General features: G+C 39.1%; 3 protein-coding genes across 6 annotated transcripts in view; 1 reads left to right on the plus strand and 2 right to left on the minus strand.

Moving 5' to 3' along the window:
* LOC146455963 (uncharacterized) overlaps positions 1-2,871 on the minus strand; it is a 42,297-nt gene extending 39,426 nt beyond the window's left edge. The window contains exons 1-2 of the mRNA XM_085093590.1: positions 2,832-2,871; positions 2,297-2,340 (exon numbers count right to left, since the gene is read on the minus strand). The gene's annotated coding sequence lies outside the window, so the exon portion shown is untranslated. The remainder of the gene's footprint in view (positions 1-2,296; positions 2,341-2,831) is intronic.
* Positions 2,872-12,165: 9,294 nt separating this feature from the next.
* Positions 12,166-20,494, plus strand: LOC146455964 (putative skeletal organic matrix protein 5). Of its 2 annotated transcripts, none has more exons than XM_085093596.1 (3): positions 12,166-13,706; positions 18,484-18,610; positions 19,379-20,494. In XM_085093596.1, exons 2-3 carry the CDS (start codon positions 18,548-18,550, stop codon positions 19,898-19,900), a joined length of 585 nt encoding a protein of 194 aa, XP_084949722.1. In that variant the 5' UTR covers positions 12,166-13,706; positions 18,484-18,547; the 3' UTR covers positions 19,901-20,494. The 2 variants fall into 2 exon arrangements, with proteins under 2 accessions (XP_084949722.1, XP_084949721.1); XM_085093595.1 differs by lacking the exon at positions 12,166-13,706 and adding an exon at positions 14,505-15,845.
* A 1,677-nt stretch (positions 20,495-22,171) lies between these two features.
* Positions 22,172-55,800, minus strand: LOC146455965 (uncharacterized). Of its 3 annotated transcripts, XM_085093586.1 has the most exons (22): positions 55,728-55,800; positions 55,182-55,225; positions 51,105-51,164; positions 47,198-47,548; positions 46,125-46,453; positions 45,227-45,365; positions 41,552-41,791; positions 41,071-41,454; positions 40,163-40,513; positions 38,040-38,368; positions 37,142-37,280; positions 32,859-32,969; positions 32,062-32,092; positions 31,476-31,675; positions 31,002-31,118; positions 30,454-30,638; positions 29,167-29,286; positions 28,631-28,707; positions 26,947-26,987; positions 26,264-26,360; positions 25,494-25,590; positions 22,172-23,707 (listed from the first exon to the last, which is right to left on the minus strand). In XM_085093586.1, the coding sequence occupies exons 3-22, from the start codon at positions 51,160-51,162 to the stop codon at positions 23,552-23,554; spliced, it is 3,552 nt and encodes a 1,183-aa protein (XP_084949712.1). In that variant the 5' UTR covers positions 51,163-51,164; positions 55,182-55,225; positions 55,728-55,800; the 3' UTR covers positions 22,172-23,551. The 3 variants fall into 3 exon arrangements, 2 of the variants coding, with proteins under 2 accessions (XP_084949712.1, XP_084949713.1); XR_014858890.1 differs by lacking the exon at positions 26,264-26,360 and having other exon boundaries at positions 23,657-23,707; XM_085093587.1 differs by lacking the exons at positions 46,125-46,453; positions 47,198-47,548 and having other exon boundaries at positions 55,728-55,792.
* Positions 55,801-60,948: the final 5,148 nt, after the last annotated feature.

Raw genomic sequence — 60,948 nt, forward strand, 5'->3', positions numbered from 1 at the left:
TCTGGGAATCCAGCTCAAAAAAATTGCAGGTTTGATTGTCAATTTTTAATGAAATACTAGTTTGATTGACCAAGTATGCGTATTTCTACAACTTTTCGCGAAATTTTGAAATACGTGCTCTGTAAGGCCCGGTTCATACGTCGAACTTTACATGAGCCAAACCTAATGCCTATTAAGGTCGACCCAAATAATTAAGTTCGGCAGTTGATTCAGACGTCGAACCTTACTGAAGTCGAACTTAATTAAAGCTAAAGTGAGAACATAGATTTTCGTGGTCGCGGCTGTTGTTTTTACTCAACAAGATTCAAAATGGCGGGAAAGATGAATTCTGACATGGAAGAGCTTGTTTGGTAAAATAATGAACACAGGCCAAACATGGCTCCTATTGGTCGAGATAGGAAGAATATGACCTTCAAAGCTAATTTGCTCTTACGAGTACGTCTTTCAAAGTGCGTCTTTTCTGTACGAAAGTAGGGAAGGGTCTTTGTAGATCTCTCTTACCAAAGGCTGATTTTCTATCAAGTGCCATTTACTCATCTGAATTGTTTTAGGTTAGGCACAGAAGGGCAATATTCCGTAACAAACGGCAAAATGTTTTTGGTCGTTTTTTGTTTGTTTTGTGCCGACATTCTTTCGCGGAAATTGACTTCTGAAAGAGTTTTATCTATAAGGTTATCGAGGTAACCTCTGTAGCGTAATCTCTGTTTTAATAGAGTAATGTTTTCTTCAAATGTTGTTTTGAGAATTTTGTTCTGAGAGGTCTTGAGGCTTCGCCTTTGATATAGCCTGTATTGGAAAGTTTCTGTCGGTTTGAAGTGCGTGCGCACATCAAGAATAGATTCTTTTTTTTTAATCTTTCGCATCTCAGACAAGTGTATTTAGTTGTTTCGAAACTGAAGAAGAACAAGCACATTCCTCTTTTCCCGCCATCTTGTTCAGAATGAAGTCCTTTGCATATCCCATGTCGATGGAACGCGCAGACCTCTGGGATAGATATAATTTATATAATTTATACGTAACGTATGCATTTGGTTCGGCACATGTAAAAGTTCGACGTCTGAATCGAAGTCGAACTTTTGCCGTTCTATTCGACTGGAGCAGTCAAATAGAACGGCGGGTCGACCCAAATACAAATCTGTCGATCCTAACTGATTCATACGTCGATCTTTACATGCGCCGAACCAAATGATTAGGTTTGGCTCATGTAAAGTTCGACGTATGAACCGGAGCTGAGTTAGTTTATATTGAAGCAAAAACCATTCTTATGCATGATTCACTTAAAGTGCACCTGACCCCACAAGTTTTTTCCTCCAAAAAAAAAAAAACAACAAAAAGTTCTCATTTTTTGGTGTGTATCTCTGCGAATGGTTTTTAATTGCGTTGATCTACCGCAGGCTATTTTTTATGCCCATTGAAATACGGAAAATCGCCTAAAATTGTCGCCATTTTGGTTCACGACCGAGTTTTAAGGAGCCGATGGGTCTAGTGGCTGCTGCAAACACGAAAGAGGCGAAGAACCGAAGAAAGAAATGGGTCGACTTTGTTAGACAGAAGCGTACTCGATGGGAGCCATCGAAGAGTTCAGTAACATGCTCGAAAAATTTTATACCCGATAAATTTCTATGTAATTACACGTACACAAATGATCAAGAATTAATCGGAGCAACTATAGAATACAGGAGTTCGAGAGGTGTTAGCTAGTGTGGTGGCTTGTAAGGTTTATAATTTAATGTCTCAACGGCTTGGTGGCTCGCCAGTCGCGGTCAGAGTTTAAAGAATGAGTAAGGTTTAAACAATTTAGTGACTCGCTAGTGAGGGTCAGGGTTTCAAAAACGAGTAAGGTTTATTATTTAGTGGTTCGACGGCTCGGTGGTATGCCCCTCGCGGTCAGGGTTCAAAAAACGAGTTAGAGCGAGACAGCTTCGGAATTACCGCTTTCCGGCAACAGTTCGAGTGATCGACTACCTTCCCGTTCACAACAGCGCCAGTAACAACATTCGCGCATGTTTCGCTACAACAAGTGTTTGTTTACAGAGAACTAGAACAAGATCTTAATCCCAAAGAAATCAAGCACCCAATGGTAAATCAAACAGTGCGTTGTATACTTTTTCTCGTGTGATTCGTGTGGTGCAGATCATATGGGCTCCACAAACCCTTTCCCAAATTATTATCAATGAAGTGAAAAAGAAAGAACTACAGTACTCATTCATTATCAAATTTCCCTTCACAAATCCATAATATTAACAGGAAATGTTCATTAAATTTATCTTTGCAGCGAAAATGAATAGTTACTTACCTTTACGGATGATTATCTGGTCATCGGAATAGAAACGAATGTCACTGCAATCAGAAATGCAATCTAGATTTTAGACGACATGTGACTTTTGTGCAAGAAATACTTCAATATGTTAACCGTTTTAAAAATATTATGAATTCGTAAAAATACCAGCTTTCCAGAGTAAAAGATGTTTTTCATATTTATGTATTTCAAGCCGGTGGATTAGCCTTTTTCTCAGCTCTGTAAAAATAAGGCCTGGCAGTTCCCTTGAGTTCCAAAAATGGTTTCAGTGAATTCAGCAAGACGCATAACAACTATACTAATAACAAAGGCCACTCGGCAACATCATTTATAAGCTTTCGTACCCCTCCCCAAAGAAAGAAACACAAAATTATGAAATATTCTTTGCTCCGCCATGTTTCTGCTGACACAGCCCTAAACAGTCTTCATCGCGTTCCGCATAATGAAACTCACTAATACTTTTAAAATTGAAAAAAAAAAAAAAAAAAATACTTCGTGATTTCGCATCTGGTGTTTCTTATACGCTACCTACCTTGAGTGGAGCAGAAACTAACAATAGTTCTTGACTATCAATGCCAAAACGAAGCTGCGAGTAAAATTGCAATAAAAGGCTTCCCTAATAGAACAACATACAGGTGGATACAGAGTGACATAAGGGCAAATTAAACACTATTTATTATTCAGGACTCCCAACAGGAACATTAAAAATACAACACTAATTAGAATGTGGTGTCTTGTGTTTTCAGATCGTTTGGTTTTTAAAGGCTTTTTTGTGTATGCTAGTACAGTATGACACGTTCGTATTTTTTTGTCCAAAATGTAACACCCAGAACGTTTTAAGACACGTAGAATCTACGAGCTGTTTTAGATTTAGGAAAGTGCCTGCTGACCTTACTTAGTATTTTTATAGAGAGATGATATCGATTTTCCCCTTCGAAAACGAAAGGAAATAGTTTCCAGTGTTACGAAAGTTTGAGGTGACGTTTTGACGCTACCTTTTGAGCGGATAATTTGGTAACTATAAAATCCAACTGAAATTCAGAGGCGATAAAGGCCTCAGGGTACCCCTGATAATGGAGCGTGTTTTAAAATGATCTAAGTTGACAGCAGGGGATAATTACCAGTAATAATGATTTAAGCTATGTGGATATGTAAATATCTTAACCTATTTGTATTTGTCAGTAGGTCAGAATGTAATAAAAAAAGGCTTTGAAATTCACTGGATTCTATTTTAATAAAGCGATCTGACATACATTGAAAACAAAATGCATGACTTTATTTGCAATTTTTTGTAAATTTTACGACTTTTTGTTCGATAGCGACATCTTGGTCTACTGATCTTTTATTTCATTATCATTTTCTATTATTTTGTTTTCGCGACCTCCTTGTTTTTCTTCCTTTTCACCTGGCGCACACCTCTGGTTAAGCTTTTCCCTACTAATAAGCTTCACCTGGTAGGCAATGAAAATGTTAGAAATAATTCATGAAATTGGAAGTATGGGTCAAAGTTGGCAAGATTTTGGCAAGACATTGTCTACTTTTGCGGTCAAAATCTGTCAACAGAACAATTTGCCTCGTGCAATTTTTTTCCAAAACATCAAAGACGCTGTAGTGTATGGGAGGCGCAGATATATTATAAAGTTAAGGAAACAAAAGCTGCCGCTTCCTTATAGTAGCTGTCCACGCTACTAGATTTGACTCCTATTTAATCTACGGTCTAAACTTAAAACTTTATATGGGCTCTCGCGTTTTAGCATGAACGAGCTAGATGATAAGGTTGTGCGAGAAAAACATTAGATCTGTATCTGTACTGCCATTGTTGAATAATATCTGCAAGACAGTCTCTCTTGTCAGTCTTCGACGTATTTCCAGGGCGTTTCTAGGACTGTCTATCAGCATAAAGGAAAACCTGTAGCTGTCAGAAATATGCATTAGCGCGGTCAAATGAAAAGTGGGAAGAATCGTTAAATTGTGGACAAAGTGCAACAGTAATAGCCATGGTTCTGTCTAAGGCGTTCGACAGTCGTCGACTCCTTGCTAAACTAAGACCCTGCGACATTGGTGAAAACAGCTGTCTACTAATAGAACAATAATACATATATTTAGCCAAGACTAAAAGCTAGCGGAGCTCAGAAAATTCCTATTTTAGAAACATTTATAGAAGTCTGCTTATTGTATGAACGTAATAACTTTATGAGTTCCTCATCCATTTCCAGTTATATGTATTTTTAGCGCATGTGCAGCAAACTGCTCATCAACAATAACAATATGATATAAAGGGCAAAATAACTGAATGCTGATTTGTTGTAACCAAGGGCAGTTCTTCGTAATTTTCCTTTCACCGAGGGCAAAATTTCTTACTCCTGATTGATCGAGCGGTGAAAATACTCGCTCCTGATTGGCTGAGCACGACAGTTTTACATTTTGTTGGTTTCTTCATTTTGTGTCCAAAATAGGCCTTTACACAAATATCTGGATATTTTTTAGATATTTAGGAGTAAATGTCCCTAAGCATCAAACATAATCGTCAAATCGCGGACACAGCTCAAAATTCGATTTCGCTCATACTTTTTCTATAGATAGGCCTTTGACCCAAACTAAACAAAACAGGGTTAGTTCGTTTTAAAATTCGTTTCCTCAAGAGTAATTTAATAAAAACGTTTGCGTTGGTTTTGAGGCTAATTTGGATCGAAATTTCACAATATTCATAGCATTCTAGTGTTCGTTAAAAATACACTGTAAATCTTCCTTTGCTGGAAATTTATAGTTTGGTCTCTAGAAAATTCAGCAGTGATAAGAAAAGCGGTTATTTTCTTCCTTAACAACGGTCATGGGTTTTTTCTTGAAGCCACCTTCGATACTCTTTTCAAATAGTTTTGAGGTACCTTAAAATAACTCCCTAAAAATCATGTCGGTACTCCAAACTAGGACCTCAACCTATACTGCAGATACAAATAAAGGATAGATGTCAAAAGCTATGCTGGCATTTTTTTGGGATGTCGGTTAGTTGTGTGATACGACTTCATTGAAGTTTGCTAGTATGACAAATTTGCCGACGGACGCCATTTTGAAAACTAAGGGGCAACACTAAAATCAGGAATCCGGAATCCGGAGTACGGAACAGAAAACTGGACTCCGGATCCAGAGGAATCCTCAAGATTGATCAATTAGATTGTACAAAAATTGTCTGAAAATATCGTCAACGCAAATGTTATATTTTACGATTCGTGGCACCAGAGAAAAAATCTAATTAAGTCATTATTTCCCGCAAATGAAAAATGATTGGTCTCACGGTTAAAACATTTAAAAACGATCGAGCGTACAGTAAAGAGAAATTTGATAGTCTATATCTTCATTTTGAAACTATGTTAAGGTTTTCTGGAGACAATCTTTGTACAACCTAATTGTTGAATCTTGAAGCTTCCGCTGGAACCGGATTCTGGATTCTGGATTTCGGATTTCAGATTTCAGATTCCGGATTCCTGCTTTTAGTGCTGCCCCTTTGGAATGGGTTTCCTGGAGAACCAGACACTGACTGAGCATGTATTTGAGTTTGTTTGTTTGTTTGTTTTTTTGTTTTTTTTCGAAAGCGTCAGTCCAAAATTTCCCTTTTTTGGTGGATCAAATATCCAAGAATAAAATGTTTCGGGACTACTACAGATTTTCACATATCCGACAAAGAAATGGATTGAAATAAGCTTACCTGTTTGTATCAAATTACCCTTGTCGAAGGGCCGCTTCTCACAGTAAACGTCACATGGCCTTCCGTCATTACTTTACCCCTTCAATTTACCTCAAGACGGCAGTATAAGTCCAAAGTGTATTGAACTCCATAATGTCTATGATTATGTACCTGTTCTGTCCAAAACGGTGCGCTGTGACCCGCGGCAATCGTGAAACCGTAGCAATGCCAAGTATTGTTTGAATACGTGCCTCGGTTAAAGAGTCTCTTGCAAAGTGAAGAAAGCAAATCAGTCGAAACGAAACTCGAAATGGAATAAAAACAAATATCATGAAAGGATAAATGCCGTCATTACATCAAATTCGAAGCAAAGACAGTTATCTCGCAAACCCGGTTCTCAGTTTAATAAAACTTATTAGAATATTTACTGAAATGAACAACCTTTCGGAGCCGACTCTTTTCTTTCATGTTTCCGAAATGCGGCTGTTAACCGAAAGCTGATACGTCTGGTCAGAAGAAGGAAAATGTCTTTCTCTCTTTTGGTCGGTGGCGAATGTGGATGTGATTCAAGAAGTAGGATTCTGTCGTGTGGGATCCTACCTCTTGTGTCGTGCAACAAGAGTGTATCAGGTCACAAAAAACTGTTGAAATTTAGTGGCTGTGAAACGGAAGTGGAGCTCATACTAGCAAGAAGTGCCAACACCGCCGAACATCCAGGAAATGACCATATGCCCCTAATCTCGTACCCCGATCTCAGTCGTCGGTTCGGGAATGTCGAAAATGCCCCTTGCACCGTGAACGTTTGGGTATTGGTTGGCGGTAATCTCGTACCCTGATCTCAGTCGGTTCGGGAATGTCGAGATTAGGTTGGCGATCGATAAAGTCATGCAGCTTGGCGAGCGAGAAGAAGTTATCAAATTTCCAGTTAAAATGTTAAGGGAGCTTTGTGAGAATCTGGGATTAAATGTGGATGGAACTTACCGTTCATTGATCTGCTTACCCAGCTTGTTTGGGAAAGGTCATGTGCACGTAAATGACACCTGCCAAAATTGTAATTATTATAATTATTATTATTATTATTATTATTATTATTATTATTATTATTATTATTATTATTATTATTACAGTCAACTCTCTTGTAAGCGACCACCCTTGGTGCACGACAAAGTGGTCGCTTACGGGAGGTGGTCGCTTACGGGAAAGATCAACAAACTAAGCCTAATACTGGATTGATTAATTAATTACAAAAAAATGTTACCTTAGCAGCTAAAATCAGGCCAATAGAAACTTATTTATTTGATTTTTTCACATTTGTTCATTCTTCTTATGAAACTTTGTATAACATGGTTCATGGTTCATTCTGGAACAGATCACTGTAACAATTCCCGTTTACCTAAAGATCTAATTGTAGCCATCTTCTCTGTCCGTAAACTGTCATTATCTGTCTGTCAGCAGTACGGGGAAGCGTCATCAAAATTGAACTTTTGTCACTTCTGAGTAGTGATTTACAAGCGATCATACGTGATTATGTTGTGTGGTCGCTTACCGGAAACAGAAAACAAAAGAATGTGTCATTTCTGGCCTAAAAAGTGGTCGCGGTCCCTTAAGAAATTTGAGTGGTGGTCACTTACGAGACAGCTCTTGAAACAGTATTTAACTGAGAAACAAAACCGTTGTTTACAAGGTGGTCGCTTACGGAAGGTGGTCGCTTATGAGAAGTTGTCGCTATGAGAGAGTTGACTGTATTATTATTATTATTATTATTATTATTATTATTATTATTATTATTATTATTATTATTATTATTATTATTATTATTATTATAACCTTCCCAAATCTCACATTGTAAGCTGCAATTGGACAGTGCAACATAAGCTAAAGTTGCCAAAAATTTGGCATTAATAAAGGAGTGTTAGGGAAGACAAGTCTGCCAGAATACGTTTTCATATAGAATTGTTTATTTTGACGAACCCCTAAGGTGTTTAGTTTATGTGTGGTTGGTGCACTTCATGCAGTCCTCGTTTGATCAGAATTGGATATAATGAAAGTGTTTGCAATAGGTTAAGGACGAAGATCGAAGGGCCAGATTCTCTACCTCCGCTAGAATCTGGGCTAAAATAAATTCTTGTTCTTTTTCAGTCACAATTTTTGAGCGACAAATAGAAGACGCTGTGCGTGAGTTTGCCCCGCGCGCGAAAGTCCTGCGAAACGGTAACTGTCTTGTCGCGCGCGACCGTGAGTTTCATTTTAAAGAAAATGGGTGGGAGGGTGGGGGCATAGATCCTATGCAAAAATGACTGACATTTTAATATCCTTTTGTTTGCATTCAAATTAGCCTCACTAGCCTCGTTATTGAGTTTAAAAATCAAAAGAGTATTTTACCTTGAACGAGGCTAGTGAATGCAACAAACGGGAATGTTAAAATGTCAGTCATTTTTGCATAAGGTATATGAACACCCAGTTATATGGTACAAGCTGATCACAGTCAACTTAAAAACATTTATTCATTTTCTATTTTTAGTCAACCTTAGCCTGAAAGTGCTTTGAAAAGCCTTGACTTTTATTCAATCTTTTTTAAGTTTGTAAAACAAATGTGTACTGCAGTAAGCCACCCATTTGCCGGTTTATTGGTTGGAGTTCCCGTTGAGTTAATTCACGTCTTCCTAGACAAATAGCGACAAGAAGTTTATTGTCTTTTTTCGCTTAGCTTAAGTTATAAAATATGTTTGCCAGTTTTGACCTTTTCCAGTCTCAAGGTTCGCGTGAGCGAGTTTTGCCAAAGAAGTTGCGTGAGCGTGACGCAAAGTAACACAAAGTGACGTTCCGTGTTGATCACGTGAATTTCTGTAAAACTGTATTCGAAATAGACGAAAATACTGCACAAATTTCTGGTTGGAACGGCTGAGCTCGCGGTGAAAGATTCACAATGGTTTGTAGCTTGGCTTGTATAGTAGGGAACGTAAGATTAAACCGAGAACTAAGAAAATAACGGCAAAGAAATCAAGTTTGTTGAAGGTCAGTGACAGGAATGAGGTGAGTCACGGCAAAAATGTAGAAATTATGCAAAACCATTGCCAGACGCGATTTTGTTATGTTAACTTGCTACACTTTAGGTTATGATTTCAATTCACAAAAAAGAACATAAAAGGGATTTACAGCAGTTGATACTTCGTACAAATAGATGTTTCAAGCGGCTTATTTGAATAAAACAATGTAAGTTTTATAAACAATTCAAGTGTGTTTGTTGTTCATTTCAAAATGGCGGATAGTGAAAATATGCTCAGTTTAGAAATGTTTTTTTCTTAACGTACGAAAGATCCCAACAAATTGAAGCAATAGAAACTGAAAACTATCATAAATTGTACCCCCAGAAGGTTTTTCGGTGAGATTTTTTGCGTACCACAGGTAGTTATGGCTAGTTTGTTGGAGGTCCTAACAAAGCCTTTAAGAGAAGCCGTTGGCATTCCTTAAAAAAAAAATCGTAAAATATTTATAAGAAGAGTTGCCTGGCTATGTTACAGGTCAGAGAACTAAAAAAGCATTTAATGAATAGGATTTGCGTGTAAGAGATTCAAAAGTTACGATTGCTTGATTCGGTAGCTTAATGAATGTTGACATTATTTGAGGCTTTGTTGACCAAAAATGCCGTTGATAATTTAAAATTCGTTTCTCGTTAACGAGTGGTTATTTGGTTAAATGGATGTCCTTTTCATAAGTGTGGCACTAGGGCCTATCAATCTACAAAGTATGAGCGAATTCGAATTTTGAGCTGTGTCCGGGATTTCTTTGGTTTTTACAGACATTTACTCTTACAAGTTTCCGAGATATTTAGAAACTTTTAGACAATTTTAAGATATTTAGAAAGATTTTTAGCTTTTTTGGCTGTTTTCCAGCTTTTCCTCGCTATTTTCTTGACAATATGCTCAGTCATAGTCGTTATACACATGATAGACATACGAACCGTTTAACCCATTAGTGAGAAAACATTAAACTTTGCACCATGCATGTTGTTTTCAAAGCTGCTTTATTTCCATAATACTAGTGTAGACATTCTCTGATATACTTTTCAGCTCCCGCTGGGGGAAATTTTGGCATAAGGGATTCAAAATCGGCTTATTTTTTGAAAACAAAAATGCTAGATATTTCGAAATATTTAGAGGATTTTTCGAGATATTTAGGAATTTTTTTGGAATATTTAGACATTTTTTTGAGAATTTCCGGAAAGATATTTAGGCGATTTTACGTGATATTTGTGAAACGGCCTAGTCCAAAACAGCAACGAGTTCTTTGAGGTTCTTTGGAGTTCGACTCTTTAAACCGGGTTGTTTGTACCAGATACATGGAAATCAAGTGCCACAGCTAGAAAGGAAATTCCTTAAGGTTAATTTTCGTGTCTCTTACAAGAAACAGCAAAAGATTATTTGTGTCAAAAGCTAAAGACTTGGCCGGATCGGATTGATTTTATTTGGTTGAGAAACTGAAATCGGTCATGGCGACCAAGTGCTTTAACCTCGCCACTTCTTCATACAACGAACAATAACCGAGCACGACAGTGTCCTTTTGATGGGAGGAAGGAGCAGGTCAAATTCAGTGGAAGAAATTACTCCCGGCGCAAGCTCCCTCTTTGGGTCCACCGTTTGCTATTTTCATCGATCTCTGTTCGTGTGATTTCCAAGAGGTAGAAAGCTTCACAGCGCAGGTAAATAATTAATTAAGGTTACCCTATACCTTCAGAGGTGTCTTCAGAGGTGTCTCGCGTCCAAGTGATGTAGTGCGTCCGGTTTAAACTGTAGATACCTGGACCCTTATATCAAATTAAAGCTTATAGAGCTGGCTATCAAACCAAACCAAGAATTTTTAAATAAAATGAATTGCCAAATTTTTAGCGCTGTTTTCTCGAATCAATTTTTTCACTTGGAGGAGCCACTTCAAAGAGCTAAAACTCAAAAGGAATTTGTTCGTTTGCCTTCAAATTTGGACAGTAGCTAGTTTAACATATAAACAACAAAAACATGTCTGCGACTTTTTTCTTTCGAAATATTTTTTCTCCGAGAGCGATTTTTGTACGATCACTCCACATTTTTTTTCATCCTTTTTTGAAAATGGCCTATAACTTTTCATTGCGATTGAATATGGCAAAACGCAGACACGTTTTTTACAGTAACGCTTGGGTCCGGAAACTGAGGAGCAAATTAAATTAGCGAAAAACAAAGTTCCCTTTGACTTGTAGCTTTAAAAAGGTGATTCGGACGCTCGCATTTAGAGGTCGTGAAAAATTCAACAATTCATTTTTTATTTCAAAATTCTTGGTATAATTTGATAGCCAGCTCTATAAGCTTTAATTTGATATAGGGGTTTAGGTATCTACAGTTTAAACTGGACGCGCTACATCGCTTCACCTCTGAAGGTATAGGGTAACCTTAATGCCTATCATTTGGTTTTATCGTTGTTAGTTTGCTCCTGAATTAAACTTGTATTCTCCCTTTGTTTTGTACGCAACGAAAATATTAAATAATTTGTTGGTTTGCTTGTAGACTGTTCACAGTCCCCCTATTTTCCCGTGGGATTTTCGAGACTGGTACGCTTCGATGGAGCTGCCGCCATCTTGGTTTGTAAAAGAAAGCGCGATCTGGGGAGAGTGTCTAAACTACCGAGGGGAGGGTAGCGGAGTTGGGAGGCGGCGGGAAAAATAGGGAGACTGTAACAGCTTCTCACTGTCTCGTGTTCGAGGGGCGTTTCGAAACTTTGTCGCCTCGACTAATTGAATCAACTAAAAAATATACTCCCCAGAGACAGACATGTCAAATTGAAGGAAATACAATAGTCCTTGTTGCAATACAGTTTCTGTACCATTTCGAAACAAAGTACAGTTGTGAAATAAAATAAAGTTGCGAAAGTCTTTCGAGTGAGGATTAGCATGAAAATACAGTACAGTACATCAGCTATTTGCAAAGTGAATTTTAATACAAGCGGAGCACATGCGGTAAAGCTAACAGCGAAACCTTCAGATACATGCCGCATTTGTAACATTTATTTTAAAATAGCAGTCGGCGATTTCGGGAAGCAAAACAAGTACATTTCCACATAAAATTTGTTTAAGATCCGGAAAAGAGCTGGAGTTGCCAGCATTCCTCTAGCCAATCTTTTAAAAGCACATCTTGGAGTTGAAAATGCATTCTTTTGCGTCATTTTCCCGAGATAAAAAAAATAATTGCCGTTTTTGAAGCGTAAGCTTTTATATCTTTGAAGCATTGAGTGAATAACTATTTGAGCGTTTTGACAGCTTGTTTCATTTTTAGCTGAAGTGAGATAAACATTCCACCGTGCAATAAAACCAAATATTTCGTGTAAATACGGTGTTAAATGGTAACCAGGAAAGCTGGTGAGACTACGGTATTTGAGTGAAGGCTAGAAAAGAACAAACTAACTGCCTCCACGCCAACAAGCTCGCCCCATTTATGCAGGCTGGCTAAACGGTTACACAAGTTTGTCAAGTTATTTTGTATCTCTACCTCACCTGTTTTAACAGTATATTTATGCTTAAGAGGTTTTGACAAGTAATCAAAGGAATAGACACCTTTGGCTAGCACTAAAAGATAACAAGAACAAAATTGTAACCAGTTTCTACTGATGTTTGATACTTCCGTGATATCAAAATACATGGTCATTTTCCTGGAAATCATTTGTGGTCTTCAGTTTTGGTTTCGTTGAAGGCTTCCAGGAATTCTGATTGAACAGTCAGTCTTCAGGAAAGTTTGCGCAATCTTATTACGAGGACCGTTTTATTTTTGAGGGAAAGTGGGGTTTGGACAACTTTTTCCCGCTCGATTTTTCCTAACATTAAGCTTTGTATGAATTTTCTCTTACTAGTTTGCTATATATTTCTTCGCTTTGTTACGCTGTGCGTGTTCTTTTTTTTTTTCTTATAGTTCTTCTTCAATAGCACTGTAGGATTGTTATTTTTATATATGCCCACTGTACCCCTTCCCTCCCTCAGGAACAAAATGGCCCATTGCTTTTTCAATTTTTTTTTTATTATTATTGAAACGAGTTTTTAAAAAAGGCGTGAAACGCGTTTGTAAAGAATTTGAAGCATAAAAGTTCAGCATTTGAAGGTGAAGAAATTATGAAATACAGAATGGGTGAAAACCTTTTTCCTTTGAAACAGCATGCCTTTCATAGTAATTCAAATGGTTTTAGTTTAGCCTGGATTTTAGAGCAGTGTAAGGTCATTTTCTAATGGAGAGACTCCGTGTTCCGTTTGTTTGTCGGTTGTCGCCGCTTTTTTCCTTGAACCAAATAGGTTCAAATTAGGGTAACGGCAACCAAGATACTGAGACATTTTTAAGTAAACGCTTGAAATGGGTTGACTATCGGTACAGAGTTTGTTTTTAAGTTGTCCTCAAAGACATTAAATTTGGTAGTATTGTTATTTAATGCTAAATAAAATAGATAATTGTATCAGCAGCGAGCCCATTCCTTGATCCTTATGTGCTTGTATTAATACCGACCTTTTTTGTTTTTTCACAGTGACATTTTTGCGGGTCTATGTAACTTAAAACTGAGGGGCTATACAACTAGCCTGTAGAAAGGCTCGTACCTTGTAAGTGGAGCCTAATAGGGTAAGACGAGCGAGAAGGACGGAGTGTCATCCCGTCCCGCACACGGAAGCCTAAGTGTAGAAGAAACCTCCCCGCATCCCGCTGGGAAGAAACAAGTAGTTGGGTAAGCCTGTACTTGGGCTACGCTCGTGGCTGCCTCCTCCCGTCGATTTTTAACGAGCATTTCTACGGGCAAGTTGTAGAACATATACGTGCTAAAGCATACAAATCCTGGACTGACTCTATTAGCATTATCAAGAGAAAACGACAGGCCTTGGTTATCTCTTGGCATTATTAATATTCGTTCTAAGTTGCATGCCACTAAGCTTAAAAGTAATAGGCTTCTTCCGAAATGTTTAAATTTAGCTTGAATACGAGGCCTAAACAAGAAAAATGAATAAACACGTTTCTTCATTGTTCTTTGTATGTGTCCTCTGAGCCTTATAGTGAAGTTGAATTTTACTATATCGAAAGACGCCTAAATCAGCTCATTCGTAAGATTCGACTCAGTGTTCAACTTTCAGGCCACTCACCTCAAAAAAATTAAGGCTAATTTACATGTGCCGATTAATCGAGCCGATTCGGCCCAATTTGAAAAAGAAAATGAGTGAGTGGATGAAAATCGCCCCGAATTTCTAAGTATAACAAATCTATGGCAGTACTACAGATTCTTTTAATCTGGCCAATTTTCACCCCACGGTATGTATCGGCCGATACATTGTAACGTAAATTACACTCACTTCCAGGTTCTGAAAGTAGTTAAGTAACTTGAAGATTTTCAGTGTTCGCTCACCTTTGTTACCTTTAGTGGCATGGATGTCCACAGTTATTTTCAAAATATAGACAAAATCGTGGATAATCACAGTGGTAGCCTGCGTAGCAGTCGTTTCCGTTTCCCTTAAGCACGAGAGACGCGCAAGGGCGCGCGTCTCTCGTGCTTAAAGGAAACGGAAACGACTGCTGCGCAGGCTAAATCGCCACTGACCTCAATATTCTCTAAATCTCATTCACTAGTTTCCCATTTTAGTTTCCCATCACTTCCCATTTTTAATTTCACATTTTCATTTTCCCAATTCCCAATCCCCAATCTCCATTCCTCGTTTTAGGAACATCCGTCTGAACTAGGCCCCACAACACAACGAATTTTCATTAACATGATTCTCACACAGTTCAAGGTTTCTCGCGGCCACTCTCTCTTTTCTGTTTCTTTCTTTTTCTGCGCAAGAGGGGCCCGGGACCGTCTGAGAATCAGGCTACCTTTCCGTTCATTTCTCATCTGCCAGAAAGTAGCCGTCGGTAACTGTTCCATCCACTTGTGTTGCACGTAATTTGTCCATTGCGAGGTATGTTACACGGTTCTCGCGTAACTTGCCTTTCCTCCCACTGCTGTTTGGATAAATTTCACGAAACGTTGCACAGTGGATTCCAGTGTCCCTGCATTGGTATTAACTCAAGTGCAAAGTCTGCAAGTCATATTAGTTTATGCGCAAAAATTATCTCTTAAATTAAATGCAAGAGTTTGTCAATATTTGACAGCCTCCAAACAATGCTGAAATCCTCGTAAATTTTCGGAGAGCTTCAACCGTAAAAGCCCTTGGTGAAGTTTCGAAACCCTTGATCGATCTTGGGAAAACTTCGGTGATTTTCCGGCTGAATTGTTCAGACGATCCCGGATGTGCTTCTGCAGTCTGCACCTGAGTGCAATCTAATGAGATTGATTCGCCTGTGAGCAGCCAATCAAAATAGAATATTTTGTTTCTCTCCAGCGAACGATAAATAAGTGAACACGAATGGTTAGCAAACAAAGGATTGGCCACTCTTCAAAATTCAGTTGGGACTCACCAAATCATTCCTAAATTTCAAAATGCGTTCAAAGTTTGCTTTTCTTGTCCTACTTGTTCTGATTAACGCCAAATCTTTGAGGGTGAACGCAGCCTTCAACAGCTCGTCAGAAGACTGTGCGGCAAAGATGGTAGTTTGCAACTGTAATGTGAATCAAGATTCGCAAGTCAGTGAAGCCATAAAGGCGTTAGACGCGAAGCTGGAAAAGCTTATCGCGCTTTTCACCAACCCCTCCCCTCCGACTCCACAACCTACTCAGTCACCAGGTGAGCTACAACATTTAATCCTCACATTTATTTTTCTTGTTTCTTCTTCGAATTCCAAAGCTCTAGAATCAGCGCTTTGCAAACTAAAACCGTGGTCTTATCTTGGTTTCAGCCGTTCCAGTCACTTCTTGTAAGGAACAGTACGATCGAGATAAGTAAGTGTGCAGAGTTTGTTTTGCATTCTTATCAGGGAAGTGTTTGTAAGCTGGAATTCTTCTTTCGAAGTAATTTTCAAGAATTTGTGTTCCAAACAAGATAAAAAGTTTTATTTCGATATCCTGTTGAAGTCTTACTTTGCCAAACAGTTTCAAGTCCGCTGTTATGCCCATCTCCTCGATTGACCCTCTGTTTTTAAGTTTTAACACTTGCGTTTGTTAGACTCTACATATATTACGATTTTATTTGTCCGGCACTTTTGAAACTTGCCGAAATTTGCACGTTATTGATGTAGATGTAGATCAAGATGAGCTTCAGGAAATGTCGTCGAATATCCGATCTCTGCAAGCACTTGATTTGCTGCGATTCCCCTTTACCTAATTTGGTAATAAGAGAAAAGAAAAAGAAACAAAAAAAAAATAAATAAAAAATTTGTCCTTGACTATCATTATTTTTCGGCTCCACTAATTATAATATAATTATAAAATGATAGCGTAAATTAGTCTAAGAACGATTAAAAAAGTGTATTCGTGTTTAATACAAATGTTAACAGTTCAAAAGCATATTGATGGAAATCAAGAGTTATTGGCAAATTGCGGAGAACATTAAACCTAAAAAAAAACAAATTATGAAAGTGACATGGCATGCAGCATGAAAATCGCAACCCAATAAACAATCAGTCTCGATTCGTGCAAAGTTATTTGTTTAGCTGGACTACGGCTTTTCGAGCTGTTTAATTTCGTGTAAATAAAATTTGTTTTTAATCTCAACTTTTAAGTCAGCTCCACTGTCACTCTTTATCATTATTCACAATATTCTTATCATCACTTTGCATTTGTTAGTGCAACTTGTCTTGCAAGAATATTTTAACAAGTCACAAGCACACGTTATGACAAGTTGCGGTTGCCATAAAACTTGTATAACGAACAAAAATGCGTCATTTACAAATGACGAATCAGAACAAGTCCCATTGTATCAATTGTTTTTGACATACAACTTACAGAGAATTTTCGGTTGCAGAAAGTCAAAAAAATGTTGCAAAATTTTAGTTGTACAAAGGAATATTACACGTGAAACGTAAAAATCGTGCGTGGAACTTACAACACTCTCTTTTTACGAGACAAGTTGCAAGAAAAATTGTTTCGTGGAACAAGTCACGCTGCACGTAAAATTGTTACGTGGAGAAAGTCACGTTGTATGCGAAATATTACGTGTAACCGAGCCTTAAAGGGCGCTATTTATATTCGCCCCAACTCTTCTCTGTTTCAAATGAATGTGAATATATGAAACATATATTTGAACTGTGAAAGATTAAATAGAAGAGTTACCCTCGCAATTATTTACGCAACTTGAGCAGTTGCGAAAAGATAGCCTGGGAATTCTTCTCTGTTTGCCAGGATTTTCGAAGTCCAAAGTATGGTACTTGCTGACCCATGATCAAAACTTCACCCACACTGCAGGTTGTTGCTGTTACTCTCGTATTTCCTTGTACCTTATTAGGGCCATTTATACGGGAGAAAATAAGACGCGTCTTAAATAAGACGCGAACTGTACTGTTTATACGATCGCGTCCTGCATAAGACGCGTCTTATTTTTGATACATAAGTTTTGCAGTTACCACCTTTCCACTTTTCATCAGTACCAATCGGAAAGGATAAACTTTGAATGTAAACAAAAGTGACAACAGAAGTAACTTACACCGGCGCCTGTAACACAATTGTTTAGGTCCTCGGCAATTGCCCTCTCTTTGTAGTCCACGTATTTCCTTTTGCTGTCGGTGTTGCTGGCGTTTTTGAATACTACGAAGCGGACTGTGAACACTGCGAAGCCATTTTGCAGGGCTGCGAGCTGTCGGTGACGCGTCACCCGCTCTAACGCATGCGCATTTGTGGTTCACATCTTATTTAAGACCCGTGTACCATTTATACGAGGAAGTTCACGTCTTATTTAAGACGCGACAGCTCAAGCTCCTGTTCCAAATAAGACGAGTACGAACGCTTATTTCGTACCGTTTAAACGATCAGCTCGCGTCTTAGATAAGACGCGTCTTATTTTTTCCAGCACCAGGATTTTTGCGTTAACGGCAAACCGGAAACGGCAGTTTCAGGTTAGGCGTTTGGCGTTTGACGTTTATGGCTTCTACCGCTTTAGCTACACCCATCACTTGAAGGGGCCGCCATATTGAATTTGCGAACAGCAGTAGTGCTGTTTTTCATGCAGCAACATAAAGATCCATGTTCGCTCTTTCGCGTTAGTTTACACCTAAACATCAACATAAAGACTTGCTACACACAAATCTGACATTTTTACGTTTCAAAAAATTGAAAAGTACGACTCAAATCGCTGAGGTAAATGACTTACGTGAAAACCTACCTCTCCACGTTGAAAACGCACGTTGGAAACCGCAAACGTAACGTCAGAGCCTTGTCACGTGATCTCTAGCAGTTCGCCGTCTGAGGTTTTTGCCGAAAAGCCTGGTGCTAAATGTCTCTATTATCGCTGTTATCACTGCTAAGGTCTATCATAATAGTGTTGCCAAGGAGAGCCACTTCTGACTTTGGTTATATGTAACGACACAATATAGATTCTCTCAAGTGTCTTTCGAATTAACTAGCCTTGATCTTCTTCCCTCAACAGTTCGTCAAGGAGTCAGGAGTACACCCTTAAGTTCGGTTCACTGGAGATCCCTGTTTACTGTCACATGGGAGACTTTGGATGCGGAGATGGAGGATGGACGTTGGCCATGAAAATTGATGGCACAAAGGTACACGTCAGTCAACAATACATTTGTCGGCTACACTCTATTTTTTTTTTTTTATAACCTCTTCAGGCTGAGATTAACTAAAATTCTAGGAAACATACGAATAAGATGCCCAGGCTCGTCAGTTTTGCATTTTTTTTTGTTGTGAGTAGTATAAATGAAAGTAAAAGAAAAGTCAAACGGTATTCTAACAGGACAATCAACTCAAAGACTTAAAGACGTTTTTCTACATTAACAATGTGGTTTTCTTATTGCATGATACACTGAAGAACAACTCAGTTTGTAGTCGGGCAAACGATGCACTTTGATAGGTTTCCTGGTCACGTCCGCATTGATTTATTGAAATACTATACCACACTTTAAGAACATGTTAAGATTGCTTTCAGGCTCAAATCGCAAAAAAAAAAAAAAAAAAAAGGAAGAAGAAGAAAAACGTTCAGCCTCAGCCCCAAAATGAGACGTTTTTATAAAAAAGAGTGATGTGTATATACGAATGGTATAGTAACCATTTTTTCGCTTTGAATAAGTGTTTGTTATTTTCTCTGTCATTCAGTTATACTTACAAATGTAACATTGATCACAAACTTTTTTTGAAACGAGTGAATCCCCAGTTTCGTAGCGCATGTGCTGTAATAACGCCTAATTACGCCTTATCCGTCCTACTTGTTGCCCTTTGCCATAACTCTCAGTAAGATTTTTGCTTTGGGGCATAAATTTATGCTATGAAAAATCATACCGACACTAATAAACTTTAATTAATTGTAATTTCAGAACACGTTTCACTACAGCTCTAGTTTTTGGAGCGACAAAAATGCCTACAACCTAGCTGGAGGAAAGACTGGGTTTGACCTACAAGAAACTAAGTTACCGACCTACTGGAACACGTCCTTCTCCAAGATCTGCCTTGGTATGAAAATCGGTCATCAAATCAACTTCCTTGCTATCAACAAGCAAGCCAACTCTCTTTTCTCTCTGATCGCTGACGGAACTTACCGCTTCACATCTCTGGGTCGCAACAAGTGGAAGACGCTGATTGGCCCCGAGGCGTCCTTGCAGACTGGGTGCAACAAAGAGGGGTTCAATACCGAGAGTCACGGTGTTTCTGCTAAAGCGAGAATCGGTATTCTTGGAAATGATCAGGGAGACTGCGGTACCTGTGATTCCAAAATCGGGTTTGGAACTGGAGGACATACTGATGATTCCAACTCGTGTGGAAACGACGCTCCTAACGGATATACATCGGATAATGGAGCGAAGAACGTCAAAGCCATGGGTTACATCCTTGTTCAGTAGAGTGAAACTGACTTATACATTACTGTTCAAAAAGGGCCAAAAATGCCAAAAAAAAACCTTATGTTATTTGCTGATCAAAAATGCCAAAAAAAAATTTATGTTATTTGCTGATAGCGTGGTAAATGTGACTGAATAATACTGTACACTGTATAAGACATGGGATAAGCAACAGCTGAACTATCTGAGCAACTAATGTTTGGTTTTATCAACAAAGTTATAATTGCTGCCACAGCGAGGAAGCCTGAAACCTGAAGCGACCGAGCAGGGCAGCTCTCTAATCGGCACAGTTCTATACTTATGGGGCCTTTCGTTCACCTTTCTTGCAAAATGCAAAGCATAGTGGTTGCGATAAGATCAAAGGGGCAAGGCATTGTGGTTAATTTTGTGGACTCCACAATGCAACGCGCTGCTCTGCTCTGCTCGCTTCTGGTCGACTGAGTTTGGATAGAGCTTGAGAGATGGAGGCAAATATTTCCTCGTTTTTAATGCCCTTAATTTTGTGGAATGTATTTACTTCGTTTATATTTTCTAAAGTGCATCTCTTTTAACTTCAGAACGCAAATATTTGTATTTAAGGTTAAGGTATATCCTCTAAATAAGAATAAATGAAGGTATATTCGTGAAAGTTGTGTTGTTGATTACCTGGGTTGATTATTCCAAACTTTGTTCATTTTTTAGTACAAAACCGGATTAAGCAATCAAGCTACACTATAATTTGAGGAATATCTTATCCGAATAACAAAGAATGCATACAAGGCCTGTGTTTGCAAAAGAATGGTCTTACACCGAATGGTTCAGTTTTCAGAACTCTCGCAGCCAAATAACGCTGGCTACCGTGCCGAAATCGCTGAGACAGCGTACATGTATATCCAATCTATGCTATCTTCCAAATCGTCTCTGAGTCGTTATTTGTTTTTACTGAGTTCTCTTGTTTCGCAAAGGCACAATGGGCCACTTCAACTTTTTGAACCTTTCCTTCCTATTCTCTATGCAACAGTTCTTAACTCACCTCCCTCCCATGGCAGCATTTACTGCTGTTCCGGCATATTAGTATGCATATTAGTATACGAGTTGTGAGGTTTTGAGCATTAGCCTTTCGTCAGAGCGTTAGCCGTTTGTTTGACCAAGGGTTAACGCTCAAAACGTCACCTTTAGTTGTCAACTCTTTTGACTAAACCAACATTCGTTCCCAGTCTACTCCCCACCGATCCATCACCGCAGGTTCTTTAGAAACTGATATGGGCGGCCGTAACTCACCAAAAAATACAAGAATGTCAAACGATACAGACAAAAAAGAGAAGGTTCAAGTGGCCATCACAAAATAGCACATACAATTAAAAAGTAGCAAAGCCAAAGTACAAACAGTTCACTCAACTTTCTTTACTAGAATAGTACCCTAGGTGTCGCCGATGCGGTTATTTGCTCATTTTTGTTTTTTAGGGAACGGGCCTCTGGATTTTTGGGTACTGAAATAGAAAAGTGTAAATGGAAACGTTCCAGCCAAAACACAAACAGACTCATAGCAGCAACTCATATCGAAGTGGAACATGAAATAGTTTGAGTCAAAGTACAAATAGCTCACCCTTCATTAACTTTCATTTGCAATGTGGTATAGTCAAACGGAGAATGGACGTGTTCTCGATGCACAAACAACACATTGCAATCGCGAATTGCCCAGCGTCACATGAAATGGGTTAAGAATGGATGCAATGGGTTGGCGTAATGTACCGTGCCATGGTAACCTGAGCGTATCGTTCCACGTAACGATGGATGATATGGGTGTATCGATGGAACGGTACGTAGACAAATAAGGAAGCGATTGCATAGCTAAGTGGGGCTGACAATAAAAACTGAAAGAAATATCGCAGATCCGCTGACACTTAGAAAATATTCATCTTTCTTTCACGTATCGTGAAACAAAGACAGCATGAAATATTCGCACTAAGTGAATAGCTGTGTTATTTCGTCCGCTGTCACTGTCACTGGTTATCACGTCTGCTTTGAACGCAGGAGACCGGGGTTCGAATCGTCGCCGAAAAACCATATTTTTACATAGTACGTTATATCTTGCTTTTACACGTTATCAGGTATCGTCCCGGGTCTAGCTAGGGTAAAAGGGCCTTTCAGAAATGGAAAAAAAAAAAATGGAAGTGCCGGAATCGTAATTATGTTCAGAACAAGAAAGTGGTCATGAAATCTACTTTGTACTTTGTACGTTTTTATTTACGTTTCAAGCATTTTTTACATAATCGTGTCATGTTTATACGTTGTTTAGCAACATTTTGATTACGAACCTAACATTTCTTTGTTTCTGTTTATTATAGGTATGTCACAGAGTGTTCTGTTAAAGTACGTTTCTCTTGTATACGTAGAGAAAACGTTTAATGAATCACTCAACTTAAAACTTCTCTTACTCTCTTATTCAATTTATTTTATTTTTTTTTTTGCCAAAATTGTTCAATGTTATTCAATGTATACTGAGCAATGCACTTCAAAGTGCGGCAAATGAGGACTTTTTCTCCTTGATAAATCACAGCACATTAGAGTGCGGCAAATAGGAACTTTTTCTCCTTGATAAATCAAAGCACGTTAGAGTGCGGCAAATGAGGACTTTTTCTCCTTGATAAATCAAAGCACCTTAGAGTGCGGCAAATGGGAACTTTTTCAATTGTTCTCGTAATCAATAAACATCCACCGAATACATTGTTAGCAATCTATAGAGCGTTTTCACATGACGTCACGGCGGCCATGTTGGTGTCCTTAAACAAAGAAATGGCGGCCATGTTGGTGTCCCAAACTAAACCTCTGGGAATTGAACTCTATTTTTATGCAAACACTTTCTTTTGTTTCATTAAACCAATATGGCCGGTAGTCAAGTGAATGAAAACACTCTTTTGCTCTATTAGGTCACAACGACATTATAGTCACGTGACACTTACTTACTTACATGCACTTACTTACACTTACACTTACTTACTTACTTACTCACGTGACACTTACTTACATCGCACTTACTGTGCGATACTCCAGTGTAAAACAGGGCCGGTTGTTCGAAAGGCGATTTACGCTAACCGAGGTTTGTATCTCGCTCGTTAAAAATGTTTTTAAAAGCTGATTTTTAGCTAAAGGTAAATAAAAGTCTAAGACAAAACTTAAGGGCAAAAATCTTTTGGAAAAATATTTATTGATTAGTAATTGAACTTGAATCAAACTTCACGTTAAATCAGGATTAGCTTAATCGGGCTTTGAACAACTGGACCTCCAGATGATTACACTAATGTAGGATCATTTATTGCGTTTTCCTGATTTCTTTTTAAAACAGTTATACCAAATATCTATGGCTATCATAATATGTAAAGCAAAACGCAATTACCTATCACAATAAACATGCTTCCTTTTCTACCACTTTCTTTCTTTCTCTTGCATGTCGTTGGTTGGCTTGAGCTCTCATTTTTGTCTTTGTCGTGCCTTCGTTATCATTGGCTATCAGGTGGGTTTTGTTTTGACGACATGAGTTACAACACAGATTTGTATATAACTAGCATTTATTTTATCGGTATTTCTAAACCATTGCCTAAACGTATTCTGTTACTTTTAAGAAGAACAGCCAACTCGATCAGCGCCGGCTGGAGGTTGAAAACTGTAGTTTCTCTAATCTCGAAGACTTGACCATTTTCTCCTGCAGGATACCTTTTTCCGTGGCTCAAGAGCTGGTTTTTCATTTTCACCAGGTGCTTCGGCGACGTCCTCAACCTTTGAATACTTAGCTGCATCGTACGCCGACATGTCCATCAGGTCCAGATACATCTGAAATATTAACAATGGCCGATGGAAAAAGGGCGTAAGTGATGATTTGTGATGTGAGGGCTCGAATTCACCTAACAAAGCCTATGACTTAAGCCGCAAAACTGAACCACACTTTGGCCTAGACAGTTGTTATTATGTTAGAGCTTTTGTTTAGCTATCGTTATTAAACTTGGCGATGCAGTTACTCAATTGACGTTTTTGAATACAGTCGAACCTCCCTTTGCGACCACCTCTCGTAAGCGACCACCACTCATTAGCGACCACTTTATCAAAATACCAAAAGTTTTCAAGTCAAATCACTATAGATGGAACCTCTCGTAGGCGACCACCTCTCGTAAGTGACCACCTCCCGTAAGCAACCACTTTTAGAGATGACTGTTTAAAATTTTCAATTGTGTTTAACCTCCCGTAGGCGACCACTTGACACACAATCTGCTGTTTCTCTCACGGGCGGTTATTGACTGTAACATATTGGCCCACAGCTACCGGAAGTGTCTCCCGACATTGAAACAAATGATAACATATACATACACTATAGTGTACACTGAAATAAACTTTAATCAGGTTGAATCCCTTATAGGAAAGAAACTCTCTTATCTTGTAAATAGCGGACCGGTGATGACTCTCTCAACCTTGTATTATCCAACAGCAAAATTGTGGCGATAAAGAACTTCAACTGGATTATGTAACAAACAAACAAACAAACAAACAAACACCAAAGTTGTTGATGTGTTACGCTTGAAACAGTAACATTGCAAACATGCCGTTTACTGTTTGTTCCTAAATCAGGCAGTCTAAAGAAAAGTTTTTACTTTGGGTTTCGATAAGCACTTGCAAAAGGTTAGGTGTCGGCAATTACCATATGTAAATTACCCGAAAGTTAGACCCCCGCCCCTGTGGTCTGACCTCTGGTAAGCGACCACATGTCCTTGACATTATGGGTCGCTTACGGGAGGTTCGACTGTATTTCCATCTTTACTTTGTGATGACTTAGCACTGCTGTCTGAACGATGACGTCACACAATTGATAAAATAGAAATAGCCCAGTTTCAATATGTATTAAATTCAACTCGAAACAATAAAGAACGAACACATATAAACTCTACGATTTATTCCTCAGAGCCTGGACAGTGTTGTAAGTGATGTTATTGTTTCAGTCTGAGTTTCAATATATCAAAATTGGGCTATTGCTAATTATAATCCATGAAATATTTTCGCTCGCTCGCGATTGGTCTAAACGCCTCATGTGACCGAATATACCCCAGCTAAAACTGGGAAATATCCGATGATATTCCTCAAGTAATATTCCCCAATTTCAAAAAAACTTCAAGGCGCGTCAAGTTTACAATTAAAATTAATGTCAAGATGGGGGAACGGTTTGCTTTTGTGACAGAAGGAGAGATAAACCTGCTGTTCGATAAAGCAGTATCAGAAAACGACATACGCTCTAAACGTCTTTGACGGTAAACTGTTCTTAAACGAAATGTTCAAATACTGAAGCTCGTTGCTACATGTTGCGAAAAATATTTGAAGGATAATAACCACAATAGCCTCCAATTGACTTTAAAAATATGCTCAGATATTTGTCCTTAGACATTATCTGCTCCTTGAAGCTCACAGTTTTCCTCGAGCTTCGCTCTCGGAAAACTGTTCGCTTCTCGGAACAGATTTAGTCTAGCTGCGGACAAATATCTGAGCATATTTTCGCGAAAAATGGAGCCTATTGTTTATATATAGGTAACAAGAATGCTCGTTGGATTGGTGAGAAAAATGTATAATCACAAACCTTTTTTTCAATGTATGTTTGGATTCTCTGCCGAATTTTTTCAAAAGGCAAGCGAAAGTCGGGGTTCCAGTTCCAGCATCTTTCCATCAAATGATACCTAACAAGAAATAGTTTGAATTTAACAGCAGTTTGGTTGTGAGTTTTTCATTTCGCTCACAGATTTTCAAAGAACTATTTAATTAATCCAATTACCAAGTTTTCTCTTCTTCTTATCTTCTAAACCAAGAGAAGAGGAGAGGAAGAGAGCCTGGTCACGTAGATCCCAGAGTGTCGGAAATCGCAAAGAAACTACATGTAGTTGAGGGAGAGGAGCTGTGAGATCAATAATGAATCCTCCCCGGTGAAAGCTTTCGGTGGCGATGGAAAAAAAATTGCACGTCGAAAGTGCAAGTGAAAGTGCAAGTTGCTGTAGCTTAATGTGTAAATTAGTTAGGGATGTTTTGGGCTGGAATGTTTTTGTATTGACATTCTTGGCGGTGCTCTTAACAGCTATTGGCACATATTATTTAGGCTACGTGAAGGTGACAAAAGATAATTGATGTCCAATTTTTAGGGGTCACAGTCAAGCAACATAATAAAAGCACACCAAAGTGTCACCGTTTATTGATTGATGTTTTGGCCAACAGTTGTGATATCAGCCTTGAACGCACAGATAATAGCTCAGGGCCAAAGAATTACTTTGTTTTCCTGTTGCCCGGGCAGCACTGTCTCTGATTGAGTCATGCATTAACAAATTCACAGACAGTTCTAAACTGACAGGTGAAACTCACAGGGTGTCGTCGATGTGTGGTGGTTTTGGCATGCGGTAACCATTTCGTATTTCTGTCATTGTTTTTGCCTCCGACCAGTTTGGATATGGGATGCCCCCTGTTGATTGTCAAAGTCGTGTTATTTTTCAATTTTTTAACCGCTCTTGTCGTCATTACAGTTCTTAACTTCGTGTCTTTAACTTAAAGTCGAACAACATAGACCTAATGGTACCAAATGTTATGGTTGAGGTTACTGACAAACAAACTTAGAAAAAAAAATTACATGCACTATTTAACATTTTTGCTAGTAACATCAATAAAAATTTTAAAGGCTAAAAAACGTTTATAAATGTCTTTAAAAGGACCAGTCAGTCACCTAATCTCGTACCCAGATCTCCATTTCGACATTCCCGAACCGACGACTGAGATCGGGGTACGAGATTATCAGTCACCTTCAGGGTAATAAAACGAACGTTGCTAAAATTATACTACGTTATTCCACGTGGGAATAGTTTTGCGATGAAACAGTGTACCTGGATGTTCAATGAATACTTTTTTTGGCTAATTAGTAGGCCCTCGAGGATCTTGCAGTGTAGGTATGACTTTGCTGTAACTGAGTCAGCCAGCTTAACTATTTAATTTGGCCGTACGATGCAATTAAAATCTTGTAGTAAGGCCTATTTCAACAATAAAATAAAACCTACCAATGGTGAATATCTCATAGAGGACGATTCCATATGACCACCTGTGAAGAAGAAATGCATATGAGTGAGAAAGTCTTCTCCAGCGCTCCATCTGTATGATATGCGGTTGCGTACACTGTACAACATACAGTGGTTCTTTGTTTTGACTTTGAAGAGTGACCATTGAACTGTAGCTTTTGAGCAGTAATTGTCTTTGTTACTTTATATTATACTTTACAAGGTAATTCTGTTAGCAGTGGGTTCAATATTTATTCTTTAGTCTTTTTCCATTTGGGTTTTGTAGTCTTCTTGGGCTAAGGCGGACACACCACTCACAAAAACCTCCATAAATCTGAACTTAAGTAAGTTATATGACAGTGTAACCTGGTGGGGCGCAATAGTACAACTTGTAATGTTTTGAGGATCCTAACAGGAACCGATGTTTGACGTCGCAAACGTTTAACATCCATCATCTTTATTTCTGATTGTTTTTCAAAAACTTCGTAAATGTGCAAACAAAACTTAGCAACAAGAAATCAAAACTAATGGAAATTCACGAAACTGTGGAAAGTTATAGTAACAAATTTCACATTAGGAACGAGGGAATAAATTTCGGAAACATCCTTGTGAAAATTACTCTGGGTTTTGTTCGAGCCTCTTGAAGACAATAAAATACCTCCCAAGTGTTTCCTTTGAGGCGCAGAAAATGAGACAATGTCATCATAATATTATATGACGTGCACATTACGTTATCTGTTTTGCAAATCCGGCCATCTTTAATTTTTTTATTTCTATTATAACTTTTGAAACTGTCCACATTGACTCAAAATTAATCAAAAGCGGTAAAGAAACTCTAAAATGCAATAAAATGTGAAAGAAGATAGCTAAAAAATAGTGTTCTATGGAAATATCAAGTCGCTTAAATAATGACTTACTGTTGGTTGCTAGATAAATTTCAACCTCGTTCCCAGGGTCTCTCCTCTTTCCGTACTCTCTCTCACACACACCAGGGGACGAGGGAAGAGGAGAGACCCTGGAAACAAGGTTGAATAAATTTCAGGAAAAGTCGCAAACTTTGCACTTGCTTGAATCTTCAAAGTCGGCGGAGGTACTTTGTCCTACCCAGCCCCCTTTCCCAGGTTGAGTAGGCCTCCACCGTAAAATTGACGGGCAACGGACATGTAAATCTAATAGGACATTTTCACTATGGCGTCATTTTACTACAACTACCAGAATTCTTCTGGTTTTCGTTTTCTCATGCTAATAAGAGCTATTGTTCTTCGCTCTCCACGGGGATTACAAAATTTGAATTTGAAAAGGAAAACGAAATGAATTCGGGTAGTTGTAGTAAAATGACGCCATCATGAAAATGGCCTATTAGGTTCCATATCGTTAGTTTAAGGGTTGGGGTGGAGATTAACTTCATCTACATGGGAAGGTTGTCACTCAGCTTTGGAGTCAACCCTTTCCAGAGTTGATTTATTTCGTGCAGAACGGTTCTCGGGGGACCTTTGGAACGCCCACATTTCAAATACCCAATCAAAGAAGAGCAATGGCAATTGAATTGTCATACGTCATACCTTTTCGCGGGGGCAATTCAAAAAATAAATCTACTCGGAAAAATGGTTGACTTGAGTTATTAATACAGATAGAGCATCCTATTCATGGCCTCCTAAACTGGTTCATTAACAATAATTTCACATACACATCACTTTTGGATGAGAGTTCCGCAGGATTCCCAAAAAGAATCTCAGGTGCTGTCCATTTAATTGGCATACAACCCTACAAAGCAAGCAGTATCACAGTTTTTTTAACCTATTCTGAAGGTGAGAGATAACCTGAAAATAGAGTAAATTGTGTCAGGATAAAAGTTATTGCGCAGGATACCTCGATTTTCTCACTATTTTATCCTTAAAGGGTTCTGGTATTTAAATGCGTAAAAAAAAAAAGAAACAAAAATGACAATATCCCCAAATATTAACAATTTCAAGTTTATTAATCAAGGCGTGAATAAACGTTTCATGACTAAAACGTTTTCTCTTTGTATTCCCAATAACGCATGCAATATAACTCTTTCAAATATAGAAAAGAACGCTTCCAAGAAGATAACAATCTGTTTTTGAAAATCGACAAGATGTTGTCAGGGGGCGACAGTTCAGAATGACGAACTGTAAATTTAAAAAGTCCACATTCATATTCAAACATAAGTTAATCAAATTAATTGCTTTAAGTCCGGTGTACCTTTTTTGCATTGCCATGTCCATATTTGAAGTTCTGATACGCTAAACCAAAATCTGTCACCTTGCATATAAAGTTTCGATCCAATAGGACGTTTCGTGCTGCTAAATCACGGTGGACTATCTACAAAAACAGAAATCGTAACCAAAGGAAATCTATTTTGGGAAGAGTTTAAAATATTTAACATTTTCTCAAGTATATTATAATTTTTATAGACGCTTGTAGTAGGTATGTCACAGCCATGTTGATGTCAGGCACGTTGTCATTTAATCTAAAAAAAATGGTGGATGTTGCTGGAACCTCAGGTTTGGCGTTGAAGTCTGACTCCTGTTTGGTACGTTTATAGCAAAGCTCAATCAAAATCAAACATGGAGGGTTGGTTATTGTTTAGACGGTGTTTCACAAAACCACGTTCTAAGCCATCTTTAAATTCGCCAACAATCATATCTAAACATTGTCTGCTGCTTACGGTAACAAGAAGGCTTGCATCCCAGAGTAGAAACTATTTATCTACTTAAAATAAACCACTGATAAACAGATTTGGAGGTCCACTGATTGTCTTAAGCCGCGGCCTAAGTTAGACTCTCTTTAAATAACTGGCCCAGAGTGTTTGGTAATTTAACAAACGTAAAGAGATTCGAGCACCAGCCGCTTTAAAGAATGGCTTAGGCCAGAAACACCAGCACTCGAATCTCTTTACCGTGGTTAAATTACCTTATAAACTCAGTTGATATTCATTTCTACTCCCCCATCTTCAGAGCACCACAGTTTCTTTAGAAACGTACCCCTTTTCTTTAGATATCTTATAGTTGCTATTTTTCACATGGATCTATTTCCTTCTTTCTTCCACGCTGATTATACTGAATAAACCCCGCTGAAAAGCTGGTGGCGGCTTTGATTGTAACAGGGGAGAGTCGGGCTGATATTCTCATATTCTCCCAGGGGAATATTAGAGTTGATAATCTCCAAAGTTTAAGATCATGGAATGAACATTATCCGGGCCTCAGGTTTACGAGGTTTCAACTCACTTTGAATCTTGTTAACATCCTCTGGTGAACAGTGCAGAAGACTAAGATCCGTATCTTTAATTCCGTGCTTTAAAGTGTCACGCTAATCGCGAATTGTACTTTCACCATCCACTTACTGACTACTAATTTTGTAAGATTGTTTGTTAAAGTAATTCGGTGAACAAGCTAATCACCACTGCTAGAAAAGATAAGAAATAGCAGATGGCGGAAGGCCTCAATAGCGCCTCCTTGTTATTTTTTTTTTCTGTTAAAATGAACATACCCCTCTGGATCCAAGGAACACCATTCCACTAGCAATTTGTTTTGCGAATGAGACCAGGTCATAAGTTGTCAGCTCTAAAGTACCACCCTCTCCAAAATGATACTTGTCAACAATTCCTCGGCTTTTTCTCAGATAACCAAGCAAATCTCCGGACGCTAAGTACTCCATGATGAGAATTGGGTGAACTAGGAGCAGAAATACAGCAGTTAAATGTATTATACACCGGTTCCCTCACTGGTGGGCTCATGAGTTCAAGCCAGTGTCGCAGGCCTTCAAGACAAGAAACAATAAAATGTTGGCCCAGTATGTTATTTAGAGTTGGTGTAGCACCTTAGTTGTTATCTTCTTAGTAATGGGATCGACTGAGTGACGTAAGTGCTATCAGAAAAGCCCCCTAGAAGGCTGGCTGAGTGTGCACCCTAACAATATACTCTGTCTAGAGCCTCATCAGATTAACACTTTGGAAAATTTCTGTGGATCTGCCAGAGATATATAATAACTAAACAGAGAAAGAAACAAACAGCGTAAACAGAAATGCATCTCCTTACGTTGTGTTGTAACACATCCAATAAAATTGATAATGTTTGGCTGAGGATTTTTCCCAAACATTTTTCCCAACTCGATCTCTCTCATAAGTGCTTTTCTTCCATCTTCTCCAGCAGTGGCTACAAATGAAAAGGTCAGAGTTAATTCAGATAGGCAAGATGGTTAATACATCACAGAAAGCACCCAGAACATTCATTCATTCATTGGTGTTGCTTTATGTTGCATGTGGTGTGGTGTTGTGCTTTGTTCTGTTGTCTTCAAAAGCAAGAAGTGTAGATAATATACAGAAGTAGAGTAAGAGAGTAAGGATTGTTAAAGGGACTCCACTGAAACGTTCTGAATTTCAGATTAAAAACCAAGAGTAATGCACAGATATTACTAAAAATGGTTACATTTTTCGTAAGCTTTCTAAATGAAATGAATGTCACGTCATCGATGTTATAATCAGTCTAGAATTTAAATAGAGCGGTTCTTACGTGTGAAGCACTTCGCTGCAACGATACGTTTTCCAAATCTTCCAGTTGGTTGACTTAAAGTTGCTCGCCAAACTACTCCATATGCCCCAGAACCTATGACCTCTCGCAGTGTTATACGTTCACGTGAAATCTCCCATTCATCCACCTCACAGTCCCGCACATCCATCTCGTATGCTTGCTCTTCATTATGTGTTAATGATCTTCAAACAGAAAAGCTTGTACCTTCATCAAAATACTCTGCTCTCAATCGGCAATTACTTATTTAGTTTAATTTCATCATTCGTAAACAAAAACTGAGATGATTTCAAACGGTTTTCCATGGCACAAAAAAGTGTTTATTAAAGCAAGGTGAGGTAGGAATCGATTGGTAGAAAAAATCAATCCTCTTTATTTACTTAGCTTAGCTTGGTACACCCTGTCTGTTCAATGAGCCCCCACGCGCTCAGTTTCATATTCAATGGCCAAATCGAACAAATCTTTTAATCCCATTCCTTTTCAGTTCAAGACCTGTTCCCTGATAACAAGTGCAGTCATACAAACTACTAAGAGTAATTTCAATAGAATAATCGAAAATCATTTGACTTACTTGATCTCCGGCTTGTCCCTATCTGTGTTCCCTGTGAGTAGAAAAGGAAAAAAAAGTGAATCAAATAATACAGAGAAGATACTTGGACAGGTACAGTTTGTTTTGTCACGGAAAGGAAAATAGAATAAAAGGACAGTCCACACTACGATTGTCGAGATCATTTAAGTAAAATCAACCACGGCCACATTGGTGGGAGAGTATATTTGAAAGGGATTCCTATGGCAACTTTGGACCCAAGACCAAAGAATTGATGGTATTGAAAAGTGAGAATTTCCATGAATTTGCAAAATATTTTCGTTACCTTCACCCATACTTTCCTCGTCGAAACACGTACGACTACAATTTTTCCGATATTATGTTTTGTTAATGTACATGTTACTTTAATGTTTCCATAAATGCTGACAGTGTGTAAAACGTGTTTTTCGTTAAATTAAAATAAACTTGTGATGGGATGCCTTCCTTTATAGCATTAAATTATATTTGACCATTGATAATAATGATATTGTAAATTTTGACTTGTAACCCACTCCCTGTACATTGCAAATTTTTAATTGTCAATTTATATCGTTAACATTATATTTTAAGTCTAAAAGTATATTACGTCGTAATTCATATAATATATGAAAAAAGGGGTCATTCTTAAAACGTTACTATTTCTTCACATTCTCATTCTTTTAATTCCTTTGGATAATAGTTTTTCAGTTTAGTCTCACATTTGTTGGTAATCGCAGATCTGAAAACCTCAGTAAAATATGGAATAAAATAAACCGCTGTGCCCTAAGAACGGCGTCTCATACCTTTCTTTCGACGTTTGCAAATGTACCAGGCGAGTAATGTGAGAAATACCACAGCCAACAAAGGCCCAACAATGAAGTACCACTCCAGTGTCGTTCCACTGGAAGGAGTATCTGTAAAGACAAATGAATTGAGATGCGAAACAAATTAAAAACGAGCGACCGATGTAACGACCGACTGAGTGACATTTCCCACATTGCGGTAACTCGTCCATTACGCATGCGCGTATTCACGAGTTAAAAATTATTATCACTAGTCTTCTTAGGCCCGGTTCATACGTCGAACTTTACATGAGCCGAACCTAATCATTTCGTTCGGCGCATATAAAGATTGACGTATGAATTAGTTAGGATCGACAGATTTGTATTTGGGTCGACCCGCCGTTCTATTCGACTGTGCCAGTCGAATAGAACGGCAGAAGTTCGACTTCGATTCAGACGTCGAACTTTTACATGTGCCGAATCAAATGCATACGTTACGTATAAATTATATAAATTATATCTATCTCGACTTGGCATGTGCAAAGGACTTCATTCTGAACAAGATGGCGGGAAAAGAGGAATGTGCTTGTTCTTCTTGTTTCAAAACAACTAAATATACTAGTCTGAGATGCGAAAGAAAAAAAATCTATTCTTGATGTGCACACGCACTTGAAACCGACAGAAACTTTCCAATATAGGCTATATCAAAGGCGAAGCCTCAAGACTTCTCAGAAGCAAAATCTTCAAAAACAACATTTGAAGAAAGAGGTTACCTTGATAACCTTATAGGTAAAACTCTTTCAGAAGTCAATTTCCAAGAAAGAATATCGGCACTACAAAACAAACAAAAAACGACCAAAAACATTTTGCCGTTTGTTACGGAATATTGCCCTTCTGTGTTCAATCTAAAACCATTCAGATGAGTAAATGGCACTTGATAGAAAATCAGCCTCTGCTAAGAGAGATCTACCAAGACCCTTCCCTACTTTCGTACAGAGAAGGGAGATCTTTGAAAGACGTTCTCGTAAGAGCAATTAGCTTTGAAGGTCATATTCTTGCTATCTCGACCAATAGGAGCCGTGTTTGGCCTGTCTTCATTATTTTACCGAACAAGCTCTTCCATATCAGAATTCATCTTTCTCGCCATTTGAATCTTATTGAGTAAAAACAACAGCCGCTGACCACGAAAATCTTTTTTCTCACTTTAGCTTTAAGTTCGACTTCAGTTAGGTTCGACGTCTGAATCAACTGCCAAAATTAATTATTTGGTCTAATAGGTATTAGGTTCGGCTCATGTAAAGTTCGCTGCATGAACCGGGCCTTACTAGTTATTTAAGGAATTTTTAGCCTTTGGTAATATGTAAGACTTTATGGAAACTGGTGCTAGCTTTAAGAGCTGTAGACTGATGAAAACATGTAGTAGGTCATGCTGTTAAGTAGTCAGTTTTTGCGGCACTAAAAGCTGATCTCAACTTCCCCCACCCCAGGGAGTTCATTACATAGCTTAGGAAGCAATGGAAAGCTGCTAATGGACTCAGCGTGTCCGAAAACCTTCTTTGACACAACTTTGGTGCCTCACAAGGGACCACAGGCAAAGTAAAATCCCTGAATGTGCTAAAGAAAGTATCTGTTATAAGTTCAACCTTAGTTAGATCGCTAGTTTCACATAAATGTATATATTATATTATGCTGTATGGAAGCTTGGCGCTCTTTTATAAAGTTGTTGTTAATTGTTATTATGTTAATTTGTGATGACGGTAGTGGTCTCAGATTATTGTATTGTATAACTTCAGTGCCAAAAAGGTGAGTGATCTCCGACACTGTATATAAGCTCATCAGATAAGGTTATTAAACTATTCTCAAGGAAAAAAAGAAGCAAATCCAAAAATGTGGCAGACGTATTCCTTATTTAGCCTAAAATCGATGTCCACTGTTATTTTCTGAAAGAATGAAAATATTTTAGGAAATACGGAATCACCAAAAAGAGGGTATTTTAAATAGCTTTAAGGCTGTGCATGTAGGTCTATTTAGAATTCATACCTGGATATACCACTCCTGGATCAATCACGGATTACGCAATTGTCAGCTCTGCTTTCAAATTAAAGGCGCTATTATCAGTGTTATCACAGCTGACGATTTTATCGCTACTATCTTACATGATGTAACTTTTACAGGCGAGTGCAATCTTTGCCTTGATAATCAAAGCCTCCAGAGAGCCAACTCCTGAATGCAGAAGTGTACAGTGGTAACCGCAAAGCGGTACTCGCATCAAGCTACGCTACAAGGATTCGTGAACGCCATGCTGCATTGCGGGAATGCATTATGTATACAGCTGTTTCGACAAAGGTGGTCCAAAAAAGCGTAAAAGCGTACGCGACAATGCCGAAAGATAGTCTGGGAAATACCCAATGAATTTAATGCCTCGAGTCCTGGCCTCGACCGTACAGCGAAGACTTGAGATGGCGGGCAACATGGATTCAGAGCTTTTATTGAAATTTATTGCGTATTACCCAGACAACCTTTCGGTGTTCTCGCGTACGCTTTTACGCTTGTTTTTGGACAACCTTTGTCGAAACAGCGGTAAACAATTAAACAATTGAATTGCACACGCGCTGTTTCCTTCTAATATGCAAAGCAACGCAACGGTGGACTTGTGCGTTCTTTTGGTAGTTTGGCGTGGTTGCCAATCGACAAAAAAGCGTCCAGTTTTTCTTCTAACAACCTCCGTATTTTATTACAAAGTCGCGTCGTGTTGTTGCTGAATGAAACTTGATACATGTGAATGATTTCGGTTGCCTAGGAAGTGACCTAAATCTTGCTGTTTTCAGCATGGTAATACACTGTATTCCTCTATGTGTTGAAATGACGGCTTCTGTCGTGTTTTATAACATCGGAAGAAGCTTTCCATCTTGCCTAAGTTGCTATTTTGGCTTTATCCAAGTGAACGTAAATATAGAAATACATACGCGTTGCGATGATTGTCGCCATGCATTAGCAATTTTTCATTGTTTACATCTGTTCTGTTTAATCGATCTTATCGCTCACCGAATGAAATTTATTGAGGCTTCTGTCAGCATTTTATAACATCGGAAGATGCTTTCAATCTCGCTAAAGTTGCTACTTTGGCTCTATCCAAGTGAATGTAAATATAGAAATACATCAAGCGTTTGCGATGATTGTCGCTCAGTATACATTAGCAAACTTTCAGTGTTTACATTTGTTCTGGTGAATCGATCATATCGCTCATACTGGACCCCGAATGAAATTTATTGCGAAGCTGAGGTTTTAGTTTCCTATTTTACCTTAAGCCTTTCACCCACGGAATTGCTTTGAATCTTTAAAGTTAATTGAACGTTTTATTTTCCTGCATCATCCGTGGTGAAAAAAACAAACACCGTAATGTAGCGTGCTCCATTACAGTATTTAAAAATGCATCTGATTCTCAAGTCCGCCGTTTGGTTTAATCGTTCGAGAGCTTGTGCAGTTCATCATTTCAAAACCCTCAAAATCCTTTTTTCCGCGGTCGAGTGATCCTTGAACTATTTTTTTTTAATTTTGAACTCCGAAAGCCTATATCTTAACAGAAGGAGGAGAGAGAAAGAGCCGTGAGAACTCGCCAAGTTTGCCAAAAGTTTACGACATACTGAGCGAGCGATCGAGTGATCGATCGAGTGAGTGAATTTGCCTCACATTACGATATCTTGTTCGTTGCGCGTGCACGCATTCACGAGTTAAAAAGGACTTCGCTTTAGAGCTTGCACTTGGAATAATCTAAGGCATCAAAAGGAGGTCTCACTAATCATATATCCGCAACACGGTTCTGGACTGCCTGATATAGTTTCGACGACATACATAATTATCTGCGAATGGTTTGAACCCAGGAGTCATGTCATAAGTACGTAAATTATGATCATCCGGGTGAGTGTAGTCCTGACAAGGACTGTTTCAGTTGTGGTGACTTTGACTGACCTTTCGACAACCTGAGCGGAAGTCATCTTCAGAGCCAAGATGACTCTGAAGATGACTTCCGCTCATGTTGTCGAAACGTCAGTCAAAGTCACTACAAACAGTCCTTCTCAGGACTACACTTATCCGGATGATCATAATTTACGTACTTGTATATAATAATTCTTCCATTCCTGAAAAAAAGGCTGACCTATTTAAAGTTTCCTAAGGTAAACTTCAATGTGTAACGTTTTAACATAGGTTAGAACTACACAAGTTAAATCAACGGTCGAATGTGGAGCGTAAAAGTGTGAAAGGTTAAGATACTCGACATTTGTGAGGAAAACTTTCTCCAATACCTGGACAGCCATACAATTCTATCCTCATTCCAATATGTCCCTTCCATTGGAGCGGCAGTATCCTGATGTAGCGTGCTGTGATTGGTGGGCTTATTCTGTTATACACAATGGAATCAATGTCTACATTGCCATCAAAAACCTGTATTTAAAGACAAGCGAGTAATAATTGTTAGAGGTGTGTGTCTGGAGGTCTAGATTTTCCCTGAACAGCAAATCAAGTAGAACCCAGGAGAAATAGCATGGAGCCTTACAAACCCACTTTCCCTTTTGCATTGAGTGAAGCCTGCGTTTCTTAAGCTAGACCCCAAGAAACCGCGAATCCCGGTCTTGTTGGCACTATAATAATGGGGGATAGAAAAACGATAGAAGATTATAAATGTACTCTTGCGCACAGTGACGGGATACCAAAAAGCCGAGATCATATTACGTGTCCACTCTTTTAGCTTCTTTTGCATAATCTTTGCAACTTCTGTCACCTATATGTTAATTATGTTTCTAGAGAAATTAAAAAGACGAGTACAAATTAGCACTTCTGAAAGATTTGTGCAAGGGAAGTTACTGTACCCGACTTCCGCTTTTCAAGAAAATAACGGGGTTTTTTTCTTCTGCATTTGTAGATGACTTGTGGCAAACTCCACAAAACCAATTGCTCCTTATTCATCTCTATCCTAAAATCAGTGCCTCCTATCTTTTAAAAAGCTCTATACCAAGACAGTAAATTTTTCTTCGCTTTTAAGAGAAATGCTACAACATGTATACTACTTTTTCTGTTGCTCCAAAACTTCCATACATTTTGATTGCTATAGCGCAAACAGTTCAACTGAACATTTAGTGGACGTGCGATATGATAGCTACAAGTTTACTGCAGAACGTAAGGATGTTAGATTTATTGTTATACTTTTGATGTAGATTGACTTGTTCCCTTGTAATCATAACGGGCCACCCCATCATCACTGTACTGAAGGCTGTACTTGGTTACCACATTGTAGTAACGGCCGGTTGTACCGCCCTGAGTGGCCACACCTGTCACTGAAGTAATACTACCAAGATCCACCTGAAGCCATTGATTCTGGTTATTAGCTTTAGCTGACCAGCCCCAGGCCCATTGATGTGTCTTGTCATTTAACCTCGCATTTCGTGCAGCTGTAGCATCTTCCCATTGTGAAGAGGCGCTTATCTGAACATCAGAGATTGCTCCATTCTCCATACCAAGGGGTTCGTGGCAGGCTTTCATTGTCAACCGGAAAAGAAACAATATTGCTAATTGACTATAGCAAGGAAATAGCAAGTCTTTCCAAAAAACATTTTGCTGAGTTCTTGAGAAATTTAATGTGGTCTTACCTTCGAGCCTGTTGACGAAACCTTAAGAGTTACCATTAAAAAAAGGCAAATAAGCTACGGAATTGTTAGAACAATTTTCGTTTTATCAGGGCGGAAAGGGGCGTTGGCAATTTAAGACTAGGTATTATGAAGAAGCCATGCCGTTTTCCATTTTCTTTCTTGCATCACCCTCTGGGGTGAGAGTGAGGCGGGGGGGGGGGGGAGGGGGCGGCATGTTATTCTTCTTTATCCTTACACATAAAACATAAACAGGCAATATCCTGCCTTTAAGGACCATGCAACTACTACCTAGGAAAGAACGTTACCTATCAGTAGACAGACTGTCATAGAAAATAGTGTACTTGAACAAGTACACAATACTAAGTGTCTCGGAGCTTATATTGATCAGCATCTTACATGGAAAACTCAGGTAAATATCATTACGGCTAAGATTTCTAAATCTTTCGGGTTACTTTATAAAGCTAAATACTATTTGCCCTCAAAATGTCTTCTTACACTATACTATGCCCTTGTTTATCCATATCTTACTTACTGCAATTTAATTTGGGCCTCTACTTGTGTCACCAACCTGCAACGAATTTACCTACTACAGAAAAGAGAAGTCCGGGCGATCCCTTAAAGTAAACCTCTTTTTGCAAATTTAAAAATTCTTGATGTCTTTAGTATCTACTCGCTCCAAGTAAGTTCTTTTATGTATTTATATCATCACGACGCTTTACCTACTGCTTTTAATCAAATCTTTTAAACTGGAAATCAGATTCATCAATATTTAACGAGATACTCTGACCTTTACCGACCTCATACCCGTAGAACAAATGTCAAAAAATTCTGGATTCTGTTTCAAGGCCCTAGGATATGGAATTCATAACCGACAAACATCAAAAAACGCCCCGACTTTTAATATATTCAAGCGGGTGTTCAAACCATTGTTAAGGGCCAGACAAGATACAACCTAAATACCGTAACACTCCGTATCTATCTTCTTATCTAAGCACACTAACAGATTTCAAATATACGTCTTTTCTGTTCTTTTCTTTTAAATGCCGCCGTGGGGGGGGGGGGGGGGGGGAAATCTCTATTCCTCATAAGCTTCACTTCTTGGAGATTTCCCCGCCACAGTCACTCTTTCCAAGTTGCATGTTCACTTTAAATTTAATATTAATTAGCTATTTAGCAGAAAAACTAACGCGGAGAGATTTCGACGTTTCGATGACATCCTGTCATCATTATCAGGATGTCATCGAAACGTCGAAATCTCTCCGCGTTAGTTTTTCTGCTAAATTTAATAACAAAAGTCAATTAGCTATTTATTATCTTTTCTATTCTATTTGTCATTTATTCTGTGTGGCAAGATAATAAAAATAAACAAAATAAAAAAAATAACTACATATAATGTAAATTAGCTTTAGGCAGCACTTCTATCTGATTTGAATGTTACAAACATGAGTATTAGATCCATTCTTTTGAATGAATGAGACCTCGACACACCAACCACCCTCCTCCCACCCCCCAACAAGACACTCTCTCAATCGTACACATAACATGTGTGCGTGTGTGTTATTCATTCCCACTTTGTAACCTTAAGTGTCAGTAACATTTAAGAGATAACTATTACCAATACAAACAGGCAGACGATAAGAGTTACTTCAATTATTAAAATCGTTAAAAAAGGAAGCTTACTTGAACATCTACCCTCACAGTAGAACGCACTGAAGCCGGTGTAAGAGGCCCTCTTATCTGATATGAATATTACAAACATGTGGTTGGAAGAGGAGTGGATTCCTTCTTTTGATGGAGGGTTACCGCCATAGAATACTCCTAACACCTTTCCATTGCTATTCCAGCCATCATACACGTATAAAGCATCCGTGTTATTCTCGTTTTGCAAACTGAAATTTGAGAACTTTAAGTGAATTTGTTGTGCCGGACTGACCGTGATCCTCCAGGAGCAGTACTGGCCATCCGGGTACTTCCATGGATAGTTTGGTGAGTGAAAAAGTCCCATGACTCCTCTTAGGCTTTCGTTGCATCCTAGAGAAAAACTAAGTCTGAACAACTCCCGCGTAACATGTAAAACCAATTCCAATGCAATGTTATCCAAACGACCTTAATTGAGATTAATGAAGATTACTACTTGGGGGCAAGGATGGTGCAGTGGTGTGAGCACTCGCTTCCCACCAATGTGAAGCCGGTTCCAGTCCTGGCGTTAAGGCCATTTGCGGGTTGAGTTTTATGTTAGTTCTCGTCCCTTTACTAAGGGTTTTCCCCGGGTTCTGTGGTTTTCTTTAATGCACAAAAACCAACACTTCCAAATTCTAATTTGACTCTTCAGCGCCCCCCTAATAAGCCTCGAGTCATCTTGGTGCAACTCTCTCTAAATATTGCTAATTTAGTACAAGTTTAGAAGTCTGCGGTAGTTTGCCTGAGAAAAGAGAAACAAATAAGTTTTGAAGGACTTAAAACATAAGTACCGCGGTTGAATATATAGAAAAGGTTTTCCTTTGCAGCAAATCATGTTGGAAGGCTACGACGAAGGTTATCGCGTGAAGAGTTAGTTGTGACGCAGTTACCACAGAAAAGTCACCTACCCTGATAGTAACAATAACGAATCTTGTAATCACTTATTTCTGCACCATATGGATATGAGCCTCCTTTCCCGCCATTATTACCAGTATCTTCATTATCATATAGAATCCACTCCACACTAACTACGGCCCACTTCACCTGCTGGCATTCAGCTGAATCATAAGCCAGTAAGAAAAATGGTTTCAGGGTGGGAAGAGAGATGGGATCCTTTTTATCTCCGTCTGTTCTACAGCAAAATTCAATCTTTGTGTCTGTGTCGTAAACACCATCAGGAAGTGTCCCCGACATGCTATTACGATTCTGAGTGTTTTCGTCATCCCATTTGATAAATCCTGTTGACAAATTGATTGGGCAGGAGCCACCTTTTTTGTAAATGCAGTATTTACCTGGAGGTGAGATAAAAATATGTTACTTCATTCAAGCTTTTTATTGTCTTGCTACGAATACATGAATACCATGAATAAAAATATAGAATTACACTACCTTGTGGCCAATATCTTTGTTTCGTGTCTATCGACGTATTTCCTTTCACGCAGAACGAACGTTTAATGTTATCAGTGCCCACTTTTGCGTCAAGGTGGAACTTGATGGATCTCCTGTTCCTAGGATTATTATTTTCGGTGTCCTGGTATCTCCATCCTATCAGCCACTGAAAGTCAGCATAGGGACACCCCGATATCGTTTTTGGTATCCCGTATGAGCCCTCCGGCCAATCAAAGGATTCTGCAAAGGTAATGCCAGCGATTTAAACCATGTGGCTTTGTTTGTGCAAGAGAAACATGCCTCGAGAAAGAACCGTATGTATGATCAAACTTTCAAATCACTCCAAGAGTGCTCAACGTTCTGTAATAGGCCTTACAGCTAGCATAGTAAAGATTCATCAGTTTCATCATGAGTAAAACAACGTGGCTAACTCGCATGGTTCTGAAGAGACGAGCCTCAGGCACGATGAGTACTAAACACAACCTCGCAAGGCATGACGCCTTACCCGCTTTTCTCTTAACTTTGACTGAGCAAAACAAAAACAAGTGTCAAATTAAAAGAAATAATAATCCAGTTAGGTCCAAAACCCCATTCTTAAGAGATTGCTTGCAAGGACAGAGCATGGACCAGTAAGTAACAATTCCAAGGAAGCGTCGTGTGGCTGTCTTGTCTTGTGTTTGGGCATGTCAAGAACGGCTGTGAAAATTTCTGTGATAGGATTGAGTCCTTGGCCAGTGGCGCCAGTAAAGACTGCCACTAGATTTGTACCTCTGTGTGTATCGTGTAATTGTGGCGTTATTCCTGATTGTTCTGCTGTTATGTGGCCATTAACCACATACCACTGCTGGATCAATCACGGATGACGCAATTGCCAGTTCTGTTTTAGACGGCGTAATTGCACTTGCAACTGGATTTGTGATAGGTGAAGGTGTTACCAAAACGGCAATGGAGGAAAGCTCCGCTCTCAAATTAAAGGCGCTATTATCAGTGTTATCACAGCTGACGATTTTATCGCTACTATCTTACATGATGTAACTTTTACAGGCGAGTGCAATCTTTGCCTTGATAATCAAAGTCTCCAGAGAGCCAACTCCTGAGTGCAGAAGTGAACATTGGTAACCGTAAAGCGGTACTCGCTTTAAACTACGTTACAAGGATTCGTGAACGCCATGCCGCATTGCGGGAATGCATTATATAAAAACAATTAAACAATTGAATTACACACGCGCTGTTTTCTTCCAATATGCGAAGCAACGCAACGGTGGACTTGTGCGTTCTTTTGGTAGTTGTGCGTGGTTGCCAATCGACAAAAAAGCGTCCAGTTTTTCTTTTAAGAACCTCCGTATTTTATTACCTCGCGTCGTGTTGTTGCTGAATGAAACTTGATACATGTGAATGATATTAATTGCCTAGCAAGTGACCTAAATCTTGCTGTTTTCAGCATGGTAATACACTGTATTCCTCTCTGTGTTCAAATGACGGCTTCTGTCGTGTTGTATAACATCGGAAGATGCTTTCAATCTTGCTAAAGTTGCTACTTTGGCTTTATCCAAGTAAACGTAAATATAGAAATACATACGCGTTGCGATGATTGTCGCCATACATTAGCAATTTTTCATTGTTTACATTTGTTCTGTTCAATCGATCTTATCGCTCACCGAATGAAATTTATTGAGGCTTCTGTCAGAATTTTATAACATCGGAAGATGCTTTTAATCTTGCTATTAAAAGTTGCTACTTTGGCTCTATCTATAGACGTACTGGCAGGGGGCGGGGGGGAGAGGGGACTGCAACCCCCCCAAAGTTTGGGCAACTCAGATATTTTGAGCAGAAAGAGAAATTTGGGCAAAGCCAGTTTTAAAAGAAGTCTCTGTTTTTACTGTTTTCGAAGAGATAGATATTTTCTGTTTTAACCTGAAGTCGGCGTAGCGAAGCCAGTTAAAGACTACAATCGGCGACATAATTAGTTGACACATTGTGTTCCTATAGTAGTTTCAGTCCACCAAATAACACCACTCTTTTTTTCGCGCATTAAACTGTCAAAAAGACCCCGCTCCCCCGTCCAACTGTTGCTTGTTTGTACCACGAGATCACGGCAATTGCCGTAAAACTGAACATTGTTTGGGGGGACGGGGGCTGAAAGGACATGCGAGGGGAGCAAAAAGGGATCACAGTGACGAAATAGGGAGTTAAAAAAGTGAATGTGTCAACAATTTTGGGGGCCAATTGTAGTTACATTCATACGAGACAGTTGTTGGCTAGCACTTGATGAGTTTCTGGTTATTAAATAGAAGAAAGATCCTCGCAGTTAGTACGCAACTTAGGCAGTTGCGAAAAGAGAGCTTGAAAAAATTCAAGCTTGAACGGTAATTAAACCCATGACCTCTGCAATGCCGGTGCAGTGCTCTACCAACTGAGCTATGAAGCCAACTGGGAGCTTGTCATATTGTGAGTTCGTAATCTGTGAAGGATGAATAAATGAATGTAAATATATGAAGCATATATTTTGAACTGCGGATGAAAGATCAAATAGAAGAAAGATCCTCGCAGTTAGTACGCAACTTAAGCAGTTGCGAAGAAGCTGCGATCTTCTATTTGATCTTTCATCCGCCAGGGCACCCAGACAAACGCCATCGCGTCGCCTTCAAACCCTTGTAGGTGAACACGCACAAAGACAAACGCTCCTGCACCGGAATCGCAGCACCGTATGAACACTTACTATGCGTCCATCGACAAGATGCTGTCCGAGCTTGAGCTCAGGTTGAGCGAAAATGACCAGGAAATACTCTGTGCTTTGGGAAAGTCTGCCCTTTGATTTAATCGTTCGAGAGCTTGTGCAATTCATCATTTCAAAGTCCTCAAAATCCTTTTTTTTTTTCGCGGTCGAGTGATCTTTGGACTATTTTATTTAATTTCGAACTCCAAAACCCTGTATTTTAACTGAAGGAGGAGGGAGAGAGAGCCGTGAGAACTCGCCAAGTTTGCTAAAAGTTCATGACATATTGAGCGAGCGATCGAGCGATCGATCGAGTGATCGAGCCGGTGAGTGAATTTGCCTCACATTACGATATCTTGTTCGTTGCGCGTGCACGCATTCACGAGTTAAAAAGGACTTCGCTTTAGAGCTTGCACTTGGAATAATCTAAGGCATCAAAAGGAGGTCTCACTAATCATATATCCGCAACACGGTTCTGGACTGCCTGATATAGTTTCGACGACATACATAATTATCTGCGAATGGTTTGAACCCAGGAGTCATGTCATAAGTACGTAAATTATGATCATCCGGGTGAGTGTAGTCCTGACAAGGACTGTTTCAGTTGTGGTGACTTTGACTGACCTTTCGACAACCTGAGCGGAAGTCATCTTCAGAGCCAAGATGACTCTGAAGATGACTTCCGCTCATGTTGTCGAAACGTCAGTCAAAGTCACTACAAACAGTCCTTCTCAGGACTACACTTATCCGGATGATCATAATTTACGTACTTGTATATAATAATTCTTCCATTCCTGAAAAAAAGGCTGACCTATTTAAAGTTTCCTAAGGTAAACTTCAATGTGTAACGTTTTAACATAGGTTAGAACTACACAAGTTAAATCAACGGTCGAATGTGGAGCGTAAAAGTGTGAAAGGTTAAGATACTCGACATTTGTGAAGAAAACTTTCTCCAATACCTGGACAGCCATACAATTCTATCCTCATTCCAATATGTCCCTTCCATTGGAGCGGCAGTATCCTGATGTAGCGTGCTGTGATTGGTGGGCTTATTCTGTTATACACAATGGAATCAATGTCTACATTGCCATCAAAAACCTGTATTTAAAGACAAGCGAGTAATAATTGTTAGAGGTGTGTGTCTGGAGGTCTAGATTTTCCCTGAACAGCAAATCAAGTAGAACCCAGGAGAAATAGCATGGAGCCTTACAAACCCACTTTCCCTTTTGCATTGAGTGAAGCCTGCGTTTCTTAAGCTAGACCCCAAGAAACCGCGAATCCCGGTCTTGTTGGCACTATAATAATGGGGGATAGAAAAACGATAGAAGATTATAAATGTACTCTTGCGCACAGTGACGGGATACCAAAAAGCCGAGATCATATTACGTGTCCACTCTTTTAGCTTCTTTTGCATAATCTTTGCAACTTCTGTCACCTATATGTTAATTATGTTTCTAGAGAAATTAAAAAGACGAGTACAAATTAGCACTTCTGAAAGATTTGTGCAAGGGAAGTTACTGTACCCGACTTCCGCTTTTCAAGAAAATAACGGGGTTTTTTTCTTCTGCATTTGTAGATGACTTGTGGCAAACTCCACAAAACCAATTGCTCCTTATTCATCTCTATCCTAAAATCAGTGCCTCCTATCTTTTAAAAAGCTCTATACCAAGACAGTAAATTTTTCTTCGCTTTTAAGAGAAATGCTACAACATGTATACTACTTTTTCTGTTGCTCCAAAACTTCCATACATTTTGATTGCTATAGCGCAAACAGTTCAACTGAACATTTAGTGGACGTGCGATATGATAGCTACAAGTTTACTGCAGAACGTAAGGATGTTAGATTTATTGTTATACTTTTGATGTAGATTGACTTGTTCCCTTGTAAATATAATGGGCCACCCCATCGTCACTGTACTGAAGGCTGTACTTGGTTACCACATTGTAGTAACGGCCGGTTGTACCGCCCTGAGTGGCTACACCTGTCACTGAAGTAATACTACCAAGATCCACCTGAAGCCATTGATTCTGGTTATTAGCTTTAGCTGACCAGCCCCAGGCCCATTGATGTGTCTTGACATTTAACCTCGCATTTCGTGCAGCTGCACCATCTTCCCATTGTGAAGAGGCGCTTATCTGAACATCAGAGATTGCTCCATTCTCCATACCAAGGGGTTCGTGGCAGGCTTTCATTGTCAACCGGAAAAGAAACAATATTGCTAATTGACTATAGCAAGGAAATAGCAAGTCTTTCCAAAAAACATTTTGCTGAGTTCTTGAGAAATTTAATGTGGTCTTACCTTCGAGCCTGTTGACGAAACCTTAAGTGTTACCATTAAAAAAAGGCAAATAAGCTACGGAATTGTTAGAACAATTTTCGTTTTACCAGGGCGGAAAGGGGGGTAGGCAATTTAAGACTAGGTATTATGAAGAAGCCATGCCGGGCGGAGAATCTCTATTCCTCATAAGCTTCACTTCTTGGAGATTTCCCCGCCACAGTCACTCTTTCCAAGTTGAATGTTCACTTTAAATTTAATGTTAATTAGCTATTTATTATCTTTTCTATTCTACTTGTCATTTATTCTGTGTGGCAAGATAATAAAAATAAACAAAATAAATGAAAAAAAAAATAACTACGTATAATGTAAATTAGCTTGAGGCAGCACTTCTATCTGATTTGAATGTTACAAACATGAGTATTAGATCCATTCTTTTGAATGAATGAGACATCGACACACCAACCACCCTCCTCCCACCCCCCAACAAGACACTCTCTCAATCGTACACATAACATGTGTGCGTGTGTGTTATTCATTCCCACTTTGTAACCCTAAGTGTCAGTAACATTTAAGAGATAACTATTACCAATACAAACAGGCAGACGATAAGAGTTACTTCAATTATTAAAATGGTTAAAAAAGGAAGCTTACTTGAACATCTACCCTCACAGTAGAACGCACTGAAGCCGGTGTAAGAGGCCCTCTTATCTGATATGAATATTACAAACATGTGGTTGGAAGAGGAGTGGATTCCTTCTTTTGATGGAGGGTCACCGCCATAGAATACTCCTAACACCTTCCCATTGCTATTCCAGCCATCATACACGTATAAAGCATCCGTGTTATTCTCGTTTTGCAAACTGAAATTTGAGAACTTTAAGTGAATTTGTTGTGCCGGGCTGACTGTGATCCTCCAGGAGCAGTACTGGCCATCCGGGTACTTCCATGGATAGTTTGGTGAGTGAAAAAATCCCATGACTCCTCTTAGGCTTTCGTTGCATCCTAGAGAAAGACTAAGTCTGAACAACTCCCGCTTAACATGTAAAACCAATTCCAATGCAATGTTATCCAAACGACCTTAATTGAGATTAATGAAGATTACTACTTGGGGGCAAGGATGGTGCAGTGGTGTGAGCACTCGCTTCCCACCAATGTGAAGCCGGTTCCAGTCCTGGCGTTAAGGCCATTTACGGGTTGAGTTTTATGTTAGTTCTCGTCCCTTTACTGAGGGTTTTCCCCGGGTTCTGTGGTTTTCTTTAATGCACAAAAACCAACACTTCCAAATTCTAATTTGTCTCTTCAGCGCCACCCTAATAAGCCTCGAGTTATCTTGGTGCAACTCTCTCTAAATATTGCTAATTTAGTACAAGTTTAGAAGTCTGCGGTAGCTTGCCTGGGGAAAGAGAAACAAATAAGTTTTGAAGGACTTAACACATAAGTACCGCGGTTGGATATATAGAAAAGGTTTTCCTTTGTAGCGAATGCTGGTGTTCCCGATTGTTCTGCTGTTATGTGGCCATTAACCACATACTTTCCTTTAGCGGTTGTGGCAACAAACTACTTCCAGCAGTTTGTTGTCCTGCTGGTTGGTTTGGGAACGTTATTACAATCCACATGTCGACACGGCCATGTTGGATTGCCCGAAAGTGGAATCTTGCGGCCTGTATATGTACACATAATATAACCGGAACTCAAATCTATTTCGAAAACTTATTAAGGGACCGGTCATAAATTAAAGGAGGGGGGGGGGGGGGGGGGCTGGTGCAAACATGGGGAGGTCAATTGCTTTTCATACAAGCAGAAAAGGGAGGGCGAAACAATTTGGTGCATGTTATGAAGGGGGGCCATTATTTTTTATGCAAAGTTGCTGGGGTCAAGGAGTCAATGTAGAATTCCTCTGTAGTCACAGTCATTTTTTTGAAAATAAAATATGGAACACATCCTTTATTTGATGACTGTTGGATATAAACATGGGTTTTTAATGACACTTCTTGGTCCTATGTCTAGATCCTCTCCTGACTTGAACAAACAGTACGTTGTCAAAATAGAATGTAAAATATATTTTTTTAACGATTAATAACTGATTTTTTAAAGTGATGTAAACTAATTACTCTACAGCTTAATAATGATCATTGACCTAGATCTGATTCACTTTCACTTCCAGTACTTTCACTCTAATGGTCTTCTGTGACAGAAAGTTGCCCATATTCTTCCAAACGACCTGGAATGTACTCTTCTATGGTAGAAAGTGCTTTCTCAGAAATTTTCTCAGAAAGAGAGAACTGGAAAAAAATTTGCCCAGGCAGGGAAGAAATATGAAGATTTTGATTGGGTTGCCATGCTTCAAGATGGTTCTCTAACCAAACAGACAATAGCTGTTTTGGACAAATACCTGGGACACCACAACATAGACTGCCAGGGAAGGAAGAAAGCAAAACTCAATGAAGTCCAAAGGCACTTAACCAATCATTAGGCTGTAACACAAAACCTAAGGGAACAAGACAGTGACACAGATGAGAGTGAAGAGGATGAGGTGGTTACATGTGATGAAGATGACGAGGAGGAGGACATTCTTGCTGAAATCGGTTCTGAGCATGAAGAAGAAGAATATGAAGAACACGCAGAGGGTGATGAAATCCTGTACCTAGACGATCATAGAATTACAATGAACGTAGCCACAAGGAGTCAGGAAGAAATGCAACTTGTTTTCTTTCCAGTTAGTTTAAGGTCAGTGTCATACAATTCGGGCCATGCTGCAATACAGGTAGCCTTAGTGTGGGAGGAGGAAGGAAGGGGGGGGAGGGGGTGTCATGATAAATTATGCAAACTATTTTGGAGGGTCACAATTTTCTGTACCTGGAATGGGGAGGGTCTCCCCAAAACTGGTAGGCCAAAATAAAAATGCACCAGCCCTCTCCCCCTCTAATTTATGACCGGTCCCTAATGTGCTGACCAAGGACACAGATATCCTTCATTGGTTCCTAAGAAACAAGCCAAAGTTCTTTAAGCCACCTATTCAGCTTTCCAAGATAGGACACAGTGATCACTTTCCTGTCTTGGTCCAGAACACCTTCCGCTTGGAGAAAGAAGTGAAAGGTCTGAGTGGTTTGAGTGAATCGTATGAGTGGTGGCACCAAATACTAGGGGATCTAACTCCCTCAGTTCAGTCACTTTGTTTAGATTTGACGATTTCCTGTATGGCTTGACGTCTGACCTTACGCCCCTACAACCAGCTGGCTCGGAGGAACTCCTAGCGTCACCTCGGAGCGCCTACGAAGTGTGTCTGAAGGAACGTCAATAGATCCAATCAGGTCAACAACCAGAGACATTTATACCATCTGCTGACGTTCCACAATTTTCTTGACTCTGAAGATGACTTCCGCTCAGTTTGTCGAAACGTCAGTCAATGTCATCTCAAACAGTCCTTCTCAGAAAAAGCAAGGGATGTAAAGGCACTTTTAAAGTTCATTCTAAGTATTAGTAGCTGTGATGTGATCCATCATGAATATGCCTTAAGATCAGGCACTATCAGAGTTCACAAGCCCATCCCCAGTACAAAACAGCTTTGGGAACGTCGTTACAATGAGACTGTAACGTGATTGTCTAATTGATGTTTAACGGTTATTAATTAACTAATGTTTAAGAGCGCTGCTAGGAAAAGTTATTTAGTTACAACGACCCACTGCTGTAATTCAGTCTTTGACTGCAAGGGCAGATGAATAAACATATCTATCTATCTTTTCTGGAGTAAGAACGAGTCTCATAAACGGCGCAGTACGTGTTTTGAATTTGACCTTGTCTGGATTAAATTTATTTATATGGTGGGAGAGACGATTTAGGAGTTAAATAACTGTGCAGTCATGATCACGTTTGGCATTAATCTCGTACCCAGATCTCAATCGATTCGGGAATGTCGAAATGTGAGATCTCCCTTTTGCCTGACCATGGGAAATCAGGGTACGAGATTAGTTTGACATCAGCAAAGGATTCATTACGACCCACGACAATAATATCATCTGCTTTGTTGACCACACCATTCCTGCCACAAAAGACATGAAGATGCCAAAGGGGAGTCTAGTCGAGCGCTAACAATCCCAGGGAGTGTGCACGGTAGTCAACAGGGAAGACTCGTCCGTTTGTGTAATTGTCTGGAAAGCATTCTTGATGTCGAAGGTTGCAGAGATCGTTTTGTGGTAGAAACGATAGATGTTTTCCTTTAAAGTTGGGATAAGATACCCAGTCTGGTTGTGCTCTCGGACGTTTCATTTAGCTGTTATCTCGTATCATAATTAACAACAAAGATTAAGCTCTGGGTGAGTACTTTCCTTTTGTGTTATTTCTTTCATTATAACATAGAGGGCAAGACAAAATTACTGAATACTAATTGGTCGAGACAGAGGGCATTTTTTCATAATTTTCCTTTTACCGAGGGCAGAGTTACTCGCTCCTGATTCGTCGAGCGGAGAAAACACTCACTCCTATTCTTATATACAGTTTTTATCAACCAATTCAGATTCCTCGAGATGCAGGCATTACTAAGTTCTAGCCACGTACATACCTGATGATTCCAAGACATGCACAAAGGTTAACAGGCCGAAAACCTTCCAGAACGGCATCTCTAAGAAGAAGAACAGTTTTGAGTCAATTTATTGAGAACAGTACACCTGAACATTATAAAAATTCATTTTATAAAGAATTTCGTCTATAATTATAATCCCAAACAAAACTTCCGGTATTCTTTTTATGAAGTCTGTCATCGACCACATTTGTGCATTTGTCAGTCACTCCAAGACTGAGGTCTAAATTGAGGATATGTCAAGGCTCTAACACTTATGAACGTTACCAGAATTTTAGCAAAATGTTCCCCGCTTCCTTTAATACATTTTAGTCGGAACATTTACTCTTCTACGACTATTACTTTGTCAGTTATCATTCTCATCATCAAGATCACCACCAGGGTCACCATCCTCATCATTTTCAGCGGTATTGCCAAGCGGTTTGTAAAGTGCGTTAGTAGGATTGCCCATCCCTTTCCTAGTGAAGTGTTATGCCTAGGCAGGGGCGGGGGAGAACACTCCATACCGCCTGGCACTTTTTTTTTTGTATCAGAATCATCCAACAAAAATTGACGTCACATCCGGTCAAATTGGCGTCCAGCAGCCTATCTCGGCGAAGTCGAATGATGCCGTCTGGGTCAGGCATGATTTCTTCGGATTTTTGAGCCATCAGTATCAGGAATTGTGAACTGTGGATATGAAAGATGTTGTTAAGATATTGCTTCGACTTCACGAGCAAGGGTTTTCCAAAGAAGTGATTTTTTTCTATTGTTTTGACGGAAAATACAAGACAGCCAATTTGACCGGATGTGACGTCAATTTTTGTTGGATGATTCTGATACAAAAATTTGAGGAGTCTTCTCCCCCGCCCCTGTGCCTAGGTTAGTAAAATGATTAGCCTGTCATTTTTTATCCGAAAGTGCAATGAAAAGCATCGCAATTGAACAAAATTTTAGTTGGTCACGGGACCCCTTGAGGTATGTGGTACCCCATATTGTAAGTTTGGCGCCCAGTTTCCCAGGGGTTTTTAATGTTCCCTTGACGGGAATGTCTGAGAATTAGAATTATTTATGAAAAACATATGCGTAGTCCAACAGGCATCAGGTGTTTTGTTGTTGATACGGAGCTATTTAAATTTCTCGTTTTGACTGAACAAGGTCGAAGTGAAATCAGTAGGAGAAAAAGTTAAAAATTTAGAACCGGAATAAGGAAAACAAATCGAAACCACGTCTATATCCCTTGGAAGCTTTCAGGGTCAGCCTTTAGGCTGCCATATGATTATCCATAATAAACTATCTCTATCTCTATTAAATAAAGATAATCCTTGTACCTTTTTCACGTCGTCCAGATAAGGAAAATTTCATTAATTTGTGAGTCCAAGATTATTCTGTAAGCCACTACACAACGAAATACGACCGCCTGCGTCCATTAAGACCTTTTTTGGATTTGAACACCATCTTGGTTGATGGTCAAACATAGCTAAAAGCACAGTTTATGTTTGGGATTTGTCAAAATTTGAACTTCTGTAATTTGGTGGTTATATCATTTTTTTGATAAAAAAAAATGAAATCATTATAGACCTTGCAACGCTCATAAACTGTCGCCAAAATTTATCCCATGTCAATTATATTTTGCCGCAATTTGCATACTCTGACGAGGAAGGCTTGTCTGAAATTTTAAAAGTCCGTCTTCGTTCGTTATAGCTTGACTTTTAAAAAAAAAATTACGGAGAAATAACTTTCACAACGCATATTTGCAGTCAAAATCCGATACATTCGAGAGGATCGGAGTTGCAGAGGTTTGAAGTGCTGGTATGGTAAGTCCAGTGAGGGAAAAAGTCAAACGAGATGCAACTTATGCCTACAAGTTGTCTAGGTTGAGTAGTTTAAATCCCTAAAGTTTCGTCATAAAGTGTCTGACTACATTTCGAGATGTTAAATGAGAGGCTATGCGCTACCGTTGCTATGGTAATAGTTGCTGCTTGGAAACCGATGAGAAAATTAACTTTGATCATATGTTGAAATGATGATGTAGTATGAAGGAGATCGAAGTTTATCTTCTATGCGAGACTGTAGTTCCAAAACCTCCACCCTTAGTCCAGAAAATCTGCTGCTAGCCTCATTAATTGTCTTCAAGAAAGACTGCTCAATCAGATTCCATGGTCTGCGGATACATTTATAGGTCTTAAAGGGGGGGGGGGGGGGGGGCTAGAAAGAAAAGTTTTTGTTTTTAGCACAACTTATAGAATTTCAATCAAAATGGCGGTCGTGCACGCGTAACTTTTCAACATATGACTCCAATGTACCGTGTTCAGAAGGAAAACAAACCGGTATATCGGAAGAATAACTTCTAAGGAATGCTCAACAGTTTAAACAGTGGAAATTCGAGAGTTCACGGTGAAGAAATTACGCTTCGACAACAAACGAAGAGGACCTACCATCGCATATCTATCGCAAATCATCGCTGGCGTCGCGGACTTCAGGTCAAAATATTTGAGCGCCTCTGGGAATCCAGCTCACAAAAAAATTGCAGTTTGATTGTCAATTTTTAATGAAATACTAGTTTGATTGACCAAGTATGCGTATTTCTATAACTTTTCGCAAAATTTTGAAATACGTGCTCTGTAAGGGTCATTAAATTTGCTTCAAATTTGACTTGCCGATTCGTTCGCTTGTTAGATATAAATAAATGCTCACGTGAATAAATTTTCCATTCAGGAAAGCTTTTTGTCTGTTTTTCTGTGTATTTTTATTGACGAAACTTGGTAACTAAACAACTCTACGCAAAAACACATTTTTCCTAGTGAGCAGATCAAACAATCATAAACTTGCCCAACGAGGCAAATGAAGCAAGTAAATTGCCCAGCGAGGCGGACAAGCAAATTATTAACTTGCCTAATAAGGCAAATGAAGTAACAATACCACAATATATATTTCAAGTTACAAACTTAATAGCGTACAGTTTCTTATTCTTACAGATTATGTATCTATCTTACCAATACCTGGCAATTTTATCTCTTAGTTAGTTTATATTGAAGCAAAAACCATTCTTATGCATGATTCACTTAAAGTGCACCTGACCCCAGAAGTTTTTTCCTCCAAAAAAACAACAAAAAGTTCTCATTTTTTGGGTGTGTTTCTGCGAATGTTTTTTAATTGCGTTGATCTACCGCAGGCTATTTTTTATGCCCATCGCAATACGGAAAATCGCCTTAAATTGTCGCCATTTGGTTCAGTCACGACCGAGTTTTAAGGAGCCGATGGGTCTAGTGGCTGCTGCAAACACGAAAGAGGCGAAGAACCGAAGAGAGAAATGGGTCGACTTTGTTAGACAGAAGCGTATTCGATGGGAGCCATCGAAGAGTTCAGTAAAATGCTCGAAGAATTTTATACCCGATAAATTTGTATGTAATTACACGTACACAAATGATCAAGAATTAATCGGAGCAACTATAGAATACAGGAGTTCGAGAGGTGTTAGCTAGTGTGGCGGCTTGTAAGGTTTATAATTTAATGTCTCAACGGCTTGGTGGCTCGCCAGTCGCGGTCAGAGTTTAAAGAATGAGTAAGGTTTAAACAATTTAGTGACTCGCTATTGAGGGTCAGGGTTTAAAAAACGAGTAAGGTTTATTATTTAGTGGTTCGACGGCTCGGTGGTATGCCCCTCGCGGTCAGGGTTCAAAAAACGAGTTAGAGCGAGACAGCTTCGGAATTACCGCTTTCCGGAAACAGTTCGAGTGATCGACAACCTTCCAGTTCACAACAGCGCTAGCAACAACATTCGCACATGTTTGGCTACAACAAGTGATTGTTTACAGAGAACTAGAACAAGATCTTAAACCCAAAGAAATCAAGCACCTAATCGTAAATCAAACAGTGCGTTGTATACTTTTTCTCGTGTGATTCGTGTGGTGCAGATTATATGGGCTCCACAAACCCTTTCCCAAATTATTATCAATGAAGTGAAAAAGAAAGAACTATAGTACTCATTCATTATCAAATTTCCCTTCACAAATCCATAATATTAACAGGAAATGTTCATTAAATTTATCTTTGCAGGGAAAATGAATAGTTACTTACCTTTACGGATGATTATCTGGTCATCGGAATAGAAACAAATGTCACTGCAATCAGAAATACAATCTAGATTTTAGACGACATATGACTTTTGTGCGAGAAATACTTCAATATGTTAACCGTTTTAAAAATATTATGAATTCGTAAAAATACCAGCTTTCCAGAGTAAAAGATGTTTTTCATATTTATGTATTTTAAGCCGGTGGATTAGCCTTTTTCTCAGCTCTGTAAAAATAAGGCCTGGCAGTTCCCTTGAGTTCCAAAAATGGTTTCAGTGAATTCAGCAAGACGCATAACAACTATACTGATAACAAAGGCCGCTCAACAACATCATTTATAAGCTTTTGTACCCCTCCTCAAAGAAAGAAACACAAAATTATGAAATATACTTTGCTCCGCCATGTTTCCGCTGACACAGGCCTAAACAGTCTTCATCGCGTTCCGCATAATGAAACTCACTAATACTTTTAAACTGAATTGAAAAAAAGAAAAAAAGAAAATAAAACTACTTCGTGATTTCGCATCCGGTGTTTCCTATACGCTACGTACCTTGAGTGGAGCAGAAACTAACAATAGTTCTTGACTATCAATGCCAAAACGAAGCTGCGAGTAAAATTGCGGGGAAAAGGCTTCCCCAATAGAACAACATACAGGTGGATACAGAGTGACGTAAGGGCAATTAAACACTATTTATTATTCAGGACTCCCGACAGGAACATTAAAAATATAACACTAATTAGAATGTGGTGTCTTGTGTTTTCAGACAGTTTGGTTTTTAAAGGCTTATTTGTGTATGCTAGTACAATATGACCCGTTCGTATTTTTTTGTCCAAAATGTAAGACCCAGAACGTTTTAAGACACGGAACGTTAATTCAGAATCTATGAGCTGTTGTAAGATTTAGGAGAGTGCCTGCTGACCTTACTTAGTATTTTTTATCGAGAGATGATATCGATTTTCCCCTTCAAAAACGAAAGGAATTAGTTTCCAGTGTTACGAAAGTTTGAGGTGACGTTTTGACGCTAGCTTTTGAGCTGATCTCTGATTTTGGTAACTATAAAATCCAACTGAAATTCAGAGGCAATAAAGGCCTCAGGGTACCCCTGATAATGGAGCGTGTTTTAAAATGATCTAAGTTGACAGCAGGGGATAATTACCAGTAATAATGATTTAAGCTATGTGGATATGTCTATATCTTAACCTATTTGTATTTGTCAGTAGGTCAGAATGTAATAAAAAAAGGCTTTGAAATTCACTGGATTCTATTTTAATAAAGCGATCTGACATACATTGAAAACAAAATGCATGATTTTATTTGCAATTTTTTGTAAATTTTACGACTTTTTGTTCGATAGCGACATCTTGGTCTACTGATCTTTTGTTTCATTATCATTTTCTATTATTTTGTTTTCGCGACCTCCTTGTTTTTCTTCCTTTTCACCTGGCGCCCACCTCTGGTTAAGCTTTTCCCTACTAATAAGCGTCACCTGGAAGGCAATGAAAATGTTACAAATAATTCATGAAATTGGAAGTTGGCAAGTGTTTTTGAGACATTGTCTTCTTTTGCGGGCAAAATCTGTCAACAGAACAATTTACCTCGTGCAATTTTTTTCCAAAACATCAAAGACGCTGTAGTGTATGGGTGGCGCAGATATATTATAAAGTTAGGGGAAAAAAACCGCCGCTTCCGTATAGTAGCTGTCTACGCTACTAGATTTGACTCCTATTTAAGCTATGGTCTAAACTTCATAGCGGAGCTCCCGCGCGCGCCGCAAGGCGCGCGCGAGCGGAGCCCCATAGCTAAGAGATTTTGGTAAACCCATCAGTGCGAGAAATTTTGGTTTGGTTATGACGTCACTTCCGTCCGACCGACCGTACAACGTACGTACGTACGCTCCTCCATGTAAGCAATGTGAAATGAGACACTCAAACCTTGTGCTGCAAATCAGGTTTTTTTTCAGCGGGAAAATGCATGGCCAACTGCGCTGCCGGCCGGGTTTGTTTGGCAGGAAATTGCATCGCCAACTGTGTTTGAGAAAAAAAATTTTTTTTTGAAGACGACGTGTACGACAAAACACAAACTCAATTTATGAATAAGTCTACAAACATGTAAAGCAAAGAAAGGGAGATAGAAAGAGATCGAGAAAACAGGCGACGAAGAAACGAAGTTCCACGTCAAAGAGAGCGATTGAGAGGGGTAGCAAACAGGGGAAACATGAGTGACGAACAAAGAGAGAAAGAACAGGAAAAGGTGCCGAAAAAACCTTGTGCTGCGGCACAGGGTTTGAGTGTCTCATTTCACATTGGCTTACATAAATGAGCGTATGTGCTGTAACCCGGGTTGTTTTTCGGCGGGAAAATGTATGGCCAACTGCGCTGCCGGCCGCGTTTGTTTGGCGGGAAGTTGCATCGCCAACCGCGTTTGAGAAAAAAACAAAACAAAAAAAATAATTTTGAAGACGACAAGATACAAAGTCAATTTTTATATGTGACCAACAGCAGGAGAAAGAGCAAGGCAACTAGCGCCGGGAGAAACAAATCGACTGGCACATCATCAGAACCTGGAAGTGAAATCATTTTACTCCGATCCGACGCCACGAAACGTTGGATTTTTCCTCTTGAAGTGAAACGTTTCGCTCACTTAACGTCGTAAAACGAACGGAAAAATCAGCAATGGAATAAAGGGACTGGTTATTCTCAGAAGAGGCGAGTACATTCATGCAATTTTGTTGACAAAACTTTGCTAGTTTGCTGGTTTGCAAAATATTGTTTTCTTGCAGTTTTGACACGCTGTTTAACTTAAGCTTAAGCTGATACTACTAACTTCAGAACACTATTTTGAGCTCATTTTTTCGGTCCATGTTAATCATTTTCCTTGGAGTTTTATTTTCTGATCTCGTCCAATTTGCCGTCAAACAGCGGGAGAAAGAGCAAGGCGGATCGCGGCGGGAGAAACAAATCGATTCTTTTAGCAGCTTTTAGAGGCGGCACTTCATAAACAGCGGCCGAATCTTGAAGATAAATTATTTTGCTCTAATCAGTGTCTAATCCGGCGCAATGAAATGAAATTAAGATTCGATGGATTTTTCCTCTTGAAGTGAACCTCAACGTTGTAAACGAACGAAAAAATCAGCAATCGAATAAAAGGACTGGTTTTTCTCCAAAGAGGCGAGTATATTGATGTGATTTTGTTGACAAAACTTTGCTGTTTTTGCAAGATATTGTTTTCTTGTAGTGTTGACACTGCAACTTGTTTAACCTCAGAGCAGCCTTTTGAGCTCATTTTCCGGTCCATGTTCGTTATTTCCCTTGGAGTTTTATTTTCTAATCTCATTCCATTTTGCTTCATTTAAAAAAAATTGATTCTGAGCTAAAATAGTCAGTCAAACAAACGTCTCCCAACATTGTATCGTTGGCATAAACTACTGACAAGTTTTTTTTTCTTCCTGCTCCTTCCTCCCATCAAAAGGACACTTTCATGCTCGGTTATCGTTCGTTGAAAGCACTTGGACGCCATGTCTGATTTCAGTTTCTCAACCAAACAAAATGAAAATCAATCCGATCCAAGTCTTTAGTTTTTGACACAAATAATCTTTTGCTGTTTCTTGTGAGAGACACCAAAATTAACCTTTAGGAATTTCCCTCAACGCTGCAGCACTTGATTTCCATGTATTTTTGGTACAAAGAACCCGGCTTTAAGAGTCGAACTTCGAAAGAACCTCAAAGAACTTGTTTTTTTTTTTTGGACACAAAATGCAGAAACCAACAAAATGTAAAACTGCCGTGCTCAGCCAATCAGGACCGAGTATTTTCGCCGCTCGACCAATCAGGAGTAAGTAATTTTGCCCTCGGTGAAAGGAAAATTACGCAAAACTGTCCTCTGTTACAACAAATCAGCATTCAGTAATTTTGCCCTCTGTTTTACATTGTTATTGTTGATGAGCAGTTAGCTGCATATGCATTAAAAATGTACTATATAGCTGAAGAATTGATGAGGAACTCATAAGGTTATTACGTTCATACAATAAGCAGACTTCTATTGTGGAGCTCCGCTTTTAGGCTTGGCTAAATATATATATTACTTTATATGGGCTCTCGTTTTCTAGCATGAACGAGCTAGATGATGAGTTTTGCGAGAAAAACATTAGACCTGTATCTGTTCTGCCATCGTTCAATAATATCTGCGAGACAGTCTCTTGTATCAGTCTTCGACGTATTTCCAGGGCGTTTTTAGGACTGTCTATCAGCATAAAGGAAAAACTGTAGCTGTCAGAATGCATTAATGCTGTCAAATGAAAAGTGGGAAGAATCGTTAGATCGGGGTGAAAGTACAGCAGTAATAGCCATGGTTCTGTCTAAGGCGTTCGACAGTCGTCTCCCACATCGGCTTCTCCTTGCTAAACTAAGGCCCTGCGGCATTGGTGAAAACAGCTGTCTACTAATAGAACAATGTTATGCAGACCCACAAAGAGGTGCGAGCTAACAGAGTGGACACGAGCCGGCTGATTGTAGACAACAAGAGGAAGACAGTAACCCTGTTGGAGTTTAGCTGTCCTTGGATTGAGAACCGGAGGCAGGAGGATGAGGAGAAAATCCGCAAGTACGCCCCACTACGATGGGAAGTCAAGAAGCAGTACCCGGGCTACAAGATCACTCAAGTCAACAGTATAATGGATGTGCTTGGGGGATTCTCTAAGGGACTGAGTAGTAGTGTGAGGGAAATACTAGGAGCAAAGCGTAACAGAGATGTCCTAAGACGGATGCAGAAGTCTGTCCTAAGTAGTAGCCTGAACATTGTAAGGACTTTCAAGGTCTTGTGCTAGAATTAGATGCTCAAACACCCGTTGCATCAAGCTAATAGGTAGATGAAGCATAGACAATAGAAGAATTTTAAGACTTTTTTTGAATATTATTTTTTAATTGATTTTCTTAGTTTATGACAATGCAGTGGAACCTCTCCTTATGGACACCTCTTCAACTGACGGACACCTCTCTATTACGGACAGTTGACTTGGTCCCTGAGAGACGGAAATCCATTTAAAGCCTACCTCTCTAAAACGGACACCTCTAAAATGCGGACACTTCTTCCTGTACCCTTGGTGTCCGTAATAAAGAGGTTCGACTGTATTTTATTGTAAATTTAGACGCAGGCCTAGTCAAGAGTTCCCGCCTAGCTCCTTGTGTGTTTTTATTTTATATCTGGTATTCAGATGTTAACAAAATAAATAACTAGAAATACGTGACTCGCAAAACCTCACGAAGCTAGGGCTGGGTGGACAGTTGATTCTAAGTGATGTTGTCTTTTGCCTTTGCTCTGTGGTTTCCTGATATCTCATTCTTCTTCGTACCTTCATAAACTAAGATTTTGTAATGCGCATTCGATCATATCTTTATAGCATGTTAGACTGCGCAATATAAGAAATAAACATTATTATTATTATTATTATTATTATGTCTCCCTCGCAGCCGTTCTGTGTCTCGTCGAGCATTGCGTGACGAGACACAGAACGGCTGCGAGGGAGACTATATTCTTTGCTGCTCGCACTGAGTTTGTTGTTTAATCTCCCTCGGTGAATCTATCACTTAATAATAACTTTATTAATGTGTCAGTCATTCTAGCTTGTTGCCATACCACAGTTTGCTAATTCGGGACACTTATCTTATCTAGGGAGATCTAAATCCTAAAATCATATTAAAATAGTATAAGATGCTATACGAATTGTATAATATAGAGCCATAAATCCTAATCATTGATGCTGATCCTAAATCCA

This window comes from Pavona decussata, unplaced genomic scaffold, assembly GCF_977016875.1.
Source record: "Pavona decussata unplaced genomic scaffold, jaPavDecu1.1 SCAFFOLD_262, whole genome shotgun sequence".
Lineage (NCBI taxonomy): Eukaryota > Metazoa > Cnidaria > Anthozoa > Scleractinia > Agariciidae > Pavona > Pavona decussata.

Excerpts from the sequence above, each read along its gene's own strand:
- LOC146455964 (XM_085093596.1), top strand. The coding sequence starts at position 18,548 with ATGGGAGACTTTGGATGCGGAGATGGAGGATGGACGTTGGCCATGAAA. Across the intron at positions 18,611-19,378 it reads TGAAAATTGATGGCACAAAG|AACACGTTTCACTACAGCTC; the intron begins GTACACGTCAGT and ends TTGTAATTTCAG.
- LOC146455965 (XM_085093586.1), bottom strand. The coding sequence starts at position 51,162 with ATGCCGTTCTGGAAGGTTTTCGGCCTGTTAACCTTTGTGCATGTCTTG. Across the intron at positions 38,369-40,162 it reads CTGTGAGGGTAGATGTTCAA|CCTGCCACGAACCCCTTGGT; the intron begins GTAAGCTTCCTT and ends TGACAATGAAAG. Across the intron at positions 23,708-25,493 it reads AAACATACATTGAAAAAAAG|ATGTATCTGGACCTGATGGA; the intron begins GTTTGTGATTAT and ends TTAATATTTCAG.